At 41.5% G+C, this 58,721-nt stretch overlaps 1 protein-coding gene across 2 annotated transcripts; it reads left to right on the forward strand.

The window, feature by feature from the left end:
* Positions 1 to 19,083: 19,083 nt before the first annotated feature.
* Positions 19,084 to 48,562, forward strand: ass1 (argininosuccinate synthase 1). 2 transcript variants are annotated; one of them, XM_080874191.1, is made up of 16 exons: positions 19,131 to 19,254; positions 22,262 to 22,414; positions 22,740 to 22,874; positions 23,762 to 23,830; positions 24,185 to 24,373; positions 26,062 to 26,118; positions 26,214 to 26,288; positions 27,028 to 27,098; positions 27,206 to 27,236; positions 32,332 to 32,422; positions 36,608 to 36,692; positions 38,887 to 38,951; positions 41,287 to 41,418; positions 43,768 to 43,924; positions 48,031 to 48,096; positions 48,189 to 48,562. In XM_080874191.1, exons 3-16 carry the CDS (start codon positions 22,773 to 22,775, stop codon positions 48,235 to 48,237), a joined length of 1,239 nt encoding a protein of 412 aa, XP_080730317.1. In that variant the 5' UTR covers positions 19,131 to 19,254; positions 22,262 to 22,414; positions 22,740 to 22,772; the 3' UTR covers positions 48,238 to 48,562. The 2 variants fall into 2 exon arrangements, with proteins under 2 accessions (XP_080730316.1, XP_080730317.1); XM_080874190.1 differs by lacking the exon at positions 22,262 to 22,414 and having other exon boundaries at positions 19,084 to 19,254.
* The last annotated feature ends 10,159 nt before the right edge of the window (positions 48,563 to 58,721 follow it).

Raw genomic sequence — 58,721 nt, forward strand, 5'->3', positions numbered from 1 at the left:
GAGGATTTTGATTGGGAAGTAACCATGACCTCTTTTCAGAGTCTTCTCTAACATTAAATGGTTGTGAAATATGTCTACTTTTCTCCTCTGCTTTAACTGCTAAGAGCATTTTGAGCACAGTGGAGAAAAGGGGTTGCGCTGAGGATTCTGAACTGTGGTGTTTAAGTGTTGTCACTGCACAGATCCTTATTCACTTAGCTGCTGTTTAGTTTAAAAGTCTTCATCAGAACAAACACTTCTAATTGCACTTTGCTCCTCACTGTCTTTGAAAAGTAAGAGCTGATAAAAACAAATCCACTAAATGCACTTTTATCTTTAAGTTTGGTATAGTAATCTGTCGAACAGACAAGTAATCATGTCTGTTCTAATAAACCCAAATTTCAGCAACACCTTTGGATCTTTTCGGTTTTATTCATATAGCACCAGTTAACAAATCTTGTCTCAAGTCACTTTATATTGTAAGGTAAAGACCCTACAGTGTTAATCTAGGACAAATGTTCACTCTGATTCAGTGTTGAAGCGAATGACATCGGTAATCAAAGGTGAGTTTTTGGCCATAACTGACTACATATGTATAATATATCATGAGTGGACAGACATGGATGTATAGCACACCTTAACTGTTTGGCTGAGCTAAAACAACCACAGCAGGGATTCTAGCTTAAAGGTATTCTGGATATTGTTAAATGTGCAAATATTGGTATATTTTTTGTTTGTCAGCTGTCCTGTTTGAAAAAAACACTTTGACGCCACTTGAATGCATGAATTTATGAACACATTTTCATGATGTTAGGGACAAAGCAGTAAGGCATAGAGGACACAGGTTTTTAATTCAAAAATCAGAATCGTGTTTATTGGCCAAGTATATGTGCAGACACATACAAGGAATTTGGTTCCGGTAGATGGTGGCTCTCAAGCACAGCAATGTAAAACACACACACACACACACACACGTCTATATATACATTGCACATACATACACAAAGCTGAGTAAACCAACTATAAATAACTAATCTAAACTTATATACATAAAATACAGAAATGGATGGGGTTTTATTGACCCAAAATATGATAAATAATTGACAAAGCTAAAACTTGAATAGGCAGACCAATAAAAGAGGTCAACTCAATAAACTAAACTCAAAATAACAACTAACAAAACCTCAAACAAACATAAGACAAACTGACCTCGTGAAGTGACTGTGACAAAGTGGCTAACTCAAACAAAGAAAGATGTATTGATATAACAAAACAAACATTTTACCTTCCAGTGTTAATATGTGTGCCCTCCATAAAAACATTGTAAGGTGTGGTGGAAAAAGTAAACTAAGTTAATAAAGAAACAATATATTTGACAAGTAGTAAAACATATTTAAAGTAGCAACTGTAAACTAAAATGATGCAACTGGTGGTGAGGTGTGGAGCTTACCATGTGTGGCTTGCCATCACACATGAGGAGAAACTGATTACAAGAAAAATGGAAAAAAGTTTGAGTTATGCTGTCATTAAATTTTAGCATAGTTTTTGAGTTGAGGACAATAAATGAATATTTAACATTAAATGTACCAATGTTGTTGTGTACTACTTGGGCAGAGATCATTTTAAGAAGTTTTAATTTACAAGCAAATGGTGTATAAGGTTGTAATTGAATGGAAATGTATTGTTAAGGATATAAAAAAGTACATTTAATGGGTTAAAGTTAAAAGTAGTGACTGTAAATAGTAATAGAAATAATTTTTTTAGTTTTTCTATCAACAGAAAAAATCTGTTAATGATACAGAAAGTATACCATAAATAAATGGAATTTTTCATAGTTGAAGGAAATGTCCATAAATCTATTTGGAATGGTATAGAACAGGGGTGGGCAATCTCAGGCCACGAGGGCCGGTGTCCCTGCAGGTTTTAGATCTCACCTTGGGTCAACACACCTGAATCACATGATTAGTTCGTTACCAGGCCTCTGGAGAACTTAAGGACATGTTGAGAAGCTAATTTAGCCATTTAAATCAGCTGTGTTGGTTCGAGGGCACATCTAAAACCTGCAGGGACACCGGCCCTCGTGGACTGAGATTGCCCACCCCTGGTATAGAACTTTGCATTTTCTTAGAGACTGTGACACTTTGTGAAGGGTATGAATAATTTTGGACATGACATTTTATCTCAAATGTAAATAAAAGCTGAGAATTATTTTTTTCTATAACAATGCCTCTCATACGTTGTCTTATTATCTTTTGGGAGACACCTGTGTCATGTCCGATCCAAAAAACCTTGCTGGTTGAATAAAAGTAACTTTAAGTCAAAATTTGCCAGGGGTATGAATACTTATGGGCTTGACTGTATGTGATCATTACAGCCTGATGTACCAGACAGCTGACTGTGGCCACTCCTAAAGTTATTAGTTGCTCAATCATCATTCCTTCATTCAGCCTAATCACAGCCTCCTGCACTTGCATAAACATGTCTTTGGACCACATGTTGACACTTTCAGTGAGCAGCTATTTTGAGCCTCTGCAAATTGTATTACTGTTACTCCTTAACAGTTGATACATAATTTTGTTGTACATGTAAAATGACAAAGGGCTGTTCTATTATCTTTTCTTCTATTCTATATTTTTGTTTAAAAAGATGAAAGTCTACACTTATATCACATCTTATTTGATTGATTTAAAATCTATTGTGGTGGTGTACAGAGGTAAAATTATGTCATGGTCCAACAATTTGTAGACCTGACTGTAAATTATGTTTTTTGCATGGACCAGAGACAGGATTCACTGAAGTAGGAATATATCAGTAATAGTGTTTTGAAAAAACACTTTGAGCAGAAAAGCCTTAAGCCTAATTTTAAGGATGGTAGGCTTATTTTTTTCACTTTAACTGAACCTGTGCTCCTCTGTGAAAAGAATTAGAACCAATGGTGAATATGCTAGTTCTATAGTTCTCTTACAAATACCAGTTGCATTTGCATGGAGCTGATCTGTGTGCACAGGTCCCACTAATGGTTGTTGGGGCTTTTTGCCACGTTTCTGACATGGCAAACAGCCATGGCTGGTCCTTGATGTCCTTCTGCTATGGTTAATGTCCTCTTCTGTGGCTTCTCGTCTACACTCTTGGCACTGCGGTGTGGTAGAGTGACAGTGGCTGTGGAGGTGCTGGATTGCTACCAGCAGTGACAAGGACGCCTGCAAAAATCAAAACTTGTGAGGAATCAGATGAGAACAATGATCTCTCTCAGTGGTATCAGGTAAGATGGAGATAAAATCTTTTGGTTGCCATTTGTACACATACACTAGGTCTGGGTACATGGGACATGTTGTGCAGAGCTTAAAGTCAAATAAACACAAATATATACAAACAAAGGACACACTTGATTATTAATTGACACTATGTCTAGTAATAAACAGGTATATAACAGCAAATCCTGTATTACACTTAAATGAAGATATATATTGCACAAAATAAATTTGTGTGTGCTTTAGTTTTGTTTTTTGCCATCAGTCTGACTGGTAGAAAAGAAGTTGTTGTGGAAGCATGTGGTGTGTGTAATCAGACTGTCCACTCTGCTGATATGTTCATTGTTTTGGTCAGAGGAGGGTGTGTCCCGAATGATGTCTCTGACGATGTGTTGTGTACTTCTTGTGGCGTTGTCTGCATATTGATGGAAGATCAGTCCTCATAATCCCCTTTGCAGCCTTTATTACTCTCTGGAGACTCTTCTCCTGTGCCTGTGTGTTTTTTTTCCATAGCAGACAGTGATGACAGTATTGAGGATGCTCTTGATCACTCCTCTATAGGCTGGAGCCATAGGGTGCAGCTCAGTCCTGCCTCTCTGAGCAGAGTGATGAAATAAAGCCAATACTGGGCATTTTTCACCGTAGCTGTGGTGTTCGTGGTCCAAACCCAGGGTCAATTTTATATTAAGGCCAAGGAACTTGTGGCTTTCAACACTCTTCACCTGAGTCCCATTGATGTCTAGAGGCAGAGACTGGGTGTCAAACATAAGGCCCATGAATGGGCCAAGCAAAAGACTGCAATCTGGCCCACTGGACGGTTTTGGTAAATATGAAGGAGGGCATAAATTTAGGACTTTTAACTATATTTTCACAGGTTTTACTACAGCTTTTCCTACTGATAAAGGCCTTCCCCACGACCATTCATACTACACCAGAGTAATGAAGTAATAGTTAAATAATTAAATGACAAAAAAGGTCCTTTTTTTTAACACTATTGAAATGTCAGAGGTTTTTAAGAGTTGTTTCACAGTGAAAACTAAACAAGTAAAGTATGTGAATTAACAAAAACTCTCTGGCTTGTAATTACAGAAAAGTCTGTACAACGAGCTACCAGAACTTTTTCTGTCATTTTATACATCTGGGGTTTTTATTCTTCGTTTTTTTGTTTTTTTTAACAATTTAAGGTCAAAGAGTGATGCTGTTTTCTTTCATAGACTACAGCAACATTTCTTCATTATAATATATTCTTCATTATGTATAAAAGTGAGACATACTGTTCCAATTTACAATGCGTTTCTTTTTCTTGTATTAACATATCCCAGGATTGTGTGGGAAATGTTTTTTTCACTGACAGAAAGGCGAGTTTCACTGCTCCAGACCCATGAACTCAAATTAAAATCGGATATGCTGTTGAAATCCAGTTTGATTCAGTTCAATTCAATGAACAAGCACTAAGCGACAGGGGAAATGGAAAACACTCTTTTAACAGGAAGAAACCTCAGGTGAAACCACACTCGGGAAGGGGCAGCCATTTGCACTGCCTGGTTGGGGGTAAGGGGAAGAAGACAGGACAAAAGACAGTCTGTGTAAGAGAGCCAGAGATTAATAACCAATTTAATCAATAATGATTAAATGCAGAGTGGTGTGGAGTATAAACACATGTCTGTGAAGGTTCACAGTCATCCAGGTCGTCGTAGTCTAAGGAGCTTGGATATACAGTATAAACACATGAGTGGGGAAAAAGCTGAGTGGAAACGAACAGAAACCAGCCCCCAGCAGCCTAGTCCTGTTGCTGAACTATCAGCTTTAGCAAAAAGGAATGTTTTGAGCCTAATGTTAAACGTAGAGATTAATAGTAGAGAAATTGCACTGCCTGTTCTTATTGTGATACTCTGGGCATCAAATGTGTATTTAAATTCATTTTCACTGACAAAACGGGGGTTTCACCAGGGGCGGAGCGTGGGGGTGGCTTACGGGGCTTAAGCCCGGGTTGTTTTGTCAGAAGCCCGGGGTATTTTGGAGTGTAATTTTTTCATAGTTAGATGCCTGGCTGACAACTGTATAAAACAAAAAGTACACACAATATTCGAAGCACATAGTGCACACTGTGGGAATTTACGACTGTGCGTGAATCCCCCCCTGATATTGGTATGATCCAAGCTCAGGCACTAAGCGACTGAGCGAGGGGGCGGGGGGAGCTGCTGCCCGTGAGTGCGCTGTTGGAGAGACGGAGCCAGCCATACTAAGGAGAGCTTAAGTTTGAGCAGGTACCAAAGCAAATCATTCGTACCGTAAAAATAATGTGAATATGACGGTGCATCACGAAAGATTGATATGAAACTGATCACTTGACCAATATTATTTTACTTGCTCTTCAAGTGAATCAACAAATGGCGAAATGAAAAGCCGAACAAATGCTATTTTTTAGAGAGTCTTAGCTTACGTGTGTTTATTTCATATTTTCAGTTCTTACCCTCCCCGACTAAATCGGTTTCAGTTATGTACTGAAATATAAGAATGGACATTCGAGGGTTCTTTCAAAGAAAAAACTCAGGTAAATGTTATTTTATATATTATGCTTTGTATGTTGTTCAGTATATTTCTATGCAAAACAAGAGGGATTTCAGTACACAGCAGGATATTCACATTTGTAACCAGATATTTACATACACTTTAGGGAGAAAACATAAAACATTTTTACTGTACAACATCAATTTAGAGTAAACTTTTGTTTTAGATAAATATTGAAATATATTTTGAATTAGTTAAATGTCAGAATAAAGAGAGACAGAGCTGTCTATTTTTTATCACTTTCATTAAATTTAGGAGTACATGTACACTAAGTTTATTGTTAATTAATAAGAAAACTCCAGACGATTCCATTCTGAGCTGAAGAAGCTTCTGATAGGTTAGCAGAGTCCATGTGAGTAAATTGGTGGCACAGCTGTGGATGCATATAAGGCAAAACACAGAGCCTGTTTCTTTGAAATGGGAAAATCAAGAGATGTCAACCAAAACACCAGGAAAAGAATCGTGGAGCTCCATAAGTGTGGCTCAGTTTGAATACAGTTTGGTGCCATTTGCAATTAAAAAACACAGACAGTTTCTCTCTTTACTCTTAAAGTTAACAAATATGTTTTTATATTTATCAATCTAAAAAAATAAACATTTAGTCTGATTTGATGTTACAATTAAAAAAGTGTTTGTGTTTTGATCTGAAGAGTTTGTAAATATCTGGTTTCAACTGTATATTTGATGATTGTCAGCACAAAGAGGGAGAGAGAGGAGCAGAGATTGAGATGGAGAATGAGGACAGAACAGAGATGAACAAGAGCAGGTGAGACACACATGTTAGTCAAATGGTTGCTTACTAAAAGTATCACTGTATCATAGGTACTCATGTATCTCGTACCTAGTGTTTCTTTTTAGGTTTGCTATTTTTCAAATTCTATATTTATTAAGTTCTGCAGGCTTGTTTGCACAACAAGGCTAAATAATTATATAAACTTTTCTCAATCTAAATATTGTACTTTGGTAGAATTAAATAAATAAGTGTAGTGCAGGTCTATGATGATTTTTAGTGCTACTATCATCTAGTTCTGATTGTGGTTATGTCTTGGTTAAGTCCTCAGTAATCCTGCTTTTGAACTGTTGTAGTCCTGTTTTAATTCTGGATCAGTTCTGGGTCTGGTTGAATTGGGGTTTAGTCCCTGTGTCTTGATACAGCCCCGACTTCGTTCTGTCTTGCTGCTCAATTAAAAAACTAGTTTAAGGTGTCCTGCATGTGTGATATATATATTTCCCTATATGAAGTCATTCTTTTTTGAACAAAACTCAAAACAGAGCCTATTAATCTTTCAGTCATTTCTACACCCCCCCCCCCCCCCCCCCTCAAAAAAAAAAAAAAAATCCCACATGCATACTACCCTTTAGGGCTAAGCCCCGGGTGTTTCAAATGTCTGGCTCCTCCTCTGGGTTTCACTGGTCCAACCCACATAAGATCAAAGTGGCCCACGATGTAATATGAGCTTCACATCCCTGGTCTGTGGCAAACGCCTGCAAATTCCCTACTTGTATGTATTTTCGTTCCCTGCTTTGCACAAAATCTGGAGAAATGGATTCCTAATGAATTTCAGATTGATTACATTTAAATGCCAGTGTATCTACTGAGCAAGCTCTGGTGCTCCCATAAATTCTTAAATAAAACAAATGCTGCTGACACAGGGCGGTCAAAGCGACACGAACACGCTACGTGCCTGCTGTGGATGACGCAACGTGTCGCGAAGGGCGTCAAACACCGCGGTAAAGTGAGCCGTCATTTGTGAGCCGCGGTCAAGCCAGCCGCCTCCTATCCGCCGCATAAATTTCCTTGCGCTTTTACACCAGTCTTTACGGTAGCGCCTTTTCGCTTTATGTGCCGATTGAAAGCCTATACCCGCGCACACGTGCACGCGCGCGCACAAATTACAATGTAACGGCCCGATACAGTCAATACAATTATGGAAATGTCAGAAATTCATTAAAAATCATCCTGAGTAGTTGATGTACAACTTTCAACACATCCCCCCTCTGGGACACCTACTGTACCTGTGTGCCAATTTTCATCCAGATTTACTGTAGAATTCCTCAGAAATTAAAGGGTACTTGTATCCAATGCAGTCGGCCAATACAGTAGAATTATGTCAATTTTCAAAAATTCATTAAAAATCATCCTGGGTAGTTGATGTCCAACTTTCAACACATCTCCCCTCTGGGACACCTACTGTACCTGTGTGCCAAGTTTCATCCAAATTTACTGTAGAATTCCTCAGAAATTAATGGAAACATTTATTCAATCTAATACAGCCAATACACTACAATTGTGTCAATTTTCAAAAATTCATTAAAAATCATCCTGAGTAGTTGATGTCCAACTTTCAACACATCCCCCCTCTGGGACACCTACTGTACCTGTGTGCCAAGTTTCATCCAGATTTACTGTAGAATTCCTCAGAAATTAAAGGGTACTTGTATTCAATGCAGTCGGCCAATACAGTAGAATTATGTCAATTTTCAAAAATTCATTAAAAATCATCCTGAGTAGTTGATGTACAACTTTCAACACATCCCCCCTCTGGGACACCTACTGTACCTGTGTGCCAAGTTTCCTCCAGATTTACTGTAGAATTCCTCAGAAATTAAAGGGTACTTTATTCAATTCAATACAGTCAATACAATAGAATTATGTCAATTTTCAAAAATTCATTAAAAATCATCCTGAGTAGTTGATGTACAACTTTCAACACATCCCCCCTCTGGGACACCTGCTGTACGTCTGGGCCAAGTTTCAGCCAGATTTACTGTAATATTCTTTAGAAATTGCAGGGAACTTATGTTCAGTGCAAGAAAGGCTGAAAGACGACCACCACTGAACAAGACACACAAGCTGAAACGTCAAGACTGGGCCAAGAAATATCTCAAGACTGATTTTTCTAAGGTTTTATGGACTGATGAAATGAGAGTGAGTCTTGATGGGCCAGATGGATGGGCCCGTGGCTGGATTGGTAAAGGGCAGATAGCTCCAGTCTGACTCAGACGCCAGCAAGGTGGAGGTGGAGTACTGGTTTGGGCTGGTATCATCAAAGATGAGCTTGTGGGGCCTTTTCGGGTTGAGGATGGAGTCAAGCTCAACTCCCAGTCCTACTGCCAGTTTCTGGAAGACACCTTCTTCAAGCAGTGGTACAGGAAGAAGTCTGCATCCTTCAAGAAAAACATGATTTTCATGCAGGACAATGCTCCATCACACGCGTCCAAGTACTCCACAGCGTGGCTGGCAAGAAAGGGTATAAAAGAAGAAAAACTAATGACATGGCCTCCTTGTTCACCTGATCTGAACCCCATTGAGAACCTGTGGTCCATCATCAAATGTGAGATTTACAAGGAGGGAAAACAGTACACCTCTCTAAACAGTGTCTGGGAGGCTGTGGTTGCTGCTGCACGCAATGTTGATGGTGAACAGATCAAAACACTGACAGAATCCATGGATGGCAGGCTTTTGAGTGTCCTTGCAAAGAAAGGTGGCTATATTGGTCGCTGATTTGTTGTTGTTTTGTTTTTGAATGTCGGCGAGGATTCCGCACGGCACTCCCCTCCATTCACCTCGCGAATCTCCGCTCTCTTCCAAACAAAGTCGACGAATTACTGCTCTTAAACCGGACTAACAAGGACTTTGCACGCTCTGCTGCCCTCTGCTTCACTGAAACCTGGCTCAGTGAGCGAGTCCCAGACGCTGTCTTAAATCTGCCGGGCTTCCAACTTCACCGGGCGGACCGCGAAACAGAGCTCTCAGGGAAAACAAAGGGTGGTGGAGTCTGCTTCTACATTAATGAAGGTTGGTGTACTGATGTCACAGTGTTACAGAAACACTGCAGCCCACACTTGGAAAGTTTTCTCATCAACTGTAAACCTTTTTATTCACCGCGGGAGTTTTCTTCCTTCATGCTGGTCGGAGTTTACATCCCTCCACAGGCCAACGCGAACAACGCACTGTGCGAGCTGGCTGACCAGATTACTACCCTGGAGAGGAAATTCCCGGATTCCTTTACAATTATTCTTGGGGATTTTAACAGAGCAAACCTAAACTACGAATTCCCTAAATACAGACAGCATATAGACTGCCCCACCAGGGACAACATCATACTGGATCACTGCTACACCACTCTAAAAGATGCCTATCGCTCTGTGCCCCGGGCAGCTTTGGGACATTCTGATCACTGCATGGTCCATCTTATTCCAGTTTATAGGCAAAAACTCAAACGTGCCAAGCCTGTAGTCAAAACTGTGAAGAAGTGGACTAACGCAGCAAAGCAGGAACTGCAGGACTGTTTTGACTCCACTGATTGGACTGTTTTTGAAGCTGCATCTGAGAACCTAGATGAGCTCACGGACACTGTGACATCATACATCAGTTTCTGTGAAGACGTGTGTGTGCCAACAAAGACCTTTTGCACATACAACAACAATAAACCATGGTTCACTCCTAAACTCCAACATCTTCGCAAGGCCAAGGAGGACGCTTACAGAAGTGGTGACAGGGTCCTGTACAAGCAAGCCAGGAACACACTGACCAAGGAGATCAAAGCAGCTAAAAGGATCTACTCCCAGAAGCTGGAAGAACGGCTCTCAGCCAACGACCCTGCGTCAGTGTGGAGGGGCCTGCAGGAAATCACCAGCTACAGACGCCCCCCACCCACTATTGAAGCAAACAAAGACCTGGCCAACGAGTTAAACACTTTCTATTGCAGGTTTGAGACGGACAGACTCCCACGCCCCACCCTCCCCTCCCCAGGGACATTGCTTCAGACATTGACCCCCAACACACCTTCCACCTCTCCCCCCTTCACCCTGCCCCTCCCCAATCAAGACTCAACGACCACCCCCACCCTCCCCAATCCAGACTCAACAACCACCACCACCCTCTCCAACCCAGACTCAACGACCTCCACCACACCTCTCACCCCCCTTTCCTCCTCCCTGAAACTAAGAATACACACTCAGGATGTGAGCCGACTATTCCAGAAACAGAAGCCCAGGAAAGCCCCCGGACCAGATGGCGTCTCACCCTCCTGCCTCAAAACCTGTGCTGAACAGCTGGCTCCCATCTTTACTCGCATCTTCAACAGATCCCTGGAGCTGTGTGAAGTTCCCTCCTGCTTCAAACGCTCCACCATCATCCCTGTTCCCAAGAAACCCACCATCACAGGACTGGATGACTACAGACCTGTCGCCTTGACGTCTGTGGTCATGAAATCCTTCGAACGACTGGTGTTAGCCCATCTGAAAGACATTACAGGCCACCAGCTGGACCCTCTGCAGTTTGCCTACCGGGCAAACAGGTCAGTGGATGATGCAGTGAACACGGGGCTGCATTACATCCTGCAACACCTTGACTGCCCGGGAACTTATGCCAGGGTCCTGTTTGTGGACTTTAGTTCGGCTTTTAACACCATTGTGCCTGAACTTCTTTCCTCCAAACTCTCCCAGCTCAGCGTGTCACCAGCTACCTGTCAGTGGATCACCAGCTTCCTGACAGACAGAAAGCAACAAGTGAGGCTGGGGGAGATCACCTCTGAAACCCGGTCCCTCAGTATTGGTGCCCTCAAGGATGTGTCCTCTCACCACTACTGTTCTCCCTCTACACTAACGACTGCACCTCCAATAACTCTGCTGTCAAACTCCTAAAGTTTGCAGATGACACCACTGTCATTGGCCTCATTCAAGATGGTGATGAGTCTGCATACCGGCAGGAAGTTGAGCGGCTGGTACTCTGGTGCAGTCAGCACAATCTGGAGCTGAACACTCTTAAGACTGTAGAGATGACAGTGGACTTCAGGAGACATCCCTCAACTCTGCTCCCCCTCACCATATCAGACAGCCCTGTGTCGACTGTGAAGATCTTCAAGTTCCTGGGTACAACCATCTCCCAGGACCTGAAGTGGGAGACCAACATCAACTCCATCCTCAAAAAGACCCAGCAGAGGATGTACTTCCTGAGACAACTGGGGAAGTACAGTCTTCCACAGGAGCTGCTGATCCAGTTCTACACTGCGGTCATTGAGTCTGTCCTGTGCTCCTCCATCACAGTCTGGTATGGAGCAGCCACTAAACAGGACAGGAGCAGACTGCAGCGGACTGTACGGGCAGCAGAAAGGATCATCAGCGCCCCCCCTGCCCTCCATCCAGGATCTGTACCTCTCAAGAACCAGGAAACGGGCAGGGAAAATCATCGCAGACCCCTCACACCCTGCACACAGACTTTTTGATCTGCTGCCCTCTGGCAGACGGTACAGAAGCCTGCAGACCAGGACCACCCGACACAGGAACAGTTTCTTTCCCCTCGCCATCTCCCTTCTTAACAGTTGACCTGTCACACTGCTCCCACTGCCAGACTGCAACTGCACCTTATGTACATTTTGTAGTATTCATTCCACCTCATTCATTTCTGTATTTTATGTATATAAGGTTAGATTCGTTATTTATAGTTGGTTTACATAGCTTTGTGTATGTATGTGTAATGTGTATATATAGACACTTGTGTGTGTGTGTGTGTGAGATTTACATTGCTGTGCTTGAGAGCCACCATCTACCGGAACCAAATTCCCTGTATGTGTCTGCACATATACAGTGGGGCAAAAAAGTATTTAGTCAGCCACCGATTGTGCAAGTTCCCCCACTTAAAATGATGACAGAGGTCAGTAATTTGCACCAGAGGTACACTTCAACTGTGAGAGACAGAATGTGAAAAAAAAAATCCATGAATCCACATGGTAGGATTTGTAAAGAATTTATTTGTAAATCAGGGTGGAAAATAAGTATTTGGTCACCTCAAACAAGGAAAATCTCTGGCTCTCACAGACCTGTAACGTCTTCTGTAAGAAGCTTTTCTGTCCCCCACTCGTTACCTGTATGAATGGCACCAGTTTGAACTCATCATCTGTATAAAAGACACCTGTCCACAGCCTCAAACAGTCAGACTCCAAACTCCGCCATGGCCAAGACCAAAGAGCTTTCGAAGGACACCAGGAAAAGTATTGTAGACCTGCACCAGACTGGGAAGAGTGAATCTACAATAGGCAAGCAGCTTGGTGTGAAAAAATCAACTGTGGGAGCAATCATCAGAAAATGGAAGACATACAAGACCACTGATAATCTCCCTCGATCTGGGGCTCCACGCAAGATCTCATCCCGTGGGGTCAAAATGATCATGAGAACGGTGAGCAAAGATCCCAGAACCACACGGGGGGACCTGGTGAATGACCTGCAGAGAGCTGGGACCAAAGTAACAAAGGTCACCATCAGTAACACACTACAACGGCAGGGAATCAAATCCCGCAGTGCCAGACGTGTTCCGCTGCTGAAGCCAGTGCATGTCCAGGCCCGTCTGAAGTTTGCCAGAGAGCACATGGATGATACAGCAGAGGATTGGGAGAATGTCATGTGGTCAGATGAAACCAAAGTAGAACTTTTTGGTATAAACTCAACTCGTCGTGTTTGGAGGAAGAAGAATACTGAGTTGCATCCCAAGAACACCATACCTACTGTGAAGCATGGGGGTGGAAACATCATGCTATGGGGCTGTTTTTCTGCCAAGGGGACAGGACGACTGATCCGTGTTAAGGACAGAATGAATGGGGCCATGTATCGTGAGATTTTGAGCCAAAACCTCCTTCCATCAGTGAGAACTTTGAAGATGAAACGAGGCTGGGTCTTCCAACATGACAATGATCCAAAACACACCGCCCGGGCAACAAAGGCGTGGCTCCGTAAGAAGCATTTGAAAGTCCTGGAGTGGCCTAGCCAGTCTCCAGACCTCAACCCCATAGAAAATCTGTGGCGGGAGTTGAAAGTCTGTGTTGCTCGGCGACAGCCCCAAAACATCACTGCTCTCGAGAAGATCTGCATGGAGGAATGGGCCAAAATACCAGCTACTGTGTGTGCAAACCTGGTAAAGACCTATAGTAAACGTTTGACCTCTGTTATTGCCAACAAAGGTTATGTTACAAAGTATTGAGTTGTATTTTTGTTATTGACCAAATACTTATTTTCCACCCTGATTTACGAATAAATTCTTTACAAATCCTACCATGTGGATTCATGGATTTTTTTTTTTCACATTCTGTCTCTCACAGTTGAAGTGTACCTCTGGTGCAAATTACTGACCTCTGTCATCATTTTAGGTGGGGGAACTTGCACAATCGGTGGCTGACTAAATACTTTTTTGCCCCACTGTACTTGGCCAATAAACACGATTCTGATTCTGATTCTGAGATGTGTATTTGTGAATGTGGAGATGTTATATTGGTTTCACTGGTAAAAATAAATAATTGAAATGGGTATATATTTGTTTTTTGTGAAGTTGCCTAATAATTATGCACAGTAATAGTCACCTGCACACACAGATATCCCCCTAAAATAACTAAAAAAAAAAAAAAAAAAAAAACTACTTCCAAAAACATTCAGCTTTGATATTAATGAGTCTTTTGGGTTCATTGAGAACATGGTTGTTGTTCAATAATAAAATTATTCCTCAAAAATACAACTTGCCTAATAATTCTGCACTCCCTGTAGGTCTGTTGACAGAGCTCTGTACAGGTCTGCTCGAGCTGACCTGAAAAGGGGTCCCACCTGTCCAGCAACAACACATGGCATGGAATAATAGACATCATAAACCACAGAGGCAGAACTGTGAAAACAGAAAACCTGAGTGTGCAGCTAGCAGAGGACATAAACAGCTTCTTTGCCCGCTTTGAAACACCACAACAGCAGCATTCATCTGCCTCAGCCCTGCTCCCATCCTCATCCTCACCTGGTTCCTGCACCGCTCCATTCACTGTAACGGAGCACGATGTCAGATGAGTGTTCCTAGCAGTGAACCCCAGGAAGGCGTCCAGACGGAATACGTGGTAAAGTGCTAAGACCATGTGCCCACCAGCTCACCCTCATCTCCACCAGAATCTTCAACCTCTCACTGGATGAAGCAGCCATCCCATCCTGTCTAAAATCAGCCACAATCATCCCAGTACCAAAGAAGTCTCCCATCACCAGCCTGAACTATTATTGCCCTGTGGCCCTCACACCGGTAATCATGAAACTAGTCCTTCAGCACACCAAGGATTACCTCCCCCCAGAATTCGACCCCCACCAGTTTGCATACCGTGCAAACAGATTCACAGAAGATGCCATCACCCTCCACTCGGTGCTGAGTCACCTAGAACAGCGGCAGAGCTACGCCACAATGCTCTTTGTGGACTACAGCTCACCCTTCCACCACTCGCCCATTGAGAGCCTACTAACTTACTGCATCACAGTATGGTACAGCAGCTGCACTAAGGCGGATAGAGCCACCCTCCCAGCATGTTTGCAATGAGTAGGAGATGCTCTGTCTCTCACTGTACAACTGTATAGTGACAAAGGTATTGGGTTCTTTTCTAAAAATTGCTATAAACAGAGGAACCCAAACTGATGAAAAGTGGCGAATATTTTTTTTCAAATGACTATTTTTAGTGGATTTTTGATATAGAAGCAGAATGACAGAATGTTAAAAGAAGTTACTTTTAGTCATTCTAAGCTGGGCATTGCGTTCTCTGGCTGTTCAAAGCCATGGAACTTTAGACTTTCCAAGCAAATAATGATGGCCATACTGATGTTCTTTTCAGTACATTTTACTTTATGTTCATTTTCATTTTTATGATGTTTCTATTTTTACATAATTCCTCCCACATAGCAAAATTGGTATGGCCTGGATCTGTCCCACACAATGTGCTTACACATGGCCTGCGTACCGCAAAGAATGACGGCCCTATGGTGGCCCAGATCTGGTTTACCAGAGGTGGCCCACACATGAGCCAGCACAAGGCCAGTTGCAGACACACTGCTGGCCCTGTGCTGGCCCAGAACAGTTTCAGCTCTGGCCCCAGATGTCAGCCTAATGTGTACCTTAGCCATGTAAGCCATGTAATAACAACATGTGCTGGAACATAATAGTGCAAAAGTAACATGACGAAACTCTGTTCAGACAGTGAATGGACTGATTCTTATACAGCACTTTTTTACTCACCCATATTACTCAAAGTGCTCTATACAACATGTCACATTCACCCAATCAGGCCAAATGTGGCATGCCATCACATAAACAGTGCCATCTTACCATGCCAGAAGTCAGCCAGCAGTGCCGGCTTGACACCAGATCCAGGCAAGACCCGTCTGCTATGTGGGATGACTTGTTCTTTTGGCATTTTAGTTGTGAATTGTGTTTGGACTGTGTCTCTTGCCCTTTCAGTATTGTTTCCTTGTGCTTCTAAGTGTCCCTTTGTTTCTTTTTAGGTTATGTAGTATGGGTTAGAGATATTTTGTATGTTGTTTTTGTTTAATAAATCCGCCTTTTGGATTATTCCCTGATGTGCCTGAGTTCTGTTATTTAGTGTCACTTTGAAAGGACACACATCCAGCATTGACATATAATTGTTCTTTCAATTTTTGATAAAGATTACAGTGAATTGAGATGTAACTTGGCCCAGAGGTACGGTAGGACGCCCAGAGTAAGAAAGTGTTGAAAGTTGGACCTCAACTATTATGGGTGATTTTTAATGAATTTTTGAAATTTCCATAATTGTAGTGTATTGACTGTATTGAATTGAATAAATGTTTCCATTAATTTCTGAGGAGTTCTACAGTAAATCTGGATGAAACTTGGCACACAGGTACAGTAGGTGTCCCAGAGGGGGGATGTGTTGAAAGTTGTACATCAACTACTCAGGATGATTTTTAATGAATTTCTGAAAATTGACATAATTCTACTGTATTGGCCGACTGCATTGGATACAAGTACCCTTTAATTTCTGAGGAATTCTACAGTAAATCTGGCTGAAACCTGGCACACAGGTACAGTAGGTGTCCCAGAGGGGGGATGTGTTGAAAGTTGGACATCAACTACTCAGGATGATTTTTAATGAATTTTTGAAAATTGACATAATTCTACTGTATTGGCCGACTGCATTGGATACAAGTACCCTTTAATTTCTGAGGAATTCTACAGTAAATCTGGCTGAAACTTGGCACAGAGGTACAGTAGGTGTCCCAGAGGGGGGATGTGTTGAAAGTTGTACATCAACTACTCAGGATGATTTTTAATGAATTTTTGAAAATTGACATAATTCTATTGTATTGACTGTATTGAATTGAATAAAGTACCCTTTAATTTCTGAGGAGTTCTACAGTAAATCTGGATGAAACTTGGCACACAGGTACAGTAGGTGTCCCAGAGGGGGGATGTGTTGAAAGTTGTACATCAACTACTCAGGATGATTTTTAATGAATTTTTGAAAATTGACATAATTCTATTGTATTGGCCGACTGCATTGGATACAAGTACCCTTTAATTTCTGAGGAATTCTACAGTAAATCTGGCTGAAACCTGGCACACAGGTACAGTAGGTGTCCCAGAGGGGGGATGTGTTGAAAGTTGTACATCAACTACTCAGGATGATTTTTAATGAATTTTTGAAAATTGACATAATTCTACTGTATTGGCCGACTGCATTGGATACAAGTACCCTTTAATTTCTGAGGAGTTCTACAGTAAATCTGGATGAAACTTGGCACACAGGTACAGTAGGTGTCCCAGAGGGGGGATGTGTTGAAAGTTGTACATCAACTACTCAGGATGATTTTTAATGAATTTTTGAAAATTGACATAATTCTACTGTATTGGCCGACTGCATTGGATACAATTACCCTTTAATTTCTGAGGAATTCTACAGTAAATCTGGCTGAAACCTGGCACACAGGTACAGTAGGTGTCCCAGAGGGGGGATGTGTTGAAAGTTGTACATCAACTACTCAGGATGATTTTTAATGAATTTTTGAAAATTGACATAATTCTACTGTATTGGCCGACTGCATTGGATACAATTACCCTTTAATTTCTGAGGAATTCTACAGTAAATCTGGCTGAAACCTGGCACACAGGTACAGTAGGTGTCCCAGAGGGGGGATGTGTTGAAAGTTGGACATCAACTACTCAGGATGATTTTTAATGAATTTTTGAAAATTGACATAATTCTACTGTATTGGCCGACTGCATTGGATACAAGTACCCTTTAATTTCTGAGGAGTTCTACAGTAAATCTGGATGAAACTTGGCACACAGGTACAGTAGGTGTCCCAGAGGGGGGATGTGTTGAAAGTTGTACATCAACTACTCAGGATGATTTTTAATGAATTTTTGAAAATTGACATAATTCTACTGTATTGGCCGACTGCATTGGATACAATTACCCTTTAATTTCTGAGGAATTCTACAGTAAATCTGGCTGAAACCTGGCACACAGGTACAGTAGGTGTCCCAGAGGGGGGATGTGTTGAAAGTTGTACATCAACTACTCAGGATGATTTTTAATGAATTTCTGAAAATTGACATAATTCTATTGTATTGACTGTATTGAATTGAATATAAGTTTCCTTTAATTTCTGAGGAATTCTACAGTAAATCTGGATGAAAATTCGCACACAGGTACAGTAGGTGTCCCAGAGGAGGGATGTGTTGAAAGTTGTACATCAACTACTCAGGATGATTTTTAATGAATTTTTGAAAATTGACACAATTGTAGTGCATTGGCTGTATTAGATTGAATAAATGTTTCCATTAATTTCTGAGGAATTCTACAGTAAATCTGGATGAAACTTGGCACACAGGTACAGTAGGTGTCCCAGAGGGGGGATGTGTTGAAAGTTGGACATCAACTACTCAGGATGATTTTTAATGAATTTCTGAAAATTGACATAATTCTATTGTATTGACTGTATTGCATTGAATACAAGTACCCTTTAATTTCTGAGGAATTCTACAGTAAATCTGGATGAAAATTGGCACACAGGTACAGTAGGTGTCCCAGAGGGGGGATGTGTTGAAAGTTGGACCTCAACTATTCAGGATGACTTTTAATGAATTTTTGAAATAAACATAATTGTAGTGCATTGACTGTATTGCACTGAATATGAGTTTACTGTGATTTCTGAGTAATATTACAGTAAATCTGGGTAAAAACTGGCCCAGAGGTAAAGTAGGTGTCCGAGAAGAGGATTGTGTTGAAAGCTTGGCATCAACTTTTAATAATGATTTTTAATGAATTTTTGAATATGCAACCAGACTGTCACGATGGCTGTATTGGGCTGTTCCATTGTAATTTGTGTGCGCGCGTGCGTGTGACTGTTCACGCGCGTGCATGTGTGCGCGAGTCTAGGCTTTCAATCAGGATATAAAGCGAAAAGGCGTTACCGTAAAGACTGGTGTAAAAGCGCAAGGAAATTTATGCGGCGGATAGGAGGCGGCTGGCTTGACCGCGGCTCACAAATGACGGCTCACTTTACCGCAGTCAGCAAACCGTACAGCAGAGTCAGCGAACCGAGCACGCTGCTGCTTTCCTGCGCTCCTCACCGACAGACACACGCGTCTCTTCGGTTAGAAAGAAACCCTCTGCAAGTGTCTGTGAGTACAAACTATCTATACATGTACATGTGTTTATTTCTCTCTGTAAGGGTAGTTACGCAATCATAATGAGCGTTGTGAATTTAGCTGGAGGTTGCCGTCAGTCGCCGGTGACTTCAGTTGCTGTGGTAATTCTATGCGCCCCTTAAACCTTGTTGGCAACATCTCCCAGAAATACCTGTGTCGGTAATAAGTATGTATTCACGCCAGTAGGATGAAAACATTTTGTAGAGAGCTCTCTTGCGACTGTTAAACCTTTTCTTTAAATGTGTTTTTTAGCACCGGCGTATTTGAAAGAACAGTAATTATGTAGTGCAAGTTGTATCCCAAAACCACACCCTGTTTCCGAAATTTATTTACGTGGGGAAAAAATAGGACTCGTCTGACAAAAGGGAAGGACTTGCCTCTGCTTATGTAAAGTCATTTCTTCTTTACTTTCACATTCATGAGAATATTAGTGATGTGCGGATCGATACTGAAATATCGATTCCTCCGATACCAGTCATTTATGTTCTAGAATCGATACTCATATTAAAATATCGATATTTTAGTAATTTAGGGTAAATTTGTAGGTTATCATTAACAGGAACAGAGTGCAAATAAACTATATCATTTGGATTGTCTACATTGGAAGGAACTACTTAGTCTTCCGCCTGTCATAGTCGTGACATATGTTTGTATAAATGTGTCCAGCCCCTTGTTGTGCACACTCACAACAATGGCTGAGCATAAATGGAGTCATGTGCAGACGTATTTTACTTCCACAAACGGTTGAGACGTAGTTTGTGGCAATACATGTGGCAAGAAAGGGAGGTGTTTTGGCAACACTACTAACCTCATCAAGCACAAGAATATGACGAGCTTATGTTGAGGTGAACTGAAGAGGAGGAGTGGACATGGACAGGTGCTGCAAGGGCGAGACGGACGTCTCTCACGGAGTCCTTTAGTGCTGCAGGCAGGCAACGTGTTCAAATAGCGCACAACTTCAGTTTTTTTTTTTATTTCTATATGATAACTGTGCATTATTAAGCGATAAGAACAAGTAATCCGATGTCCTGTAATCATTATGATGCTATAATTTGAGATACAATAACTGAAATACGTTTTTGTACAAAGTATCGGTATCGGATCAGTATCGTCGATACCACCCTGAATTTAACTTTGTATCAGATCGGAAAGGAAATCAGTGGTATCGCACATCACTAGAGAATATACCAATGCTAGCACGCTGTTATTATATGTACAAAACAAACATCACATTCACACAAGCACAATTCTGTGGTCCTCCTTAACTTGCCACATGTATGTCACGATCTACAATAAAATGCTATATATACTGCCAGCTAGACTTCAAAAGTTGCTTAAATTAATATTAACACTAATTAGGGCTGTTCATATAATGATATATATCGGATGACGATATAAAAATGTCTATCGTTTCATTTTACGCTATCGTTTGTTTCGTGGTGTCGCAAAATAAACTGTTTATGGCAATATTTTTTCATCGTGGCTATATTAATTTCGGAAAGTTCTCTTTCTCTTTATATAACCACACTATGGACGGACAAGCGCCTGTTTTTATGCGTTGTGAAGTAACAACGACGGTAACAGCATCGCGTGTCCGCTTGTTTATGTTCCACATAAACCTTTCACATTAAAGGTCAAGATCCTGTTGAGACTTTTCAAAATAAACGGAATCACGTGAAAGAGCAGATGAGAAGTAAAAAAGAGCCACCAGGTGCTAAAAAATAAACCGTAGACTCAAACGTTAGAACAGGCTTTTCCCCGCAGCACGCCGTGTAATAAATACTCACAAAGAAAACGGCGGCCCTTACAACTTATGTCTAAAAATGTATCGTTTCATGCATCGGTTAAAACACTCGACTCCAGCTACATGACGCACAGCTGGAAACACTTCCCGCAAGACAAGCTGCCCGAGATTCACAGAATTTACAGAAAATGTTACATTTTTGTGATTTACGATAGAATTCTTATATCGGGATATGAGATTTTGGTCATATCGCACAGCCCTAACACTAATGGTATTACGAGAATACTAATTCTAGTACTTGTTAAGTCTACAATGATTTCATTTTAAGAAGCACTGAGCCAGCAAAGAAATGCGTGCATAAGATATTGTAACTCAGCTTTAAAAGTAATTGACTCCAGCAACTGCAAGTACACTATATTGCCAAAAGCATTCGCTCATCTGCCTTCACACGCATATGAACTTGAGTGATATTTCATGACCTTTGCTGCTGTAAAAGCTTCAATTCCTCTGTGAAGGCTTTCCGTGAGGTTTAGGAGTGTGTTTGTTGGGAATTTTTGACCATTCTTCAAGAAGCGCATCTGTGAGGTCAGACACTGATGTTAGACGAGAAGGCCCGCTCGTAGTCTTGGCTCTACTTCATCGCAAAGGTGTTCTGTTGGGTTGAGGTCAGGACTCTGTGCGGGCCAGTCAAGTTCTTCCACACAAACTCACTCATCCATGTCTTTTTGGACCTTGCTTTGTGAACTGATGCACAGTCATGTTGAAACAGAAAATGACAATCCCCAGGCTGTTCCCACAAATTTGGGAGCATGAAATCTCTTGGTGTGCTGAAGCATTAAGAGATCCTTTCACTGGAACTAAGAGACCCAGCCCAACTCCTGAAAGACAAGCCCAAACCATAATCCCCCTCCACCAAACTTTACAGTTGGCACTACGTAGTGTTGAAATCTCCCAATTCTTTGAATCTTTGGGCTGAAGGAAGGACAATACTCGGTGTATTTATGCTCAATCAACAATACTTTATTTCCATACAATTCAACACTTAAGAGCATTAGGACCATCATGATAGGGAGACCTGCCTGCAGAGGGTCACAGCGAGTCTCGAAATGGTGACGTGTTACTCAGCTTCTTATAGCCGCTAGTGGCCCCCACCTAGTCGTAAAAGCCTAAATATTCACATTCTTTCTCTCTTATGGCGCCTAAGTTTTGACCTCGGCTCCCTGTCTTCCTACAAAGGTGGGGGTATGGACTGTAGAATGGATGTATCCATTCCATGAAGCTCTCTACGAACTGTTCTTGAGCTGATCTGAAGGCCACATGAAGTTTGGAGATCTGTAGGAGACTGACTCTGCAGAAAGAAAGAAATTACATGCTCACTGAGCTCTTGAGGTCAAAACATTTATTCCTTACAGCCTTATTAACTCAAGATCTGTTTCAATTGCCTGCGCAATAGCTGGTATTAAAGTTTGTGAGCAGAAAATGCTCATATTTGAGCATCTGACCTTATATTGGAAGTTTTCCAAGCTAACCTTGGAAACTTTACCAAATCAAGAATTGTCCACAACTTATCTGAACTAATGGTCTGTTGGGACCTGCTGTTAAGTCAAACAAGGACAGCGATCAGAATTTGGGTTATTAATTGACATTTCGTCATTACGAGTTAATAGTTATGTAATCATTGAATTAATGTAATTGTTTCCCTGCCACTCGACAGCTTCTTTGGCTGCTTCAGCAAAAAGCACTCATCATGTCCAAAGGTAAGGTGGTTCTGGCTTACAGTGGTGGACTGGACACCTCCTGCATTCTGGTCTGGCTCAAGGAGCAGGGTTATGATGTCATCACCTACTTGGTAAGGTTTGAAGCCATGCACGCAACAGTTGGTTTAGTTTTATGCTGCCAGGCTTTTGCATGTTGTGTCCTTTTGGTTGTACAGTTGGCTTTATAAAGGGTTACAGGTGTTCACTGTGGTCTGTTATTAAAAAAATCTATAAAAACAACCCCAAGACCTACCGTTTTGGGTATCTCTGCATGGGTCAAAAGGTTTGGATTCATAATGACAGCTCAAATCTGCCTGGATTTGCGTTTTGCCCCACAGCCACTCAGAACTGCACAATAGGCAGATTTTCCGATTGTCTAACTTCATTTAGTGATTTTTTTAGGTCAGTGGGGGTGGGTGTCAGCCAAAGGTTCATAGCTGTTGAACAGGATGTACACCTCAGCTCTAGCTCTTCAGTGGAGTAAAAGAAGGCACTCATCCAGTACATGATCCAGTGTAATGTTTCATGAAATTACAAAACCACGCACTTGCGTGAATTTGCTAAACAACAGTCACATAAACAAAAACCGAGAGGGTTTACTGTGCCACTGTGCAAGTATAATTCATGTATGATTACTGCAATATGCAGGTTCTTTTAGAGCAGCTACAATTCACTTTACTATGTGAGAAAAATAGTCCCTTGCTCAGTTCAGGAGATCAGTACAGCCTCTTCATGGCCTCGAGTGGCGTTCACGCTCAGTTGTTGCATCTCCTCAGCAGACGTGATCTGAACTGCAAGACGGTGGACTGTCAAAAATAACACTTTGGTAGGCACGTGCCTCTGTGTGTCGATGCATTTAATTTAGAGAAGAATTTAAACTAGAGAACCTGCATATTTATCTTCTTATTGTGTTCATCCTGTTTCCCCTGGAGATTTCAACATCAACGTTCACATTCAAAGCGCTTTTCTGTCTTTCTAGGCCAACATCGGGCAAGACGAAGACTTTGAGGCTGCCCGGAAAAAGGCGGAAAGCCTTGGTGCAAAGAAGGTAAGTGTCAGTGAAACAGGATGTTGTATTGATTAGGATTTGTTTGCAGCGTGAGCAACATCAGAGAATGTCAGCTACAATGCTTTTAATGCTTATGCACAGCCCGACTAATCCTGGATTTCTGGCACTGATCCCAATACTAATATTTTTTTCTAGATGTAGAAGTGTTGCAGTTATAGTAAAGGCGGAAAATTGTTTTTAATTTCATTAGGATTTTATTTCACGGACGAGTTAGCAAGGCAGTGCTTGATTCTGCACCACAGTCAGAGTCACAGTCAGTCTTCTGGACAAATGACATGATGGAACCATTTTAACAAAGCCCTGTTCTGTGTCCTCGCCTCTGTGGCTGTGCAGGTTTTCATTGAAGACCTTCGTACAGAGTTTGTGGAGGACTTCATCTGGCCTGCAGTTCAGGCCAATGCTGTCTATGAAGACCGATACCTGCTGGGCACTGCGGTAGCACGGCCATGCATTGCCCGCCGTCAGGTGGAGATTGCACGCAGGGAGGGAGCCCAGTATGTCTCACACGGTGCCACTGGAAAGGTAAGTGAGACAATGGGCATGGAATTATGCCGTGTGGGGTAAAAATGTCCAAAATCTGCAAATGTGATTCCGGGAATAAGTTTACATCTTTATTTTTTGAAGAGCAGGGACATAAAAGCAAATGCAGGGCTTGTGAAACAAGACTAAAGCATCAGCTTTCTTATTATAAATTAAGCCTCAGACATGGCAGTTAAAATTGAGGTGTTTTGATACCAACCAATTTCAAAATACAGACTTGTTAGCTAGGTCTAGGTCTAGCTAGGTCTAGCTCTCTTTGCACAGTTGCTTATTAACCTAAATAAGACTACAAAGTTAAAATCTACCCTTCCTCTTCCTCAGAAACCCTTTCTATTTAGTCCTTTGAAAAGAAACAGGCATTACAGCTGAATAACAGCTGTCTTATTTCTAAAGTGAGCCTTTTTAATGGGAAAAAGCGTATAGCTCAAATGGTAAAATAGGAGCACAGAGTTTATTTGGTCAGAGTTGATAATTTAACAGATCAGGACAACTTTGAGTCATCTAAAGTTCAAGTGTCCTGACTGCAGCTCTACCAGATGAAGATGTTTTCAGGCTGCATGCCAAGAACTTTCTCAGCCTAGGTTGTGAAAGTGACAGTTTGTGATGTTCTCATTATTTAGACTTACTGCAGTTAGCCACACTTTCATGCTATTGTTTTCATATCCCGATTTGACCCGATGTATGTTCAGAGCACAAATTTAGCTGCGTTAGTAATAGTTCCTGTATATTTACACTGCAAATTTATGGAGATTTTTCTGGGATTCATAATATATTTTCAAATATATTTCTGGAAAATAAAAAAACCCTTTAAAAAACATGTTGTACTTTTTAAATACATTTTCGTTCTATTATTTTACGTCTTTTCTGAAATGCAGTGTCCACATGTTGCCTATAGATGGAGTCAAAAACCACATCATGGAGTTAAAGTACAGGTTTAAAACATTGTAACTTCTTATAGCTGTGTGAGAGGCCAGCGACCTGTCCAGGGTTTACCCTGCCTCGTGTGTCAAAGTGCAGCCCATTTATTCTTTTACTATTTGTGTTGATAATGAGGAAACTATGGAAGCTTGTTTAAGCCACAGAAAAATTGAGTTAGTAAGCCAAAAGTAACTATTTTTAAATTTTAGGATAATAATCCAAAACTCTAAATTGTAGATAACAAAAAATGTTTAGTAGGTGATTTTTTTGTTCTAGTGTCAGAAACAAGCTTCTATAGAAAGAGACAGTAGAGAAACAACTACTAACAACTAAGAAACAACTAAAATTTAATCAGTTCATCCATTAACACAAAAAGTAATCAACAATTCTAAAAAATTTGAGTCAGTGTGAAGTAAAATAGTTCATTTTAAGGGTTTTTTTTTTTTTTGCATAGTAACTGTGATTCATTTGGTTTTCTTTACTGTCTTTGATAGTACATGGAGGGCATTTTTGAGTTTAGGATGTAGTTTGGGGAAAACTAATTGTTTGAATATGTAAACTTGGGGTTTGGGGTCTTTTCTGGCCCTTAATAGATAAAAAAATAAAGCAGATTATTAGTGAAAATATGAATAAATGATTAAAAATGTTAGCAATGGCCCTGCTGTGCACTTTTAATCATCTGCGTTTATTGTAAACTGATACAACAAGTAACACAAGAAACATCGAGTTGAACTGTTGTTTGCACTTTTCAGGGAAATGACCAGATACGCTTTGAGCTAACATGCTATGCCCTCTACCCTGAGGTCAAGGTGAGTTTGTTTATTTATTGTGTGGATGTAATTTACTGACACTGTGGAGTAATGTCAGTATAGCTGGAAAGAGTTTCTCTGTTTGTGTTCTTTAGATCATCGCACCCTGGAGGATACCCGAGTTTTACAACCGCTTCCGGGGGAGGACGGACTTGATGGAGTATGCAAGGGTAACTCCGTTAGTGGCATAATGTCAGAAACACAATTATTTTACCACCTTTATTTTCATAGCAATGGGTCTGTTAACATTTTCAAGGTACAGATTCAGCCTTTGACTAAAAAAAATCCTAACAATTACCTGATCAAATCTCCAAGTCCTAAAAGTACCATCCACTTAATAGTGACATTAACATTGTCCTGAATTATTTTGAAAAAAACAATTATTAAGCATGCAGTGGACTACCAAAAAAGGAGATTAGAGGCTATATTATAACGAACATTTTGTATTGAAAGGTTTAATTATTTATTACCTCAGATTCTCAGATTAAATTACATGGACTACTTGTATTCTGGTGGACGTTTGTCGATGTAGTCGCATCCAAAAAAAAATGATGGGCCGACCAGTTTTTCCCACTAGAGGGTGGTCATGATGTTTAGCCAACACCTTTCAGGCAAGCCTGTGAGTTAATTGTGAAATGTACCTTGTCTTAAAGCGCAGATTTTTTTTTTTTTTTTACTTTAAAAAAATAAAATAAAATATAAATAAATATATATATATATATATATATATATATATATATATATATATATATATATATATATATATATATATCAATCACACACACACACACACACAAAATGTCTTTGTCTGTAATCCTTCAGTCAGAACCTTCTCAGTGGAGACGTACCCTTTTGCAAGTCGCGCTCACAGGATGTAACTTAAAAGCTTCTTTTGCTGTTAAACTGTAGGAGCATGGCATCCCTGTGCCTGTGACCCCTCGGGCACCTTGGAGCATGGACGCCAACCTCATGCATATCAGGTGAGCAGGACTGGTGTGATGCATCTTCTTTAGCTCTTATTTCAGAATCTTTGATTTTATTTTATTTTTTCCAGTGAGAAACTTTAATTGTTCAAATTTCTTTACAGCTACGAGTCGGGCATCCTGGAGAATCCCAAGGTAAGCTTGCAATGTTTAATAAAAGGAAACATAATTCATCATTTTTTATATTTAATCCTGCAGGGACTTACTTGTGTTAATTTTGAATTTATATTAAAGCTGTTACAGTATAATACTTGTTAACTAAAGAAATGCCTTCTAATATGCTGTTCTGTAACTGTTCTAAGAAAATAGACCAAAAATTGTTTTGTGCAGACTGTCTGAGGCATTTTTTTCTAACCTTCCTCACTGACACCCCTGTTCAAGCTTGTAAAAACAAGAGCTGATCAGAAGAGTTTTGCACAGGTGCAAAAACAATTTAAGTGAACCTGAAAAGGTAAGGTAAGGTTTTGCCTAAACTTCTGAAGGATGACATCATCTTCAGATCAGTACCTGTTCTTGAAATTGATCGTGAGAAATAGAAAGAAACCTGCATAAGCCGCTTGACGTACATCTCATTTTTGACCATTGTGAGTCATCTCTTCAGCATCCATCTCATGCGCACACGCCGAACTAACAGACCTAATGCTGCGTTTTTGTGTGTACGTGTGGTTAAATGTGTCAGACACTCGGAGGGACACATCAGTAAACCTTCCCTTCAGTCGACTGACCAATGCCAGCCCTGCCAGAGACAAACATGACTCACTCTCCCACAGTGCCATGGGTGAGTCAAGGGTTTGATCTCTGCAAGGTTAAAGGTCAGTGTAGTACATACAGGTTGCCCCCAGTGACCCCCCCCACGCCCCCCAGAGCTCCCATCCCTCGGTCGTTGTGTCTGTGCCTCTGTCTCTCCTCACCCCGGGTCCTCACCAGGCCCTGGGAAGAGCCTGGGACACACAGACACTGACTTGTCGTCAGCAACGCTTCTACTAATTCCCGATTTCATGGGAGCCTGGGAGGGGGAAGGGTTAGGGCGTTGCGCCCAGCTGGGGCCTCCTGAGTTCCAACCCCAACTCCTCGGGACCTCATTGTTCCACTAGTTGCGCCGCCGCAGGCTGCGACGTGGGAGGGGAGCCATTTCATCATGACACCGTGACACCAAAATGTCACCAGTAACAGTAAAGTACAAAGACAGTGCGCCAGACAGATGAGTCCCCAATGGACGGGGTGTCACAGGGAGGCGAGGGGTCCTGCGCTGCTGGAGCGGAGATGCAGGGGCAGGGCCACTGTAACTCACAGACCTCCGTCTCTTGCTGTCTTTCTCTGTCCCTTTCCCACCCCTCCGCTGCCTCTTTAGTGGCCGTCCTGTGGAGAAATGTTTTGAAAAGAATGAGACGAACTAGCTCAATAGCATAGCGATGTATGATGATGGTAGTGTGTGTGTGTGTGTGTGTGTGTGTGTGTGTGTGTGTGTGTGTGTGTGTGTTCATGTTCATTCGGGAGGGGTTTGTGCTGAACCTTTTCTCCGATATTGAATCGATTCATGGCCTTAAATACAATGAAATATTTATGGCACCGAGGTCTGAAGTGGTAAAAGGATTTGAATATATTACTCCAGAGCCTGAAATGTGGGACTAGGTAGAAATTTCTTTACAAAAAAGCAAAAAGTTTTCAAGTCTTTTTGTTAACATTTTAATTTAAAAAAAAAAAAAAAAAAAACACCAGTGCAATTTAAACTTGGGGGGTAAAAACAAAAAAGCCACTTCCCCCTCCAAATTCTTAAACCAGCAGGTCACATTCTGATCTACCTGAAGGTCATCTGATAGAGGTCACCTTGCTCTCTGTACCAGCCTGTCTCTCTGCTCCAGTTACAGCCCTGAAGGCTGAGGTCGGGCCGCGACTATTCAGACGATACAATAGTCCCCCCCTCTGTATCTGTGATACAATGGTCCCTCTCTGCTGAACACCGTCAGATTAGAAAATATCCAAATGGTCGCTCATATGTTCGTCTGTAGATAAGCGTCAGCAGTTCAGGTTACTCTGTGATTAACACTGTATCCTTCCTGATAACCTCAAACCAGGTCACCTACACCACAATAGGCTGCAGGCTTTTGTTTACTCATCTCCATATGGCAACGTTAACCTATGTGAAGACATGCATTCATGCCAGCTTTAGCTAGCTGTTGCAGACTGTTGGCATGCATCTGATAAGTGCACTGATGTAGTGGTTGTTATAAAGTTATTAGATTCTGGTGTTGCTGGGAACATGAAGGTGTAGTCTGTTTTGTCTCCTGCTTATTCTTTACTAATTAAGAAGAGATATTAGAGACTGTAATGAATATGAATGTGCAGGGTTTTAATGCCTAGGATTTGCCTAATTACATTTCTGGAAACAAAATGCTAACTAGGAAGGCGATAAACAAATATTATGTGCTGTTATATGTTTTTTTTGACTTCATAGACCACCACCTGTTGGCAAAACAGCTGAGGTTTTAATTGTTGCTTAGCACCTCTTATGTTCTGTCATCCATCATGTGTGGTAAACAATCCGGCACTTGTGTTTGGATGTCTCCACATCCTCAAGCTTCCTCACTGTCCCCGCTCTCTTCGTTCCTCCGCACATGAGCAGTCAGAGTCTGCCCTGAGGCAGCTTGACACTCGTCCTGAGTCATTAAAACATCACCTCGGTCTTAATTATAGCCTCTGTCAGCGAGTTTCCCCGGGCCTGCTTCTTTTTTCCTTTTTTCTTTGATCCGGGAGCTGATGGCCCACTGCTCCCGTTGACCAGGAGTAAAGGAGCGAAACGCCGTGCCCCTGCCCACCTAGAGGAAATGAAAGCTTGTTTGCTGCCGTTCACATTTGATCGCTGGAAAGATGGATGGTCGGAGGACTGCCTGTAGGGGTAGGAAGTGGGCTCGTAGGTGTATGTATACATGTCAGTGTGCGCTCTGAAGCAAAGAGGTCAGTATTTGTCATGCGCCTTCGCTGCTCTCAGGTCTCATTAGCCTGACCTGTGCTACTCGGCGAGTGCTCTCTGCGCCCATCTAAGCATCGTCATCATCGCAGCTTTGCCTTCATAGACAAGCGCCTGCTGTCCTCATTAAATTCAGCCCAGGATGTGACACTATCCAAGGGCGCTATGAATATAAATATCTCTACAGCACAACACGAGCATATTGTTTTATTCTTGTCTCAATTTGCCATGTTTGCATTTTAAGGAGAAGGACAGACTTGAAACGTGGTGATTTTAGGATCATTTCCAATCTGTTGCGCCAAACATGTTTTCCTTCTTTTTTCCCTCTTTTTTCCCTCTTTTTTTTTTAAACCATCCTCTCCCGCTCTCTTCCCAAATCCTGCTTTCTCCTCCTGCCATTTCTGCTTCTTTTGGCCCCTTTTTGGCTTTGATTGAAAACCAATGAGGCGACTAATAAGTGGAAAGATAGAAATTTACTTGCTTTAAGTTCATGCGTTAGCCTTCTCCTTTTGCTGCCCGGGCCACGTTTAGCACAACAATATCGCAGAAGCAAAGACTGCCAAAGGAGCTGCTCTGTGCTACATGATGGTGCGCTTCACGCCCCATTTCCCACCAATACCCCGTCGCCCCCCCGCCTTCGCCATCTCTACCTTTTCCTCTCTTTCAGGGCCACGGCTTTGGGACAGGTCCACCTGCAGGGGGTTTGAATTGAAATGCATTGATCTCTCGCTCACTGGAAACAACCCTGTCCCTTTACATTTCCTTTTTTCCCCCCTTCTTTTTTGTATTCAGTAGTATGTAAGTTCAAGCTCTCAGCTTTGGCATCACATTACTGCTACTATACTTTTTAAATTAATGATTTTTTTTTTAGCTGATCGTGTGAAAATACTTTAGTGGTTATTTTAAACTCGGACGTTCTTCAACAACAAAAGCAGGGAGCCTAAATGAACAACTTCTTGTTAATTAAATGATAATTAAAAGACCATAAATGGAAAAAACTATAAACAACAGGTTTCCTGTAGTGTAGCATCCCGCCACCTGCAAGTATTCTTCCAGCTGGTGCCTCTCATGTGCTGTGTTGCATTTGCAGGTTAGAAAAAGATTAATTCCCTCTTTCCCTCTTCCCTCTCCAAGAGTAAGCATCAAAAGGCTTTTTAGGGCAGTCATTTTGTCCCTCTCCCATTCGCTCTCATTTGGCATCTTTCAGGGCACTGAGGCAGAAAATGAAGGAGAGGGAGACAGCCGCCTTCCCAGTCAATTTCGGTGTTTAGTTAAAAGGAAGGAAAGTGATTGCGCTGCTCGTTTTCTCCTCACTGACAGGCGGCGAGCGGATGCCGATTAGTTATTGAATGATGATTTAGAGTCTGGTAAAGCTTTCCATTTAAATGCACCCAGTGGTTATTTTGCATAGTCCCCCTGCAATTTGCCTCAGCTCAGGAGACATTGGCCATCATCTTGTCCTAATGCCGTGTAATTGTTGGAGGGGTGCATCGCTGGGCAGGCACGTCAGACCACCATGCTCTTTTAGTTCCCAGCCGTGACTTTACTGAAATCGCTCCCGGCTCCCGCCAGCTGGAAAAAAGAAAAACGACAAATGTCTGTCAACGAGGGCAACTTTAGTGGATTTTAGGGTGTAGACTTGAAGGTCTTATTGTGCGATGCCCATTTAGGGGAAGATTCTTCATTTGAAAATAAAGCAGAAGGGGAAACGTCACTCAGAAAATCACAAGTGGAAAACTGGAAGATTAGAGAAGAGTGAGAGAATGGCAGAAACACGATAGAGTCGGCAGATTCTCTCAGACGGGCAGAGCTGCTGCTCAGATCGGTGCTGTCGTAGCATCAGTGGGGTTTTATTGTTTTTTCACTTGTCAGGTATACACTGTTCTTTAGGATGTGAGTAATTTCATTCTCGTGCCCTTTCCCACTCTTTCTCGCTGTGTTCTGCTTTTCCTCGCCTTCCCCTGTGGTGCAGGGCCACATGGGGAAAATGAAACCAAATAGAGGAGAAAAATGGAACATTGATTTTTTTCCCCCTTTTTTTTGTCTTCACTAAAGTCCTGATGTCGTTTTCAGGTCTCTTCTTTTTCACGCATCATTCCCTCTGTTCTTCTGCCCGCCGTGTCCTCACACAACAGTCTCTTAATACTGTTTTTTTCTTCTTTTTTCTTTTTGATGAGGTCTCAAGAGGTCTGAGTTATTCCTCTCAGGGAGTGAAGTGTGTGAAATGGAGAGAGTGAGTGTGTGCCTTTGTGTGTTTTTCAGAGTCGTGCACCGGCTGACCTGTACCTGATGACCAAGAACCCAGAAGACTCTCCAAATGTCCAAGATGTGCTGGAGATAGAGTTCAAAAAAGGTTTGTGGGCTCGCCACATGTGTCACCTGTTGATCCCTCCATCAGTCTGCATCTGTCTTTTACCTGTTTTTGCAGTACTGTGCAAAAGTTTTAAGCCACCCATCGTTTCTTTTTGCTTTTATTCTGTTTCATTTTTGAAAGTTTTCAGTAATAGGTCTCCAGGTTTTTTTTTTTTTAAAGCTCTTTCAAAGTTTTTCTTTGACTGCTTTTTCACTCATTTTCAGCTCCGCCCTTGTATCTGCCCATTTTCAGAACACTGCTTTTTGTTAAGCCAATGATCAGTGAGTCATTCAAGCTTAAAAAAGACACCTGTATTGTCTACAATAACAGACAGCTTAGCAAAGAAACTGTTTTAAATGGTATATTTGGGTGCTTTGTTACTACCACGCGGTGGCAAAACACATAATTTGCTGTAATTTCTTTTGCTGAATCTTTGAAAAATGCCCAAAATAACAGTTTGACAGAGATGGCGTAGGATCAACACACAGAAGAGCTTTAAATGTCCTTAAAGAAGCCCAGAGAACTATTCCTGAAGACTATTTGAATACATTACAAGAAAGCTTGCCTAATAAGAAGTGTAGAAGAAGAAGAAGCATGTACTTTTTATACTGTTTCTGTTTGCACATCTTTTAATAAATTGCTGCACCTTTTCCCACAGTTTTGTTGCAAAATATAAAGAAATCAGGGAAGGTGCAAGCCCTTTACACAGTACTGTTCATGTATATGATGGAGGAGTTTGTATAGAACTTTCCAAAACACAGAGTAAAAAGTCTTTCACAGTTTGAATGAAAGCTACACATTAAAGATACGTATACATGTTCCAAGATACAGACAAATAATTAAACATGGAGTCACATATTCATTCCAACATACACACAAACAGATGTAAACGATGGTCCAGAGTAAAGAGAAAAAGATTAAGGGAAAGATAACCTGTAAAAATTAGTTTTCAGCAGCCGTTTAAAGCAAATCACAGATTTGGCCGGCCTGACAGGCTGAAGGAGGCTTTTCCAAAGTTTGAGCACCGCAGTCTCAAAAGCAGTCTCGCCTCTGACTCTAAAGTAAGAGGGTGGAACAGTTAGGAGACCTTGATTCAGCCATTTGAGAAGTCTGCTGAAGCGATGATGTCTCAGTAGCTCTAATAAAAGAAACAGGGGCCTGTCCATGTAGAGCTTCATATGTTAATAAATTTCACTGGGAACCAGTGAAGGGAAGAAAGAAGGTCTGTAATGTGTGAGAATATGCGTTCAGCACTAAACGGAGACTGGCTAAGGAGGACTGAGAGATGCACATCAAGAGCGAGTAAGAGTAATCGAGGGAGGAGAAGATTAAAGAGTGAACTAAAAGTTCAAGATGACTGAAGGACAGTGAAGGCTCGATTTTTGTGATACTTCGGAGGTGAAACCTTTATCATGCGAATTGAAAACAGACAATTCAATTGACCTGTTGCCATGTATTTGATGAATAATTGAAGAATGGATGTGGTGATGGAGGACCTGCACAGGGTTGGTGTGACGGATGAGCCACTGTGGTGACCTCTAAGAAGGAGGTGAATTATATGGAGGATAATCACGCAGTGTTTTTAGTGTCATTTCTTTGGCCTCTGCCTTACTTTGTGTTGCTCCATCAAACCTGGAGACATTCTGTTGCACGTCATGCATAAACATTCAAAAAATGTGTTAAATGTAAACATTTCGGAGCTTCTGTTAATCATCGTTAAGAGGTCGCGTCCACTATCGCTCACTGTCCACTGCAGGCCGTACCTCATCTTGTTACTTAACACTGATGGTTACAGCTGTAGGGCTACAGATCTGAGGCTGACTCAGCTGCACTTTATCACCATTTCTGACCACCCAGTCTTATCCCTAACCCCTCACAGCATTACTTGGTCCCAATCTGCCATGTTTGACCCGGGGGCACACACACAGGCCGGAAGCATTAACTCCAGCTAATACATTGAGCCCTGAGGGGCCAGGGGAACGCTCATTAGATATATTGCTACGAGGCTCAGGGTGAGTAGTAGAAAGTGTCACATGTTTGTGCAAAAAGAAAACTGCAAGACGCATCCAAGCCTGGGGCAAATGGCACAGATGTCCCTTCATCGTGGTTCCTCGGTGGAGGTTGAACTACGGCAACATCAATAGGCTGAGGAGACACTAGCGCCTCTGATTGAACAGACTTAGTGGGCAGCTTTACGAGCTATAAGCTATAAGGGTAATTTAAGGGAAGTTCAAAAGTTTAGCAGGAAATTTTAAAGAGCAAATGAAAATGCCTTTCAGTGGATCCGCAACGAAAATGGATACCCCGATCTCTCTTTACCAGTTTCCCCCAAAGAAATGTTTAACTCCGAAACAAGTTGCTCGGCGTCGGTTATCTGGAGATGCTTTTGTAAAACAGCGATGCTCTAGTAAAAGCCCGGTCTGGTTTCGCGGGCCCTTTGCATGCCTGTGCTCCATTTTCACACATATTCTCTGTGCCTTTTATTGAGCGCTCTATGACAAAAGCTGTTTTAGTTGTCCACACAAAGGCCCAAGCCTACTCCTCCCTCTGAGCACAAGATCAGCACAAGAATGTTTCATTTCATTCCCCCTCCCACCTTTTCATCCCTGCCTTTCTCACCAACGTTTTCTCACTGATTAAAAAAGAATATTTAACGACAGGAACCTTTCTACCCCCGTCAAACGCTCCGTTCCCCCAATTCTCTCCCCTTTTTTTAAGTGGAAAAAAAAAATCATCCCTCCCTCCTTTCTTGCCAAAGAGGTAAGGAGGAAAAAGAGACACAGAGGAAAAATGTAAAGCAGTAATTTTTCCTACAACTGTGTCTGCGCTCCCATTGTCTGCACTGTTAGGCCACAAAAAAAGAAAAGAAACTGAAGAAAGGGGATCATGAGTGGAAAAATACCCCCTCGGTAAATGATAGAACCCAGAACAGCGCAAGGACGAAAAGAGCCGACCCCTGCACTCCCACGTTCAGACGCTCAGCTAATTTATTTAAACTTTTAATCTAATTATTAAATATCTAGGAGAGGTTTTTAAAAAACACACTGCCCTCTCCTGCTTTCACTCTTTTTTTCTTCTTCCCCTTCTTCTTCTTCTTCTTCGTCTTCCATGGGAGCCACCATGATTCCCGCGATATGAGAATGGGCTGTCAACAAAGCCCTTGTCTAAAAAAATTAGCCAAGTCCCTCACATGTCAGTCCCATTAGAGCTTAGCAAACGCTAGCTGAAAAGCAGAGAAGTGCTGCTCTTCTCTTCAAAGCTGTTTGACTGACAACTGCAAGCACGCTCAAGTGTGTGTAGGCCACGGGATGGACAGCGCAGCGGATTTCGTCCTGCTTCCTCCTTGCGTAGTCTTAAAAAGGATATATACCCCCCCTCCTTCCACCTCCACCTTTGGCCTGCGTTGCTTTATCAAAGGCCACGAATAAGCAGGTCTATGACAGTGATTGATGCGCACTTGGGTTAAGTGTGCGGAGAGATCGTGGGCGTCTAAAGAGCAATAGGAAGATGAGTGCAGGTGCTTTAGCTTCCAGCACATGCGCAAAACACACACAAGAAGTGAGAAGGAAAAAAACCTCTGAGCTGAAGAGAGTATGGGTAACAAAGCTGTGTGTGTAATTGAATTAGGTAAAGCCAGCCCACAATTTCACAGCTTTCATATGAGACGGGCCTTTGAATTTATTAGCCCTTCTCTCCATCTCCTTTTGTAATGGCTTTCACTTTTAGCTGGAGACTATTTATTTGACTGGCTGAGATAATAAGCGCTTGTCAGCAGATTTGATAAACTCTCCTTTGTTTTTTTTTGTTTTTATATCTGTTCAGTGAAAATTAATAATTTGTTTTTTAAGCCATTTGTCCAAAACATTTTTTTTAAACTAGACTGTGAAAGTAAACTTTATAACTCTTTGATTCTTTGATGTGTTTCTTGTGTTTTTGAGCGTTACATTAATTTATCAGCTGCCTGCTTTGCTGTAGTTGTTCTTTGTTGTATCAGAAAAACAGAGAACTTGGATATCAGCCTATAGATACAATTTTGTTCTGTTTGAATCTCAGATGTAAGAAAGCATGATGTAGAGGATGGATAACGGCCTGCATCAAAGCTATTTTAGTTACTATTTATGATTCTGTTTCTATGTTGGTGTTAAAAAAAATCTTTTTTTCTAAATCAGTATTTTATTCCTGCAGGTGTTCCTGTCAAGGTGACCAATATGAACGATGGTATTTCCAAAAACACAGCACTGGATGTCTTCTCTTACCTCAATGAGATCGGGTAAGCATTTTTCTGTGGCTTCAAAACAACACGCACCTTCTGTGTACGCCTGTAAGTAAGCCTCTCTATCAGGATCGTGTCCCCAGAGGTGGAGCAGTGGTTAAGTTTACCACCTCTAGAATGATGTCTGTCGCTGCTGGCCCTGGGATCAACTTCCACCAGTTTTCCCTCCTGCGTTTCTCTTCCAGCCTTGTTTCCTCTCTCTGCTTTCCAACTGTCAGCGTAAATGAGAAATACTGAAGGTGAACCAGGCGACACCACAGAACAAACTGTTTTCCTCTGCTGCTTTTGGGTTTCAAGGTGTTTCCTGTGATTTTTATTTTACACACACTTTTTTTCTTTAATTCTTAACTTCAGACCTTCAGACTAATGCAGCACATTTCTATTGAGTTTAAGCACTCAGATTGTTTTCTTATTACAAAAGATTTTTAAGATGACACACACACACACACACACACACACACACACACACACACACACACACACACACACACACACACACACACACACACACACACACACTCTGATTAATACATCAGGGGCAACTCTGGGGTTCAGCAAACCACGTCTCTGATCAGTGGAGGACATGCTCTACCAAGCAAATGCATCATTGTGCGAACAGTGCCCCTAATCTGTAGCCAGATGCTACAGGTGTGTGCTTTTATTAAACTTGTGCAATGATGTTGATGATGCATTCCTATGATCGCATGATTGGTGTGTATCTACCCAAGATATTTTGGGTTTATTTGAATTCTTACTGCTCTTTGACACAAGCACCCCAAAACAATAGCTGTATGGGCCACATTCAGGTGTCATTTTCCTGTAGTTGCTGTAGAAGCTGTTCATTCAGTATTAAGTAGCTGCGAGCCAAAGGGTCTTCAAGAATCACTTGTAGTAATTTATCGATCTCTAAATAAAAGAGTTTAACTTCAGGTAAAATAAACATTTATGTGTTATTTAAATGTTTTATGCCTCCACATTTGTAGTATAATTCTGATAAAGTCACAGCAGGCGGACATTGTGCCAGACACAACCCTGGTTTCTGGAGCTCTATTAGCCCTCTGTCCTCTAATAGGATTCCACTGGAATGTTCCAGATTTTGGAGAATTTCGAAGGAAAAGGGAAATCTGATAACAATTAAAAACACCTAAGTGTCAAGTGTTAATTTAAAGATCATGAGTAGGTCTTTTAAACTATGTATGACCATTTAATATTTCTACATTTCATTATCTGTTTCTTATTATCTCTTTCTCCGCCTCCTCTCTTTCATCTGCCTCAGTCATCATTGCTCTCTCTCCTCCCTCATTCTCTTTCTCGTCACCTTCAGCCTCAGCCAAGACTCCTGAACTCAAGTCAGGGGTCTAACAAAAGAAAATGTGGGTAAACATGCTTATTTATTACTGGTACCGCCATAGTTAGTTATTGCAGATCCGACATGCAACCCTCGGACTGGAGACTTCCAGGTAATGTTAGGCTCGAGTATTTTAAAAATCGCCCTTTCCTTCTGACAAATAGCTTGGTTGCATTCTCACATCATATCAGAGTTTGTTCACTAAGTGTGTGAGCCACTTAAAAGAAAGTTTCTCTAACAGCAGCTAATGGCAGCGCTCACTGATAGAAAAGTTCAGCATAACTTCAAAAACTCACCTCAGCATTGCTGTCATCAGAGAGAAGTGGGATTCACTGTTTTACAGCCTCATTCAGAGTAAACAGGCGTGGACACCTGGTACAATACAAGCTGAGGTGAACAAACGACAGGCTGTATTCACTACAGATGAACTCCAGCTAAAATGTATGAGGTGACTCGGGCAGGTAAAAATGTAAAATATTTCAAAATATTTTTATTTCTGATTTATTGCTAAGTGTTGATATTATTCAAACATGTTAAAATATATAGTTTGCACAAATATATTTGAGCTGGAGAAACATGCTGGCCGCCCGTGGCCATTGTTAAGGAATGCATAGCAGCTGGCTGAGCGTGTTATTCGTGGACTTTTATAGGCAAAAAAGTGTAACACACATTTTCAATCAACAATTTCCACCTGTTTTCTGCAGTGTGGCCCAAAATGTCACACAGATTGAATAGAAGGGAATTTCAAGGTCAACAAATTAGGGAATTGGCGGAGCACTTCTTCCTTTTTGATGATCTAAATAATTTAGGAGTTTATCCAACAGTCTTGTCTTTATCTCTTAGGGGAAAACACGGAGTGGGCCGGATAGACATTGTTGAGAACCGTTTCATCGGCATGAAGTCCCGAGGTAAGACTTAAAAATGTTTTGTTCTTCTTTGTCTCTTTTTTTGTGCCAGATTCACCATTCCTGACTTACTTGAGCAATAATATCCACTGTAAATGCAGTAAGGTGCATATATTTGCACTTACTCTGAACTGCCTCATAGTATTTTAATTTTACATGCACTGAAAGCCTTCCTTTCAACATCCAGAGCTTTCATCCAATTTGCAGTTATTTTACATGAATGCTTCAAGTGTCACCTCTGCTGTTCTACTTCCATAAAAGTGGGCCGGGTGGCGAGCACGCTTCTTAAGAGAAATGTTTTTCCTGTGGTTCACCTGGAATCATAGACTCCAAAGTTGCTTCCATTCACTTATGCATGCACACATACAGAAAACACACACCGTGAAGAGGAAAGGTGCACACGCTCCAGTGGATACACACAAATGCACAGTCGATCACGTATCTGCGCACACATCGCTCTAGGATGGTTTTTTTGTCTCTTTATCTTCGGCATCAGCAGGCAACTTGAAAAGCTTCTTTGTTAGGTCTCTACATGTATTACCACAGCAAATATACAGGGCCAGCGAGCAGCCCTGGCCTTGCGAGACACGCTTACACAAACTGTCCTCTTCCTCCCCGACACTATGTGCTATGATTGGCAAATTGACTGGCCAACAAACTGTGGCTGTGGCGCCACTTGGCAGGTAGAAATTGGAAAATGGGAAGCCCACTTTTCTCTCCCCTCGACTGAACAAAAGATCAAAGCTGTTTCCTACACTGAAGCAATAGGAAGAGGTGGAGCAAGAGGTGCCCGAGTGGTTGAATAACTACCATCAAGTGTTCACGTTGCTGTCCTCGGAAACGGCACTCGTGTTAGCACAATAGAAGATGGGAGGAATTGAACGGGGACATGTCATTTGTGTTGGGTCATATTTATTTGTGTGGGGTCAGGGAGGCGGCAAGGATTGAAATGGTTTGTCAAGAATCTTGTCACTGTGCTACAAAGCATTCAGCAGCCTGTGTGCCAGACTAACATTTCCCTCCTGTCAAAACACTGTCAGACCTCTGACCAGTGCACCCATGATGGCCTCAGCAAAAAGCAGTCGGAAATGGCCTCATCTTTTGATGAGCGGGCTGCCTCGTCAAAAACTGCTGTCAGACATCAAGATGCTGGCTCTAAAAATACTTATAAAAGTCTTTTTTTTTTAATGTCTTCATCTAAAGAGTCCCACCAATAATTAACCAGCTCATCTAGAACAGGGGTGGACAACTCCAGGCCTCGAGGGCCGGTGTCCTGCAGGTTTTAGATATCACCCTGGGTCAACACACCTGAATCAAATGATTAGTTTGTTACCAAGCCTCTGGTGAACTTCAGGACATGTTGAGGAGGTCACCCCTGATCTAGAAGATATTTAGCTTTATTCGCTTGCTTGCGCTACCTGTTTATGCTCAGCTAACAGTTTGCCTGAAGGGTCAAAGAGGATCAGCTTAAAAAGAATAAATTCCTGTCCTGAACCCCTGCAGGCCTGCAGCCATGGTTAGCATACCTGCACTGACTGTATAAACCTCAAAGCCACTGGATTTTCTTTCTTTAAGCCTAACTAAACTGCCACTGTTGGGGCTTAACCAGATAGCGTTTCATTGTTTCCTACTCTCCGTGAAGCTAGTTCTGTTTTTGGAGCACTTAAGCAGAGTTTTGTTCGGGGGCAGTTTTAACTCATTTATCTGATCGAGCCTAGAATGGAAATGTCTTTACGTGCCCTCCGTGGCCCAGGATCTCCAAAAAGCCACAAGCCGCTCTTGCGGCAGCCTTTTTGAGGCTTTAGACAATTAGCGGCGTCACTAATGCTTTGTTTTTTTTACCTGCGAGCACAAAATAAATGCTTCTCAGATCAGCGGTCTTTAGGCTTGTACAGATTCGGATTTTACCTGACATTTAAGTGACAGCTTCAGTTCTCCTGTCATCTACCTCATCTTTTCTCCCTCCCTGTCCAGAGGGGGTAAATTGCAGGGTAGTCAGAGCCGTGGTCCAGACTCCGGGCTGACAGGGGCCTCCTAACCTGTCACAGGCTGATCCATGTTTTGTGAGCACTGTGAAGGCCTGTCTGTCAGACGGCTGATGTAGTTGTTTGGCTGCAGTTAGTTCAAATGAACAGACCTTGTAGTTTATGTTGCTATGACTGGCCTGTGAAGATTATGCCTTGGAAGTAATTATGTGCACTATCCCAGTGCCTCTAAAAATATGATATTCATGAGCAGTCAGGCTTGTAAAGGTGCCAGCACTCTCATCTAAAACCCAGCTGAAGTCTTTTGTGCAAGTTTGACTTTGTTTTGTTGATTTTTGCTTTGGTTTGTTTAGGGATATATGAAACCCCAGGAGGTACAGTTCTGTTGAAGGCCCACTTAGACATTGAGACCTTTACCATGGACAAAGAGGTGCGGAGGATCAAACAGGGGCTTGGTATCAAGTTCTCTGAACTTGTGTACAATGGTGAGTGCCCAAAATATCTCATCTTAATTATGTTGTTTCCTCTTATTCTGTTTTTCTCCTGTGCAGTTCCTGCAAGAAAGAAGCAAACACGCTCAGTGCATCCGTACACTGCTGTGTGTTCAGTGTGTTTACACGTGTGTGTCGAGCTTTTCTCGGCTCAGGTGTCCTAATCCTCCCTTCTGCTCACTCTTCACCTTCATCCACATAATAGGATCAGTGCCATTACAGACTGACTACTAGGTTGCTTCAGTTATACCCTCCAGAGGCAGGAAACACACACACACACACACACACACACACACACACACACACACACACACACACACACACACACACACACACACACACACACACACACACACACACACACACACAAAGGTGATACTTTGAGGAGGAGGGCAGAGATTAAACCCATTGTGGGTTTAAATCATTAATAACTCTGCAGATAGCAGACGGCTGGTAGTGGGGCTTATGTTAACAATCCACCTGTTCAGCATCTGTTTTTTTGCAATATTTACCTAAACAGTGTTTTATAGGAGAAGACACATTTGACACTAAACGACTGATTAGCGGTCAAATAAATGCTTAGTTGATTAAAATGAATCTAAATCCGCTTGCAGAGGTTTAAAGAAAGCCCAAATCTTAAAGCATCACTTTCACATCACTTTTGAAAGCAAAAGACCAAAATGACGGATTTCTTTGATTGACGATTTAAAATAATAATTCGTGTAATCTTCTCAAACAACCACTTAACAGAGCCATGCTGGCATCTAGAAGCAGCTAACACGAAGATCAAAAAAGAAAGGAATGATTGTCTTTGAACATGGCCAGATGATGAGGTGGAGGTCAGCCTCTGGTGAGAGAAGGACCCCTGCTGAGTGGGGTGTGACTGACCTCTGAACATATATAGACGTGTCCCTCGCCCATCTGTCTTAGTGACTGATGATCCAGCTCATCAAAATTGGAGAAAAGAAAGGGGGAAAGGATCTTTACCTGAGACAGAAACGAGACCAGAGCAGAGAAAGAATTGTATCTCATAAAAGAGCGAACAGTCAGATCTGTGTGGCCATCCGTACTTGTATTCAATAAATAAGGAAAATACAGTGGAAAGATTTTAAGCAGTTTAGATGTTAAATTGTTATTCATGTGCCCAAACGTATCCATTACAAGGTGTCCTGATTCCAGGTGTTTGGCTTTACATGAAAACAAAGAAGCAACAGTGACGACTAAAGTCCCCAGAAAAACAACTTGTTTAGACCAACGTGCCTCCCAAGTGTCTTTGAAAAACCATTTGCAGGTGAACTGTGAAGATGGATTTTTAACACTGCATTAAAGTAAATAAGAAACAAAAAGTCAAAAGCTTCCAGGTTTTATTATAGCACTTATGTAGATCTTGGGCTGTGTGAGCAATACAAAAGTCAGCAACACAAGCACTTTTCCACAGTCGTGTAAGCAACAGGTAAGATCTTAAGAGTACAATAGTTTCTTTTTCTATAGTGTCCACAAAACAGGTGGACATGGCAACCATGATGATATTCAGTGGTTATTTTGGAACTAATATGAAGCCTTGAACTTCATTTATTATGGATGAAAAGCTAAATAACCAGCTAACGCTAACTAAGCTTAGTTTGCAAGGTGCATCCGTTCACTATGCGAGTGCCTCACATAAACCCTGATATCTTGTAGTTGGTTCCAATTAGCTTACAAATAAAGTTCACAAAGTTGAAAATCCTTCCATTAAAACACTTCAAAGATAATCTAAGGGTCCACTGACTCCAGTTAGCAGAGGTGAAGCTTAGCAGATGGTCTGCATCCACCTGTCATTCAAAGCATCCACATAGAAAGACACTAGAAGGAGAGGGAACCGTTAGTGATGTGAAGCAGGCGGGTCCTGATTAAACCTTTTCCCATTTTTGAAGGGACTGTTTAAAGTGATGACTGATAGAAGTGAAACGTACTGCTGACGTGCTAACTAAGCTACAGGGTGACCTTGAATAACCAATCATGACCAGCTGGCAGCTGTAAAGTGACAGCAATATATCACTGCTTTATATGTGGATGGGCATCTATAATGCATCATTTTAAGCCTTGTTACCATTAATACTGGCAAGTTATTAAAATATTATCTATGAACTACTTATAAATAGGCTGTACACATGTTTAATTATTCTCTAAATATGGGATCTTTGATGGGGATTGACTCATTTTTGTGTGGATGCCTCAAGTGGTCATTCGAGGAACTGCAGGTTTTTTTTTTTGTTTCTTGTTTTTCAGCCCTGGTTTTGTCTTATCTCTCCATCTGCCTGGACTATAATAAAAACAACTCCTAAACCAACCCTTGCATTACAGGTTTCTGGTACAGTCCAGAGTGTAATTTTGTGCGACACTGCATCGCCAAGTCCCAGGAGAACGTGGAGGGCAAAGTGCAGCTGTCTGTCTTGAAGGGTCAGGTCTACATCCTGGGACGAGAGTCACCCAAGTCCCTGTACAACGAGGAGCTAGTCAGGTAAGCAGAGGATGAAATACAAAAAAGTGCATATGTGTGTGTGGTTGTAAGACAGAAGTGACAGCTGCGTGTGGTGCTGCTCTGGTGCATCCACATGTTCACCAGTCGGCCTGTTATTAGGTCACTTTGACAAAGCTCTCTGATGATCTCCACATCAGCATACTTAACTGACCCTGCCTCACAAAGACATCAGAGAAGTGTCAGACTCAGTTCCTGCAGGGCAGACCTCAACACCCCCCCTCCGCCCCGGCCTCTTAGCTGTGGTAACAGTGGGTTTGTTCAGGAGGGTGACCCCTAATGCCCTCTGGGCAGGCTCAGCACTGACCAAAGTGAAAACCTCCTCCATATGTCTCTCCATCTCCACGTCAGTCACACACACACCAGTTGTACCCTAAAGTCAGAGAGCTAATGGTGTTTTCAGCCAGACGAGAGAGGTGATTTCACTCGGCTTTTAAGAGGAAAGCACCAGCATGTCATGCTAGTTAAGCAGGTCAGAAAGAGAGACACTAAAAACATGCCTCACACAGTCAGCCATTCAGTTCCTTAGACTGGTTTGGCAAGCGAAACAGCCAGTTTAAAAAAAGGAGAAAAAATCAATACGGTGAGTGTACATTTTGTCCTGTGAGAGAGGGGGAGATAAACAGAGATTATACTGTACTCAGACCAGGCACGCAGCCAGCTTTAGTAACCCATACTGGCTTGTTTCAGTTTAGTTTTTTTTTACTAATATTCAGTTTTTGCTAAACTTTCAACTCGTTTTAGATAAATTATAACTCCTCATTCCTTTAAACAGACAATTTGCTGTATGGTTTTAGTTGATGAACGCTTGTGTTTTGATACGAGGCTTCATTTTATAAAGTCACATTTCTCAGCAGGGATGATACGTCTGTGTGACTCAGTGTTGTGTTGCACCATCGCAAAGTCCTCGGGGCCACTGACAGATGGGCCAGTGGTTCCACATAAAGGGGCTCTTTAGAAACATCAGCCCCCCAAAAAACTCTCACATTAGTCTCAAATTTAGTCACTCACACTGACACACTGGCTTTATTTCTTACCCACGGAGAGCAGGTTTTTCTTGATAAGGTGTTGTCTTTTCAGGAAAACACACGCCTGTGACTACAGACCTGTCGCCCTACATGCTAAACCTGAGAATAAATGCTTGAATTTACGAGACCAAGCCGACTCTCAGGTGCCTTTCAGCAGTTAAAAGCAAAAAGATATTCAGTTTCATATATACTTTTCTTTGTTGATCGTATACAACAAAGAAAAGTATGAAATTCTTTATATGTGGCAACGTGAAACCAACAAATGTTTGGGTTCTTACTAAAGTCTTAAGTAAGATGATGAAGTTATAAAGAAAATAGTCGTAATAGTTACAAAATTGATTTTGTTCATCTTCTGGCCTCTTCTATTTGTGCCGCACCAGTGCTCAGTTTCTGAAACTAGTGTTAGCATTAACATTTAACAACAATGAGGAAAACATGTCATACATTGCAATTTTTTAAAGATCATAGATCTCACTGCATTTTATAAGATCTGTGTTTGAGATACAGAATGTGCATATATAGAATAAAGACACTATTTTATTTCAGAGGTGCTCCTGGTGAGCTTTTGCTTTCGGTATGTAATTTTGCCTCAAAGTAAGAAAATAAAAACTCAGTGATACACCTGAAACAGGAATACGCTTTTATTTTTTCTGTAGTTATCGATAGCTTTCTCCAGGTAGCTGAGATGGTGGGACACCAGTATAACCAGAGTAGCTGTGAAAGCTACCCAATAAAAGAAAAGGAGCAAAAAGGGATAGTGACAGAAGCTAAAACCAAGAGTGAAACTTAGAAGGGGATTTGCTCAATGAAAAGAGCTCCAGGACTTGGGAAGGTTCAGAAGTTTCAGCTGGAATTATATCTACTAAATCAGTTAGCAACAAAGCCTAACAGCCTAATACAAAAGGGGCTTTAAAATGGAGGCAGCGGGTTAGGGTGCAGGGGGGAAGTTGTCTATTGGCACTTTAGAAGAAACTTTATTGGATTATTCTTTAATTGAGAACAATGGATAAAACAAACTGAATGAAAACTTGATCTATTTCGAGAAAATGCAGTGAACCAGAACTTAAGTGCTTTCTATTGTACAATAAAATGCATAAAATCCCCTAAAAATAAGTGTTAATACACACTCATTGGCTACTTTAGTAAGTATTGCAGCACTGGGTTGGACCCCCTTTGCCTTAATCTTTTATGGCACAGATTCAGCAAGGTGCTGAAAACATACTCCTCAGAGGTTTTGGTCCGAATCGACATGACAGCTTCACACAGTCGATGCAGATTTGTCAGCTTTACATCCATGATGAGATGATATCCTGTTCCAGCACATCCAAAAAGTGCTCTACTGGATTGTGCAGACCATTTGAGTACAGTGAACTCATTGTCATGTTCAAGAAACCATCCTGCTGGAAGGAGCGATCAAAGGACAGGCACACAGTGGTCCTAAAGGGATGGACGTGGTCAGAAACAATACTCAGGCAGGCCCCAAAGTGTGCTAAGAAAATATCAAACACACCAACAGGCTGAACTATTGATACAAGGCAGGATGGATCCATGCTTTCATGTTATTTACGTGAAATTCAGACCATGCCATCTGAATGCTACAACACAAATCGAGACTCGTCAGATCAGGCAATGTTTTTCTAGTCTTCTCCTGTCCAATTTTGATGCCTTGACCATGTCTACATGCCTAATCGCGTTGACTTGCTGTCATAATATTGGCTGATTAGATTTTGCTTTAAAAGCAATTAACCGAGCGTTCCTAACAAAGTGGCCATGCCAGACTTGTTGGAATGTTTTCCAGTTTCTACAAAACATGTAAAACTACTTAACAACACATTTTTATAGATGTAATATGTCATTGATATACAAACGAGTACTTACTTATGTATTAGATGACAAGCTTATTGTGAATTACTTCTTCGTTGCCACTGACAGATGGACGTACCTGACAGCGATACACCTGGAAGCAGCAATCTCATACACACACACTCTCACTTATTTGCCACTACATGAAAACCTGTCAAAATCACACACACACACACACACACACATAGAGACCAGATTAGGCATGAAACCCCCGCTGACATCCTGTTGGCTCTCCACAGGCAACAGTAAACGGCGTCATTAACACAGTGGTAATACAGCCCTTCGCCGCACCCATCTGAGACAGAAATGTCACCCTCCTCGCTCTCAGCAGTCTCCGCTCTCAATTAGACTGCAGGGTTTCTTAAAGGAATACACAATCACATGCTTGCAGACACACAGGCACAAAGTGCTGTATTCTTTGTGGCCACTCACTCATAATGGTGTTCAGGTGCTGGGCAGGGAGCCTTGTATTGAGAGTTGATGATTTAGTTGTCGGCCTTTCTTTTTATAGTGTTTATCCTATCATTTGTTGGCAATTTCCTCTTTTGCTAAGTGCTTTTGAAGAATGAGTGCAAGCTGTACACCGGGAGTTGGGGGTGTCATAGAAGGAGAGGACTCAGTAAGGGAGTGTATTAAACACTGCAGGTAGAAACTGCTGTAATTACACAGCACACGGGCACTCTTTGTGAGACACAGTAAGAAGAGATGACTACACAACAAGCAGCCTCGACAACATGGGACAACGCACCGCCGCAAGTTATAGATTTACTACTTTTTCACAAGAAGTGGATAAACTGGAAGACAGACAGCAGATTACAAAATCATCTCAACACTTAGCTCACAGTTGATATGATGGGATTGTTTGTAAATGGGTTATGTGCGTCTTTTGTGTTCTTGTATGCGTGAGCGTGTTTTCATTCTGCTGTGTTGATGCGCAAGCAACTAAAGAGCATTCAGAGGAAAATCAATTGGGACACTGTTTCAAAAGATTATCAATGATCCAGTTATCCCAGCGGTTGATGAGGCTCTGTCTCTCTTTATGTTCACGCCAGTGACGGCAAACACTTCAATCAGTTTGTTACCCCACTGTCCTCTAACGTTTGCCTTCAGTGTTTGGTCCCTCCTTAACTGATCCCAGATTTGAAGATTGCTCCCTGTTGGCTCACCTGCTTCTTTTCTGACTTCTTTTTGTTTCAGCATGGACGTGCAGGGAGACTACGACCCGTGTGATGCCTCTGGATTCATCAGGATTAATGCCGTCAGGTTAGCGTTCGCCTTAAAACCAAAGAGTGACTGTTTATTAAAGCCAGCTCACACCTATGCTTCATCCTTCTTTGTATATTTTTCTGCCACAGGTTAAGGGAACACCACTGCTTGCAGGGTTTGTCCAGCACCAAGCAGTAGTTGGTGTCAGTTGTGGAACAACACCTTCTTTTCTTGTTTTCTCTCTCCATGACATATTACAAACCAACAAATTTTAGTCTTTGTGCCTCTAGTATCTACCTTATGCCTTATTATGTAGTGTTGGTTGTATTAGCACAATAGGAAGCACATCATTTTCATAGTTGAAAGCACGTAACAGCAGGATTGGCTCACTCCAAAATATGAACTGTGGATAAACTCTTGATATGTATTTCTTAGTATTTGGTTCCCTGGAATTTTCTATTCTTGGCATCATTATTTTAATACCATGAACTGTTTGTATTCAAATAAAAAGGGGTGAAATTTCCTTTTTCTTTGTTTCTCTTCCACTTTTTGGTGTTTCATTATAAAAAGCACAAGTCATTTATGTCTTTGGCAGACTGTGTATTTGTTTTTTAGTTTTAATGCATGCCTGTTTAAGTCTTGGGGCCACACTCGGTGCCCCGAGGAAGCCGTGTCATATTTTACAATATGCAGATGTAAGGGGAGCGCTGCAGAAGTGAGCATAATGGTTCAGTGATAGACACTGAAGTGGAAGCAATGAGGTCATTTCTGAGCTCAAATGGCACAAGTCAGATGGAAGGAAAACCAATTGGACGCGATACATATGTATATTCGCCAAGCATGGCGTCCCCACGCTTACACGACAGAGGCAGGAGGGGGTATTGTAAGGTTCACTTACAGCTTTTTTTCTTTTCTTTTTTTTAAATTGGAAGGTGGTACATTGGTTAGCACTGTTGCCTAATAGAAAGAAGCTCCTGAGATCAAATCTAATCTGGGGCCTTACTACGTGGAGTTTGCAGGTTCCCCTTGTGCATGTGTGGGTTCTCTGCAGCTAAACCAGCTTCCTCCCGCAATCCACACAGACATGCATGTGGTTAGGTTAATTGGTGATTCTAAATTGACTGTAGGTGTGAATGGAAACGGTTGTCTGGCTCTGTGTGTTATCCCTGCGACAGATTGCCGACCTGTCCAGGGTGTACCCTGCCTCTTGCCATGTGATAGCTGGGACAGGCTCCCCTGCAACCTTCAACTGGATAAAAAGGAGAAAATGGATGAAAAATGGGTACGCTCTTTTGGATGACTATTTAAAGATCTGTGAATAGGTGAACGTGGTGCAGTGTCGCTCAACAGGAAGACTTGAACGGGAATTAACAAGATTAGGAAGGAAATCTATAAAATTAGCTTTAATGTGGAGATTAAGGCATTAGGGAACAAAACTACAACTGTACTGCTGAAAACACGAGTAAAATATGTGTATGCTAATGTGGCGGGTTATTGTTACAGCGGCTTTTCTGAATCAACTGAAATGTGGCAGCAGATACTAAGTGCTTAAGATGTCGATGTTGTATTGTGACAACATTTTGGAGGTCGACAAATTAAAGGAAATACTGACTTGTTGACCTCATTCCTTTGCCCCCTCGCAGCCTGGATACTCTGAAGGAAAAGGTCCTCTACACTACATTTCATTAAACCAAGGTTCATGTTATACCATGACAAAGCAGTGAAGAGCATTTCTCTTCAGTTTAAACTTTCTCGTTCACTTTTTTAACCTGGATAACTGCAGCCTGTTCAAACACCATTACTGGTATAAACCACTGGGGTCTAAACAGGCGCAAAACAAACACTGTCTAAGCCGTTTTAAGAGATGCACTGCAGCCCTGAACATTTCTATTAATCACACAGCAGAAGTGCATGTGAGAATGCAAATGTTAGCTGGTCTTCAGCCTACCGGCTTCTCATTATAAAGTCTATGTCATGTGGGATTGCACTGATGTGTGAATACATCTGAAATGGACCATTTGTGGTTCCTACATGTGGAACAGCTGTGGAAAACAAAACTGCAAAATTCATGTTAAAAAAAAAAAACAGCTTAAAAGTCTTTGATGTGCAGTCCTTAAGCATATGCTTGCCCCCCTGGATTGGCTTTGAAAACCCTTAAAGGAAGATGTTACTACACTGAGCGATGACCTCTGCCCTGTGAAGAATCATTTCTATTCTGATGGGAGTTGTCTCTTCTTCCATAGAGCATCAGGCCTTCAAAGTAAATACAGTGGACACACTGTGATTGGAAAGCACTCTCCCTCATCATAATAGAGGCTTCTCTTTCTACGTTTTAGGTGTTTGCAATTTCCTTTTATGGTTAGATGTAAAAATAATTCTATGCTGTAGCTGTTTCTCTTCTTCTTCCCTAGTTCCCACCACTGAGAGATGTCAGTCCTGTATCGAAGTGCTGGGTACGCTGTGGGCCTCATATTAGGGTCCACAGGCACAGGAGACCCCCCGCCAGGTCTAATGGGCAAAGAGGAATTCTCGGACCCTTTCAGTCCTGCAGCAGCCACTCAGCCACTGCACAATTACACGGCAGGCGTCTCAGTCTTTGCCTGGTCAATTACCAGCCAGTCCCTGCATTTACTGTTGTGCGCGCACAGGTTGTAAGATAATCAGTGTCCAAAATTGCCCGGTTAGAATGAAGGGATGGAAGGAGAGTTATTCAGATTAGTCAGTCAAGCTGAAGGGGTGGCAGGAGGGATGGGGACAGCTATCAATCTCAATCTGGCTTCAGTGGTTGGAGAGGGGGAGGATTGTGGTGACCTTTCTGTTTTGTTTCTAGAAAGATATGATCCTGTGGAATTTTTTTACTGATATAATAGCTTGCATGCATTTCTTTTCAGAATTACAAGGTTGCGTATTGAAGTTTTACTTAGGTGAATACTGCTCTATCAACAACTCTGCACGTGTGTGTGTGTGTGTGTGTGTGTGTGTGTGTGTGTGTGTGTGTCTACTTACCATATCACATGTCATATCCCATCCGCCACCCCCTCCCTTCTACCTGCCTGTCCGGCCAAGCAGGTATGAAAACTGTCCCACACCTGACCAAGGGAATTAATCATCCTTGACCCTGGACCAATTACCCCTCATTACCCACTATGTCTTCCTCTCAGGGGAGAGTTGTGTGACAATAGAGTGACATGAAAGTCAGCGGTAGCACAGGACCGATGGACACTCCTAATGGACACTTCTGTGCGACTGTGTCTTCTCAGGAGGCCAGGTTGACTAGCCTTCCACTCCCTGTCACTCTTCCGCAGCACATGTACAAAGGAGGCTATTGTCCCGGATCACAGTTCGCGACCTCTTGAGCTGAAGTGCAGAGGGCCGCCGGCAACAAAAGCTGGAAAAGAAATACTCAAAGGTGGTGATGATAAGAAGGTTTAGTTTAACTTTATTTAACCATTCGGTACAGCTTTCTAAGATGACAGCACTTTTAAATGGATTCTAAGTTACTAATAATTTATAGACCAGTTATGCAAAATACTAAAATCTCTTTGGATGAAAGTCCAAACTTCACTTCCATCTAGTATTAATTCAGCTGCAAATGTTTGAAATGTACAGTGATTAAGTGCAAGAGAAGGGATGGGTGGTGTTGCTAATGCATGATCTCTCCAAAGTGTACCCTACCTCTCGCCCTATGTCAGCTGGGATAGGCTCCAGGCCCCCTCTGCATGCCTGAATTGGACGTGCAGTTAAGAATGGATGGATGTATGTTTGTTACCTGCTTCAAACCACTGCTTTAGCAAACTGCTCTCAGGACTTAATATTTCCCCATCGCTATCTCTAAGTTGTCATGTTGCAGTTTGCTTCTTGAATTTGCAGGAAGCTAAGTTAATCGTCAGGTTTTTACCCATCTATTGTGATATTAATTTGTTGAGGAATTAACAGAACAAAGCGCACGAGAATGTCTGCTGTCCCCCCCCCCCCCCTTCAATCTGCGCTCCTCATCTGCCTGTCAGTGTGGAGAGAGAGCGATCCTTTTTTTCACTGACCTGTCCGCTTCAGCACAGTAAGACAGGAACAATGACCAAAGACCGTTAATTACCACCAATTACAGGCCAAAGAAGCTCTTGTTCACTATGGTTTGTGTGTAACCCAAGCCCAGGAAGCCGCATGACGGCTGTCCCGCTGTGTCTGTTCCTTCACCTGCCTCCAGAGCACCACATACACGCACTGTTCTTACCACCATCACGTCATATTTTATACCTACCTGGATTAATAAACACCCGCTTGTATCTGAATAAACTGGCAGCTGCTTTTTGTGCTCTACCATTTCACTTAATACTGCTTTACTTAGCAGGTAAAGGGTTAATGGACTGGTCCCCTGAGGTTAGTGTAGAAAGCTTATGGGCTTGGCAAAGATGATGAGGTCATTCCCAGCTAAGAAACAATAAGTGATTTGCAGCACACAGTAAACATTCTGCTGGGCTACTATGAATACATTATTTATATTAATATTTTCTGTGTTCACTGGAAGATCCAAATTGAACAGGACAGTATTAATAGCACATATATGAGGATAACCGCCTCATTGTTTTCTATACAGATGTGAAGTATCTGTTTTAACCACGGGCCATTAAATTGAATACTTTGAATAAACTGAGATGGGAGTGAAAGTTTCTGACACCTGTTGTATTAATTATCTAAATTATCTAATTCTGTGGTTCACGTACTGGGTATAAGTGCCACTTATGCAGGCTAGTCTGAAAGCACTGATGTGTCTTTATGGGTCAGATGTGCGCTTCATTCATACTCCTGAAACTTGATCTCCTGCTGCAACATCAAGGCGACCATCTGTGAGGAACCATCAAAATAAAACCTTCCAGGCTAGCTAACATCCACGGTTCCTGTGTGTGTGTGTGTGTGTGTGCGCGCGCGTGCGTGTTTTTACCTTGATGTCAAAGCCTATTTTCTGGTGTCAAAGGACACCCATACATGATGTCCTGAAGATCTATAGACAGATGGGACCATTACGGTCAAAGCCCCTGGCTTTGTTTGTCCTAAGTCGGTGATGAAATATTGATGGAAAAATAGAAATATTTTGCCCGCTGCTCAATGTTGCTCATCTAAAAGGGTTAATGAGTGTGAGGACTTCCCTGTCTCCTCTTACAACCAAATGTAGCTCAACTACTCACTAACATTGACCGGAGTCTGCAGGCTCTGTGGGCCTAACAAGAATCGATAACCTTTTTCAATACCGGATTAAGTCCGGGTATAATTGCTCAAGTAGCCGAATCCTGACTGATGAGTGCGCTGGCCTGCATTTTACAAACTTTGGATATTGTCCGTCTTTGAAAAGATCAGAATAGTAGGACATTAAAAAGATTTTTGCCTATTTTCCTTCTTGCTGAGAGTGAGACTCACTTCTGTCTGGTAAATATAAAGCCACAACCATCTGCCAGTTAGCTAAGCCTGGCTCTGTCCAGACGTAACAAAATCCACCCTAGCCTGAGGTTTTTGCACTTTTATCTTTGCACAGATTAAGCAAACAAACTGTAACATGTTTGTTGCCTTTTGTGGTGGATTTTGTTCCAGCTGAACTGAGCCAACCTCTCTTGCTTCCCCTTCTTATGATAAGCTGGACTAACTCCCAGTCATGTAGGGTCATGTTTAATATAACAGTGATAGAAACACTGATCATTCACTGTCAATTTAAGTCAACGTATGCTTCTTAATCTGTAATTAAGGGTAGAAATATACATCACATCATATATTACCTACAGGTTTCTTAAGTATTTGACTAATTTGTGGATTTTTTCCGCAAACTTGCACAAATTGCTTCTTTTTAGCACACTAATCGCACAGATCAATACTGAGATGAGCGTACTGACTGTGATTCTCTTTACTTGGAGCTTCAGTACACTTTTATTGGCTACATTATAGCTTAAAGTAACATCTTTGCTTTGACAATGAGTTTTTTCCGACTTCATTTAAAACCTTTAAACTCCTGTGTTTGGATAATTCTTTGAAACTGGTTTGAAACTTCTGCCGTACTTTCACTGAATCCAAACCTATCAAAGTTATGACAAACACAAGCGCACACACACACACCATTACAATGCCCTCAATTTTGCAGGTCCCTCTGGGAAGCGCCAATGCAGCATGTTGATCTCAAATCAATAGATTTATCTCCCTGTGTTGCTTCCCTTCCCCTCCTCTCCCTGGGGGTCTGCTGGCGAGGTTTGTTTGCTGGCACACGCTCTTTATGTTCTTCGATCTGTTACTCTGTGAGGAGGTGACTGGATGAGGGGTTCAAGGTGGATGCTGGTAGCCTCATTCTCAGTGAATCCCCTGGATGATGTAAATGTTTAATGGCGCTGGTTATTCGGTTGTTATGGCGTGTGTTATGATGGATGGTAATGCAATGTTTTCTGATGGTGCCTGAATTACACCGCAGGGTATGCAGGCTATTTGGGCTGGGTGTTTAACTGGCTTTCATTACTGAACTTTGCAAATATGCTCTGAAATTATAGTTCAAGCTGCTGCAGTATTTTCTGCTTCAGTAGTCATTTTAAGTCATTTTTGCACAGCGTCTTGACTACTAAACATGGTAACTTCACTCTAGCTTTCTTGTTATTGCTTTGATACTAAATGCACTGAGTGACCACATCTTTCTCATCCCATATAAATGTCTTCCAACTCACCTAGCTTAAACGTTTTGTGTGCCTTGTATTCTCCATGTTTACATGTAGATTTTAAAGCTGACACATTTACATTTGAAACCTAATTTGACAGAAAATTATTGTAATTTTACAACATTGTGCTAAATCTTGAAAATGGATCATAAATCCTGAAGCTATCATCTACATCAGGGGTGTCAAACTCAAATACACAGTGGGCCAAAATTCAAAACTGGAACAAAGTCGCGGGCTAACGTTAATATTTATTGAAATATATTTATTCATCCAGATATAAGAATGAATCTTTTCTTATGGACTGAAACACGTTTTGCTGAAAAACTGAATATGGAACAAGCAAAGCTTAACACTAAACAATATATATATTAGCTGTATAATACCAGTAGGCCAGCTCTGATAGTAATTTGGTATGGCTTCGCGGGCCAAATGTAATTAGGCTGCCCGCGGGCCAGAGTTTGACACCTATGATCTACATGTAAATAATGCACTACATTACACAACACAGTTACAAATTGCATTTCATTTATGCAAATTAAATTTTGTACAGTATGACTGATTTAGTGGAGGAGTGCAATTTTCTATTGGAAAAACAACTAGTTCAAAGAGAATATTGTTGATTTGTAAAGATAGTTATCAGGTCACTAACAAAGTTTAGGTTGATGATGAACAAATTTTGGATCCATCCTTTCATGTTGTTTACACCAAATTCTGGTCCTACTGTGCGAATGTTGCAGCAGAAATTGAGACTCTGGCAACATTTTTGCAATATTCTATTGCCCAAACTGAGGCAAACAGTTTCCTGTTCTTCATAACTGACTGCCTGTGAGGCAAAGATACTACAATATTAGAAAGAGATCCCAACAACCAAACAACCCATTATGAACAAGCAACTGGTGACGGTAGGAAGGAAAAAACACCCTTTCTACAGGAAGAAAACTGTAGAAAGTGGGTTTGCAATACTCATCACACAGGTCTTGTACCCTAAGTATAAACTTTATCAAAAAACACCCATTTTGAGCCTAATCTTAAAGGTCATTTTGAAAACTCTGAGAAGCACAAGTAAGCCAGCGGTCTGAGACTGAATTGCTCTAGTAGAATAAGATGGTACTATGAGGTCTTTAAAATATGATGGGACCTGATAATTCTAGATTTTGTGTGTAAGGATAAGAATTTTGAATTTAATCTGAATTTAATAGGGAGCCTTTCTCACCTTCCTCCTCGATTCTGATGCTCGGGTTGAACTTCACCAGGCTGTGTTGACCATGTATACATGGCTAAATGCATTGAGCCTCCACGTGACCAGCTGATTGGATGCTATGCGTTAATGAGACTTTGAACAGGTATACCTTATAAAGTGGCCACAAAGTGTACACATAGTGTTTTAGCTTTGGTGTGAGACTAACAGGGCTGCTAAGCTGTACAAAAGACTCATGTGACGTGTTTTGCAAACCATAAAGAAAGGCATGCAACCAGTTGTGAAAAATAGGTTTGAAAAGTTGTGAGATGGTGATAAATTATGCATGCTAAGTTGGGTTTTTTTCCTTTTTTGGACAGCCCTGGAAGATCTATGCGCCTTTGTATGCATGAAATGAGGAACACTTGTTTTGCTGTGCAGTATTCAGGGATGTGCTGCCACCTCAAAGCTGATCCAGCTGTATGCCTTGGCTGAGCATTACGTGATACTTTGCACCTCAGTGAGTATGAGCAACACAGCAGTAGGTGAGGGTTTTATCTCGAAAGTAGATTCAACACCAGCCGAGGACATCAACGGTCGGTTCTGCTTTTAAAATGCCTCGGGGCCCCATAAGCTGTGGGTTTAAAGTGCCGAAAAGAATTGCAACCCTGCTTTGCTTTGGGTGAATAAAAAAAACATTCAGTCCATTTCTGCAGCTCTGCCTGCTGATATGCTTTTATTTCTGTCATGCCTGGTGTTTGGCTTTGAACGGCGCCTCGTGTCATCCTTATGAAACTCTTTTCACCGGCTTGTTTTGTGGTGACAGCAGAAGAATTACCTGCAAAACACTCTTTGTCAGCTCAGTGTGCAGAGAGCTCACAAACAAGACCATTTAGCTATTATTTCCTCTCAGTATCCGTTAGACACAGCAAAACGGATGTTTATCAAGAAAAATGGGCGACTGTGGGAGAGGAGGAAAATAGGACAGGTGAAGAGAGAGGCCAGGAGAGAGGGATGGAGAAAAGACGAGAAGGGGTGAGGATGGGGGGGAGGGTTATTGGAGTTGAGGAGGGGTCATGGTGTCCCAGTGGAGAGAAATAGTGGAAAACATCCGTAATTTTCACTGCGGGATCCCGTGTAATTGAGTCATTTAAAATACAGATACAGAGCTGAATCAAAGCAAAGTGGCTCTTGGCGGGAGGAGGGGGCTGCAAAGTAAAATGGAAAAGAGGTAAAAACAAGGAGGTAAAAAGTGTGTTTCTCCTATTAGTGGGAGAAGCTGGTCTGTTTATCCTATTCATCTGTCAATCTTCTCTTTCAAGACACCGTGTTACCTGCCACAGATTTTCTTTTGTTTGTCCTCATATACTCTTTCAGTCAGCATTATGCTCCTGTTTTATGTTTTTTTAATTCATTTGTGGCACTGACTTAGCTTTTTGTCTCTGACTAGGTTCGTTTAGTCTTTGTGATGGATCTCCTATAATTTGACTGTTATGTTGCACTTTTTTTTATATCTCATTTATTTTAGTCAACAATCAATGTTGAATTGACTTAGCAAATTCTTTATATATAGCTTCTTCAGTTTCTATCATTTCTGATCACACATTTCCAGATAAATAAACACGACTTATAAATTGAGGAGTTTTTGGATTTTACGTTGTTTTTCATAAATAGAGAAAATGCTGATTTGATTTAGTAGCTTCGATTTTGTGAAGACATTTTTTAATTCTCGTTTTTAAATTTTAAAACGAGAGATAAACCTGTGGCGTGAGCAAATTTTGTTTAGACTGCAACAGAACAGCAAAAAAAGCAAGCAGCAGCACCTATGGAGAATAAGAAATGCAATAAAGAGTTAGCACAGCCTTCGTTTTAAAATGAACTTATGTGATCATGTAAATGAGTGTTAGAATGTAGAAAATATACATTTTACTAGCAGTGAAGTATTTCTGTGGGATTCTAGGATGAAAGTAACTTCAAGCACATAGTTTGCAAAGCAGGAAAACTTAACTGTCAAACTACTGTACAGAAAAAAATCACCAAGCATATATGGCATATTGTTTTCACTGAATTGTTGAGCACACCCAGGTGCAGACACACCTTACAGTTTGTGTCGCATGTGTGTGTTGCAGGTGTAAAGAAGTGTCATTATTCAGTAGTACTGTGTGAGAAGCACTGAGCATCTTTATAATGGCCATAATAAATAAAACCAATGCTTTCTGTTATGACAGGTGAACCAGTACTGCAAATACTGCAAACAGACATATTGTTGAACACCAAAAAAGTAAGAGCAATTTTTTCCAGCAACTCTACACCTCATCCCAAACCATAAGCAACACACACATGCTTAAAAAACATAGTTTGAGTACACCTACACTGGCTTATACAGGAAAAAGATAATAATATTACATAGTAAGTAAATCATTAATCATTAATATTTAATATGAAGGTTTAAGTCCTGGGACAACTGCTCAAGGTTTAAAGGCTAAGATAAGATCTGTGATTAGAAAACTAGTTCCCATACTTGCAGCTGCATGTTTCTACACGCTGTTTAAAGGTGAGCTCAACATTTTTCACAGGTCATTTAATATATGGAATATTTGTTAAAAAATAGTTATGTAAATTCTTTTGTGCCTCCATCTGAAGGCACATGAATCAGCATTGTTTGGATGTGCAGACTTTAGGTTTAAAAGAATTAAAAAATAATGAGCCCCATATGCTTCGTACAGACAAAAACTTGCACCCATCTGGTAGGTGGTTAAGTTGCACTGTGAGTAATTCTGGCCCCTGATTTTAAAACTGCACAACCGGGGTGTCGAACATGC

This window comes from Rhamphochromis sp. 'chilingali' (assembly GCF_963969265.1).
Source record: "Rhamphochromis sp. 'chilingali' genome assembly, chromosome: 2".
Classification (NCBI taxonomy): Eukaryota; Metazoa; Chordata; class Actinopteri; order Cichliformes; family Cichlidae; genus Rhamphochromis; species Rhamphochromis sp. 'chilingali'.

Bases quoted from the DNA above. Each gene is read 5' to 3' on its own strand.
- ass1 (XM_080874190.1), top strand. From the start codon at position 19,120: ATGACGGCTCACTTTACCGCAGTCAGCAAACCGTACAGCAGAGTCAGC. The intron at 22,875-23,761 runs GTAAGGTTTGAA...CTGTCTTTCTAG, and splicing joins ATGATGTCATCACCTACTTG to GCCAACATCGGGCAAGACGA. The intron at 32,423-36,607 runs GTTTGTGGGCTC...TTATTCCTGCAG, and splicing joins GGAGATAGAGTTCAAAAAAG to GTGTTCCTGTCAAGGTGACC.